Below are 69,587 nucleotides of genomic sequence, written 5' to 3' on the forward strand. Positions count from 1 at the left end.
AGGCGGTGGCGTTGAGCTGCAGGCAGAGAGGGCCAGCACAGCACTCGAGGGCACAGGGCTGCCTGCTGCTGTTGGCGCTGCAGGGCTCCATGCTGCACCCCCTGCTGCAGCCCGCCGTGTAGTTGGTGCTGGAGAAACGGTAGAGCTGCAAGGAAGGGGCAGAGCAAAGGGTAAAGTGAGTATGGAGAGGGGCTGCCATAAAAAAACAGAAATAACTGCCAGGCTGTCAGAGAGAAAAGGGAGATGGAGACAGATTTGATAGAGCAGTGTGGATTGCTGAGGTTTTCCCTGCTGCAGCCCCTGGCAGCTCGTACCTGGCAGTGAGTGTGGTTATGGCAGGTGGCTGTTGTGTTGGCATGGGCTCCGTCCTGGTAACACCTCTCTCCCGAGCACTGAAAGCTCTGGCAGGTTTGCTGGAGGGACACCAGGGTGTCACTGCAGGGCTGTCCCCAACCACAGGGGCCACCCCACCTGGCCACCCTCTGGGCTCCCTCCCACCACAGGAGATGCTCCCATGGTCCTCCTGTGACCAATCAGCTGGGCAGGTGACACTGTCCGTGGGGCTACAACAGCCCAGCAATGCCCCTCTTTCCATCCCTTGCCTTACCATGGTCTCCTCTGCTCCCTCCATAGAGCTGTTGGTGGCCACCAGAGAGGCATTGGTGGTGGTGGCCACCACCGTGGCATTGCTGGTGACCACCACCACTGAGCTGTTCCTGGTGGCTGCTGAAGCCTCCTTGGTAGTTGCCACCACCATCATGGCATTCTGTGGGGCTGCCGAGGTGTTCTTGGTGGCCATGATCACCACTGGGGTGTTCTTGGTGGCCATGGTCACCACTGAGGTGTTGTTGGTGGTTGCCAATGTGTTCTTGGTGGCCCTGACCACCACCAAGTTGCTCTTGGTGGATGTCGAGGCCTCCTTGGCAGTCACCACCACCATGGCATTCCTGGTGGTTGCTGAGGTGTCCTTGGTGGCTGCCAATGCATTCTTGGTGGCCGCAGAGGTGTTGGCAGTGGCCACCACTGCAGCATTCTTGGTGGTGGCCACCACCATGGCATTCTTGGTGGCCGCCACCACTGCAGCATTCTGGGTGGCCACTGAAGGGTTCTTGGTGGTCACAGCCACCTTCTTGGTGGTCACTGCTCCTACCAAGGCTTTCCTGGTGGCTGCTGAGGTGTCCTTGGTGGCCATCACAGCTGTGCTGTGCGCTGGAAAACAAAAAGCTCCTGCTTGGTGAAGGAGACACCAAGGAAGGCACAACATGCTCAGCAAGCCCCGTGTCCCTTCCTGAGCCATGGCAGGGTCCAGAGGGACCTGTGGGAAGCATCTGTCACACTGTGGCCAGGAGGTGAAATGGAAAATGACCACAGGGTGTCCCCAAGAGGGTTGACTGGCAGCCACCAATGGGGCAGCACAGGAAGCAGGTGAGGGCCACCAGCCAGCACAGCAGCACTGTGTGGGTGTCACAACAGCCTCCCCCCTCCCACTTCCAGCCATACGGCCTGGGAAGGACAGGTTTTATGGGAAAATGTCCCTCACCCATCCTGCAGCCCTGTCCTACAGAGCACAGCCTGGAGAGGACAGGCACAAAGTCATCACTCTGCCTGTGCCCCACACCCTGCAGCACCCCAGATTTGCCCTTGGGTACAGAACTCACCTGTTGTGGCAGGAGAGTCCTGAAGAGAGAGTTGCAGAGCCAAGATGCAGAGCAGGAGGCCTGGAATGGAGTGGGAATGCCTGAGAGCACCACAGAGAGCACTGCTGTCTGCCTTACCCACCCCGCAGCACAGGCAGCCCATCCTGGAACAGACAGGCAGGGATGCTCCTCCACCTCCCCAAAGCCCCAGGTGAGCTCAGGGAGGCTTCTGGCACAGCCCCAACAGCTGGAGCAGAGATGGGGGACAGACAGACAGACAGACAGACAGACAGACAGACAGACTGCTCCCTGTGTGGACACAGCCCCCTTACCTCGAGTGGGGGGCACGAGCCGTCGGTGCCCAGCCATCCTCATCCTCCAGCAGCTGCACCCGGAGCTGGCAGGGGCAGAGGGGTCAGAGCTCACCCAGGTGCAGGGGGGACAGCCCAGGACAGCTCTGTGCTGTCCCTGCAGTGCCCAGCCCCAGGACAGCTCTGTGCTGTCCCTGCAGTGCCCAGCCCCAGGACAGCTCTGTGCTGTCCCTGCAGTGCCCAGCCCCAGGACAGCTCTGTGCTGTCCCTGCAGTGCTCAGCCCCTCCTGGAGGCTCCCCAATCCCCCGTGGCTGCTGACGGGGATCAGGAGCTCTGTGTGTGCTGTTGGTGTGGCAACAACTCCCTGGGGTCACAGCCCTGCAGGCAGCTGCCACCAGCAGGGCTCAGGGTGACACAGGAAAAGTGGAGATGTCACCTGGCTCTCCATCCTCTATTTGCATTCCAAATGTTGAGCTGTTTTGCTAAGGAAATGGTGGAGGTGCGACCCCAAACAGGCTCCAAAGCCAAATTCTCCAAGGAGGATGGTAATGCTCCCCTCCTGTTTTATAATTTAGGCTGAATCATCATTCCCCCAGGACCTGGAGGGGCTGAAGCTCAATCAGAGACCTCCAAGGCTTCAGAAAGAGCCAGCTGGCACCTCACCCTGCAAACCAGCCCAGAACAGCTCTGGACATCCACACTGAGCCCAGGGCAGCAAGGAACCAACATCTGACACAGCCTCATCCCAGAACAAGCTTCCCCCCAGGCAGGGAAATACCCCACAGCACTGACTCACCTGTCTGCTGCTCCTGAAGCCCCAGCACACCTCAGGCACCGCCAGCACCTCTGAGCAGCTGCTGTGGCACAGCCCCACCCCTGGCACCCCCAGGGAAGGGTCACATGCAGCTCCACAGGGACAGAGGCACAAATGTCCCTGTACAGCAGTGGGGAAAGGGCTTGTGAGGTGGACATGTCACACCAAGGGCTTGTGAGGCTGGACATTGTCACAGACATCTTTTATGAAAAATCTTTTCTTTAAGATTTTTCCTCCTGAGAAGCTGAGAGGCCTCAGGAACAAAATGTAAACATTGATTATCTGCTGCTGTGGGATGCAACAGGTGGATCTTTGATTAGCCCATGTTAGTTGTTTCTAATTGATGGCCAATCACAGTGAGCTGGCTTGGACAGAGTCTGAGCCACAAACCTTTGTTATCATTCTTTCCTATTCTATTCTTAGCTAGCCTTCTGATGAAATCCTTTCTTCTGTTCTTTGAGTATGGTTTCAATATAATATATATCATAAAATAATAAATCAAGCCTTCTGAAACATGGAGTCAAATGCTCATCCCTTCCCTCATCCTCAGACCCCTGTGAACAGCCACAGGACATGTCACACCAAGGGCTTGTGAGGCTGGACATGTCACACAAGCCACCTCTGCACTCAGGGGACTGAGGGACACAAGTGCCACTGCCACACCTGATGTGTGTGAGTGGCCTCTGCACAGAGGGGCTGCAGGTCTTGAGGCATCATGAATCCATGGGGTAGGTACAGACACCTCCAATGTGACACCAGGGGACAAGGATGCTCCTGAAGCCACAACAGGCATCTCTAAACAGTCTCTGTTCCCATCTCCATCCTCCTGCACCACAGAGGGATCTGCACACAAATGACCAACCAGGACATTCAAGCCAAGCAGTGCCATAGAAATCACCCAGAGCCAAACCTGAGGCTCAGTTGGCAGTTCTCAGAAAAAAACAACGGCCAAAGCTCCCCAGGGACATAAACCCAAGGTAAAAACAGTTCTGTAAGCCAGGTGAGCTTGTTTTTTAAAGAAAACCATAAGTTTATACCAAGATCTAGAAATAGGACCAGTACCTGTCAGCACACAGTGTCCATGTGCTTCAGTACACCCTCACCATAAACATTTCCAGCAGAGTGGAAATGAGAGAAGGAATTCTTTCTGACAGCTGTATAAAAAGCATTTTAAACACACTGCAATCAAAACTCTTCCTTCCAGCATATGAAAGAAGACAAGACCCTCAACACTTCCTAAATTACAATGACTTTATTTTTCAAGGTATTTTTTAATATAAAACAACGTCACAAGTCTAAGTGGCTTACTAGAAAGTGACTCTATAAAGTATTCTTGAAATCTGTTCATGCACATACAAAATGCAGACAATGAAGAAGTCAAAGCTGCTGCCAGATCCACTCTCTCTGCAGATGTGGTGGGATCCTTCACCAGGGGACAGCTACAGCAGCCCTTGGCGCTTCAGGTCTTCGTAGGTCTTTTTATTCACCACATTCCCACTGGAATCCTCATATTCCTCCTGGAACAGAACCAACAGTTTAGAGACTCAAATGTTAGCTCCAAGAGCAGCCACTGACCATGAGCACCCTGCCAGAACTTCTGTGCAGGAAGGCAGGCAGTGGATCTGCCAGCAGGTGCTGGGAGAAGAGCTCAGCCAGGGCCAGAGTTGTTACAGGGTGTGCTACAGATTTTAGTTCCCACTTTTCCCTGCACCCTGTTGAAAAATGGCTTTGGAACAGAAGTTTATGAAAAGGCACCAGGACACTGGAACAAGGGGTTCCCATGGACACGGGAGGGGAGACACTGAATGCCTCTCACTGCTCACCTCTGTATCAGGCTGCCACCTCTCTGAAGCCTTCTGCTGTTTCAGCTTTGCCCACACTGCAAACACAAAATCAAACAGCATCTATGTCACTTCCCTTGAGATAGTGGCTTCTAAAAAATACACACATGAGCTTTTTTCCCTCCCTTTTAAACCCAGGAATGTATCTAACATCCATTACAAAGGATGGATGTTATAATCCATCATTCCACTGTACTATCATTCCACTGTGCTTACTGAAAGGCACTGAGCTGCAGCAAACAAGAACTCAAACAAGAACTCAAATGGATTTTTGGGATGGGACATGAGACCAAGGTCCAAAGCCACTCCTTCAGAAAAGGTGATGCTCTTTAACATGTTCCCTGCCCTGCCATCACTACTTACATGAGACTGCATCCTCAATCTGTGTGACATTGGCAAAGTGAGCTGTGTTGGGGATGCCCAGGCACCGCATGCCGTGGGCATGTCTCCACTCCTGGGGAAGAGATGGGATCAGTGTGAGAGGGAACACCACAAGACATTAACATCTAAACAGGGTGCAAAACATGTTATCACAGTACAAATCCACCAGTCCTCTTTAAAAACATTATTTTCTTGTCCTGCAGACAGTAACACCACACCAGCCATCAAGAGCTACAGTGCACCCATCAGACCTGAGCACTGGGTGTTCAAATGGGCAAGGATGGTAGCAAAAGAGATTTCTGTATGCCTAACACCATTTCTGGGTTCTGTTGCATGGCCCTGCAGCACAAGCTCAGACCCACATGGCAAAAATGCTGCTCAGGGACCCCAAGGACTCATTACAATGCAAGAATGAATGCAGCAGGGCTGTCACTTACTGCAAAGTGCCTCTGGAAAGCCTTGGGCCCTCGGTAGGTGTAGTTACCACAGATCTCACAGTTGTAGTTGATGTTCAGTCCATGGAGTTTATACAACCAGTATGGGATGGGCTGGAGAAAGGAGACAGCAGGATTAGGTCACTTGGCAAAGAAACTCAGAGAAGCAGAGTGGAGTCAGTGACCTGTCCCACTTCTCCAGGCCTGCTAAGTCTCAGTTACCTTCCCATCCCAGCCAAGAGGCAGATTTTTAGGATTATAAATGATTTCATTTTCTTCATCTTCACTCTCGCTCTCGCTGATCTGCTCCTCCTCCTCCTCCTCTCTCTCCTCCCCTGTCCGTGCCTGCTTGCGCTGCACGTTCTCGTGGGTGAGGTGTCTTTGCTCCTGGAGGGGGAGAAAGGAAGGGATTGTCCACACACCACTGCAGCAAAAAGTCAGGCAAAAAGTCACTCCTGTAGCCAAAAACTCCCTCAGTGCACAGAGGGAGGAAACAAGACCAGTGTGAAGCAGAGAATTCCCACCTTACCGAGCCAAACAGTTTCAGTTTTTAGTACTCTGACATTTCCTATTTGTAAAGAATGAAACCTTGTATCACCTATTAGCACTTCCAGCGTTACCACAGCAGCAGCCACTCCCCTGAAAACAATCCCCCAAAACTAAACACAAGGAGCAAGGCAGATCCAGTAAAGGTTTGCAGTGCTGTATGACTTTTGCACAAAACAGGTGTGGTGCAGAACACTGATGTGATGTGCCTATAAAAGCACCATGTAAAGATAAGGACAATGTTCCAGTCACTATTTGACAGCTCTGAAATAAAAAAGCTTAAAAACAAAATAAAATCCTTACCCCAAGAACTTCCACGTACTCATAAATCTGAGCTTCCAGGAATGCAAGATCTTTATTTCTTTCAGTGTCCCTGAAAAAGATGAGGGTATCTTCATTAAACACACAAGTTCAGCTCTGGTACCTTCTGTTTGGTTCAGCATGAAAAGCTTCTAAAATCCAGAATCTCTAACTACACAAGAGTGGTGACTATAGAACACTCCTCATCCAAGAGCAGAGAACATTGCCAGCCTCAGAATGACCTCTGAGAACTCACCTTTTGCTTCCTTTTGTCTTTGGATTCTTAGCAAACAAGGAAGGATCAAGTGCTTCCAGGGATTTGCCTTTGGTGCTAAAGAGCCTCTGAGCACGTTCCTCCAGAGTCCTGCAGAGAAGCAGGGAAGGGATGAGTCTAGATTGCAGTTTTACATTTCCTGAGATGCAATAAAAATCTAAATGTAGCTTTTAGGAAACCATGAGATTCCTTTTATCTTTGTCTTCATTAAAGTCAAAGTCTACTGTACCAGAGACAGGACCAGTTAAAAGCAGCAGATCCCACTGCTTGGTTCTTAAAGTTTTATCTTTCAAACATCTCTAAGGTAATTCTAGTACAACAGAGATAACCACACAAGTATCCCAGACAGAAATGTGATACAGGAACACCCCAGAAACTGAAGGGAACTCTACAAAATTACACCTTACCCGCCACACTTCAGCCCCAGAGCCAGCAAAGCTGATTTTAATCTGTCCAGTCCCAGGGAGGCCAATTCCTGTTCAAATAAATAAACCACTGTAAGAGACAAGCTGTTCAACACATACAATATGGATATAGCCCACTTTAGCTTATTAAATATAGCTAAATATATCTATTAGCTTATTAATGAAGAAAAAACCCTGAACGGTTTTTAAGAAAGGACTTTCAACACATACAATATGGATATAGCCCACTTTATCTTATTAAATATAGCTAAATATAGCTTATTAAATATAGCTAAATATATCTATTAGCTTATTAATGAAGAAAAAACCCTGATGAACAGTGTTTTAGAAAGGACTGTCAACACTGTACCCCTGCTCCCAGGAAAATGAGGAATGTGACAAATCTAACCAGGTCTTTCAAGTTACACCCCCAATGGGAGAAATCACATCATCAGCACCATCAAAGTTTTACCCAGGAAGCACAGAGCCAAAAACAAAAACACAGCACTAGACCTACACCAAAAACCCAAATCACTGAACTTCCATCTGCTCAAAATGTGGTAGTATGTGCAGAGCACTGGAAAATTAATTACCTCCCAGGAGGAGAAGGCCGAGAGGTCCAGGTGGGCACCAGCATGGGTGAGGGCACTGCTGGTTTCTTTCTGCCAAAAAAAAACACATGCAAGAGCTGCACAACAAACTATACCACTTCTGGACATAGAACATTTTAATCTCTAGTAAAGCAGTTCGTTTCACAGAGAAAAATGCTCTTAATAAACTAGAAATGGAGCAGTAGTGAAGATACAAAATAAGCTAATCTGAAACAATGCTTGTTTCAAACCAGTTATGCTGGGTTTTAAATTCAGGCCAGTATGAATTTAAACACAGTCATGGTGCCCCCAGCACAAATGACTCCCACAGCCCCTCCCAAGCACAGAACATCCCCCAGGCCCAGCTGCTCACCGGCCAGCCCGGGAACGTGCCGTTCTCCCACTTCTTCTCAAACTCCGTCTGGATTTTCCCAAAAAGTTCATTCTGGTCCAGCAATGGCTTCACTCGATCTGTGTAATCCTGCAGGTACTCAAGGAGCATTTCCAGATACCTGGCAGGGGAATCACGAGCACAGGAAATTCATTGTCACCCCCTCAGCACAGCTTTGGACAGGCACCACCCTCCAGTGCTGCACATGGACGTGAACAAGGTCAGGCCAGATTTCCACACAGGATTTTCTTGACATAACAGTTCCAAGGGTATATTAAAGCTCTTCCTCTGAGCTAAATGTGCCTCTCCACATCTCTGCTGCACTGCAAGTTTGCTTGGGGCTCAGACATATGATTGAGCTGAGGTACCCAATCTATGTGAGTTAAATTTGACTGTTAATTATAATCTCTGTACACTTCAGAAGTAAATTCCTTCTCACCAGGAATTCCTTCTCACCAGTAAATTCCTTCTCACAAGGCAAACAGGCTCACCTCTTATATTCAGCATTTTTCCTCTCCTTGGGAATATCGAAGAGTTGATCAAATGAGGATAAGTAAGTGATATAATCCAATTTCTAAGAACAGAAAGTGTGAGTCAGAGTTCATACATGGCCAAATTAACATCCAGCTCCCAGAAAAGAGGAGCCTCAGCCTGTGCAGGGCCTGGAGATCCCTGGGCCCACACACAGCAGCCACTCACCTCTGATGATTTCAGGTTAATGTACTTGAGGTAACAATCATGCAAATCCAAGTATCGTCCATACCCTTCCTCATCTGTGAACTCCACCAGATCTGCAGGAAAGATCATGAAAAGCTTTATTATGAGCTTAATATTCCCTACTTATTCTACAACTGTTTTGGGACTGGAAAAGGATCAGCTGTGAAGTCATTTATGCTTAAGGAAGGGGCTACAATGCCTCTGACACTCATGGAGCAGCCCCAGAACATTCCTCAGGGAACAGCAGCCTGACTGCAGTTCAGAAGCATTTAAACAGGAGAATTTTCAGAATTCATTTAGTGAAAGGGAGGTGAGGCCCTGAAACATGCAAACCAGATCAAACAACCTATTAAATAATGCCAGAGCTGAAGCAAACTACAAACTTACTCTGAGCTTCTTCGCTGGGGTTGTCTCTGGCCTTCAGCAGCTCTTCAAACTCCACTGACATAGGAACACAGATCTGCAAGGCACAGATAAAAGGCACACAGTGATTTACTTCAGCTCCTGTCCCAGAACAACTAATATAAAATCACACAAGACAGCAAATAATGAAACTGCAAACAGAAAACAGACCCAAAGCTTTGTCACCTTTCTTTCTGTACAAAGGCAAAAGTGTGGCTTTAGCCAACATGAGAAAGGGGAGATCTGATCCCAGCTCAGCTGAACATCCCTGTTCTAGCAGGGAACAGGGTGAGTGTCCTGCACTGCTCCCTCACATGCTCCTGACCCTCAGCAGCTATGCTGAGTGTTCTCAGTACTTGTGTATTAATGCAATAAACTGGGCAAACAAAAATTCTGTTTCCTGTAGGGATGAGACCCAACAGAGCACATCTCACCTGTTCCTGTGGACCAGGTATCAACTCACCTCATTTGGGTGCTTCCGATGAAATTCCTTAATTTGCTTCAGTCTGTTGTAAAACTCTGCAAATTCATTGGGCCCGGAGATGGCACTGAGCTCCTCCTTACGCAGGCTGTGAGTTCATGGACAGCAACAGATTACAGAGGGAAGGGAAGGGAAGGGAAGGGAAGGGAAGGGAAGGGAAGGGAAGGGAAGGGAAGGGAAGGGAAGGGTGACACTGACACAGCCTTAGTCCAGGTCTGTGCTCAGTGTCTGACTGCAAACCTTTGAGCCATGGGGGACCTCCCAGCCCAGCAGGCTCAGGGGCTTGTGGCCACATCCCCCTGCACAGGCTGCAGCCCCTGACAAACCCTGGAGCAGCCAGGGCCTCCCCACGACATAACACAACACAACACAACACAACACAACAAAACGTGTCCATCCAACACGGATGTGCCCTCGGGTCCTGCCCTGCATTCAGTCGCCACATCTCCATTCGCGTGTCACCCTCGGGACATTCACACTGACTTCAAACAGCGGGACACGCTCGGGCACACTCACCCGTCCTTGTCGTCGTACAGGTCCCGCAGGTTGCCGCTCACCTCCATGTACCTCTGCGGAACAAAGGAGAGGCCCGAGCGCCGCCGAGCCCGTTACCGGGACAGGCCCCGCTCGCTCCGGGCAGCCCGGCCCCCTCGCCCCCGGCCCCAGCCCCGCTCCCGTCCCCAGCCCCGGAGCACTCACGTCCTGCATGGCCCGGGTGCGATGGTCCGAGTTGATCTGGTCGCGGAGCTGTGGGCAGAGCAGAGCGGTGAGCGCGGGCCCCGGCGGCGCCTCCCGCCCCCCTCAAGGCCCCGGGCGCACCGTGGATTTCTTGGTGAGCATCTCCTTCACCATCACGTCCATGAGCCGCTCCCGCTCCTCATGGTAGCGCCGCTGCTGCTCCAGGATCGTCTCCATCCCGCGCACGGCTCCCGCTACCGCCGGAAGGCCCCGGTGAGGCCCCGGTGTGTGTGCGGGAAGGTTCCGGTTCCGGGGCGCGGCGCGGTGCCCGGGGCCGGCCGGCAGGAGGCGGCGGCGGCCCGGCCGTGCCCTCAGAGCGGGGCCGCGTCCGAGAGCGGTGTCAGAGCGCGGTGTGCGAGCGCGGGGCCGTGTCCGAGAACAGTGTCCGAGCCTGGGGCCGTGTCCCAGCACGGTGTCCGAGCACCGGGCCGTGTCCAAGCGCGGAGCACTGTCCGAGCCCGGGACCGTGTACGAGAGCGGTGTCCGAGCTCGGCGCCGTGTCCCAGCACGGTATCTGAACACGGGGCCGTGTCCGAGCACCGGGCCGTGTCCCAGCACGGTATCTGAACACGGGGCCGTGTCCGAGCACCGGGCCGTGTCCCAGCACGGTATCTGAACACGGGGCCATGTCCGAGCTCGGGGCCGTGTCCCAGCACGGTGCTTGGGGCACTGAGTGTCCCCCGGTACCGGTTTGGATTTGGGGCTGCCCCAGCCCGGACCCTCTCGGGTTGCCCGGCCGCAGCAGCGATGTTTGACGCCGAGCCGTGCGGGACGCGCCCGCAGCTCCCCGGGTTCGGTGCCTCGGTGCCCGGCAGCGCAGACTTTGCTTTCAGCCCCACAATCACAGTGTGAATCCTCCCACAGACACCCCGCTTGTTTTCAAGTGCCTTCTTCAGATCCACCCTAAATCCAAGGGTGCCTTGCCCCAACACTGCCGAATTCAAAGCTGTAATTACGTTTTGACTCACTGTATGTGAATGAATTATTCGTATTTTTTAAAATTACTCTAAGCCAAAAGCAAGAAAAAAAATTTGTCTTAATTAATGGCAGACAAAGATGATCCTTCACTGAGGCAGGATGTTGCTGCAGGTATGAATATTGTCTTTAATAAATCCCTTGCATTATAAGCTGCCCCAAAGTATATAACTTTTCTTCATGAATGCCTGCCTAAAAATAAAAACAGAGATATGATTCTGAACTTAGTGTTCTAACATTTATCTTTGCATGAAATTTCATCTCTGGAAAGGGAAGGAATTGAAATCCAGCAATGTCCCATCCAGCCACATGTCCTCCTTATTTTGGGCTACTGGCATCGGGAGGATCGAGGTGGGACAAGACCAACCCTTGCATGCCCACCCTCCTGGTGGGAGGAGGTGGGAGAAAGTTGTCCCAGGAGATGATGTTTCATTTCAGGGCAGCAGTGCAGTGTGTCAGGGGCTGGGAGCAGAAATGCAGAGAGCCACAGAATATCCTCAACTGGAAGGGACCCATGAGGATCATCAAAGTCCAACTCGTGGACCTCACAGGACTCCCCAGGCAGTGGCTTGAACCTGTCTCTGCTGTTAACGTTGTCCCTGATGCACAGTGGTGCAGGAGGGCATGGCTTGGGCAGATTTGGTCAGTGCCATGGTCTCTTTCTGCCCCACTGCCACCTCACCAGCACAGCAGCCCTGGCCTGACCCCCCTCACACTGCTCCTCGTGCTTAATGAAATTTCCATGACTGTTTCAGAGCCACACTCCAGTCTCGGGGGATGTTTGTGCATGACATCACCCTCCCCCTCCTGTAAATCAGGCACTGGGCCATGTTCAGCCATGACCCATTCATGACAGGGATAAAATCCAGATGTTCCAGTGCTACGTGCAGCTGGGTCATTTCCTTTTTTGGCTAAAAACGTGAGGCTCTGGAGGCTGGCTGAAAGAGGAGCCTGGGGGCCCCTTGTACAAAACCTTCTGCGGTTAATCCCTGGAAACAGCCCTGCAGAAAGCCCAGCTTGTGCTGCTGCTGCTGGAGGACAGGCTCAGCTGGGAACCTCGGGGCTGGAGCTGCTCACCCACCCTCCAAGGCACAGCACCAGAGCCCAGCCCAGGTCACAGGGCAGAAGCAGCAACAAAAATTGTGCTAGAGTTCCATCAACCAGCAGAGAAGAGCCTCTGAAGGAGCCAGGAATGTGCGCACACCAGTGCCATGGTCCTACAGACACCCCATGGGCTGTGCCCATCCTGCCACAGAGCAGCACCCAAAGGAGCCCAGCTCTGTGCTGGGAGGGCTGGAGCAGGGAAGCCCAGAGCGAGTCACGGCAGCTGTTGGTAAACGTAAAGGATCTGTGGAAAATAGTTTCATATGTTAGGGAATACATGGCTCCCTGAGTGTTAAACATGAGTAAAGAGCATGCAGCACTCGGGGAAGGCTGCCAAGAGAGACCACGGATATCCTGGCTGGAGGCTGCAGCAACATCCACCCAGGGAGTGCCCTTGGAATGTGGTGTGGGCAGGCAGGGCACAGAGCAGGGCTGGGAGCTCTGCACAGAGCAGGGCAGGCAGGGCACACTGCAGGGCACACTGCAGGGCAGGCAGCTCTGCACAGCAGGGCTGGGTTGGTACCACAGCCATCCCCATGATCTCACAGCCAGCCTGCAAAAGCACAGAGCAGCACCCCATGTCCTGCTGGGGCCTGTCCTGGACAGACAACAAGCACGGACAGATGGACATCCCCAGCCCCAGGAGCCACCCAGCAGGAGGAGGATATGCTGTTGCTGTGCCACAACCACAGGGCTGGCAGGACTGATGGGGCTGTGCTTTGGGAAGGCAGGCATGACCACTGCAGAGGAGTGGGGGTGAGGCAAGGCTGAGCAAAGCCCAGCACACACTCAGCACTCTGCCCTGTGCCTGCTGTTCAAAAGACACAGAAGAGAAAATGTCACGAAAACTGTTTATTGTATAAAGCTGTAGGAAATACAGAGGATGTTGAGGTTCAGGACAATTCCTTCTGGAGATGGCTCCAAGCTCCTCTCATAATAGCAAACACACAAACTCTGATTTGCTGTCATCAAAGCTTCCAAACAAGGATTCAACAAGGATCTGAACACAGAGTAATAACACTTCAACATGCATAACATTTTCTGTTCCTAAGTGAAGCCTGGGTGGGGGGCTAGCCCCTTTATCCTGTAGTTGTGTACAAAATGATGGATATTCATGACAAATGAGTACAAAAGGGAAAACACCCACAAGAACAGGTTTTCAGAAAAGCATGTGGCTGACCAAGCAGGAAAGCAGGGTTGGCAAAAGTGTCCCAGCAAGACAGAAGCAGAAAGATGTAGAGACACGGCAGGCATGAGCATCCCACTGGGAGGGGCCTCAGCCCAGGGCCAGCTCAGCCATCGGGCAGGGATTGCTCAAGGCCTCATGTGAGTCTGGGATGGCTCAAGACACCCTGTTTTGCATTTAGGGCCAACTGGGCAATGCAAAGTCATCTCCCCACCACCCCCCAGATGCCATCTTTGCTTTGCTTCTTGTTTGGGACCCAGGGAAGGATGAGCGTGGCTGGAAGGAGCCACCACTCCCTGCCTACCCCTGGGGACACAGGCAGCCCTGGAGGAGCAGGTTGTGGACATCCTGCTGCCCCTCAGCTGCTCTCTGTGCTCCTGCAGACCCTCCCAGCAGCTGCTAATCACAGGCACAGTCTGTGGGCAATTCTCCCTTCTCTGAATTAACTATCTCTGGTGCTCTGATAGATGGATCCTCATGAGAGGGATGGAGAAGGAAAAAAGCCCTGAGTGCTCTCAGCCTTCAGCATGCCCTTCTCTAGGGCTCTGCCAGATGCACCTGAGCATCAGCACTCCCAGGATCAGCCACCCCAGCCATGGAGGTCAGCACAGGTGGATGGCAATGGGGTAGGTGTGGGTGGGCTGAATGCCCCGTACCTACAGGTGGCTGGAACTCCTCATTCACAGCTAAGAGACCACTGCCATGGAGGTGCTGAGCAAAGGGTCTGGACTGCAAAGAGTCAGGTGCTACAGAATTCCAGATGGATCCCATCTGACAAGATGCATGCTCTTCTCCTGGCCACACTCCAGCCTGGTGTCCCCAAACCTCTAGAACAGAAGACAGTGCCCCTCATGCCCTGGCCAGCTGTGCATATGGGAAGGCTGTGCAAAGCCAGCATGGCCAAGCTGATGGCCACTGCCTTGTGTCACCTAGAGGGAGGGAAGCACATGGAGAAAGAAGAGAGGGCAGTGCCAAGGGGTGAAAACATCTGCCAGCACGCAGATCCAGCAGCCCAGTGCCAAAGCCACTCCTGCCCTTTGCTCAGCTGGGGGCCTGGGCTCGTGCCTGGTTAGACTGGAAGCAAAAAGAAAAGAGTAAATAATGGGGGGGGGTCTCAAAGCTCCTTTTTCAGCTTTATTTACCTTTGACTGCACAGAGCCATAGCACAGCATACTCTAGCCTTCAGGGAGGGGGCACAGGAGCTCCCTGAACACACCACAGCTCAGGGTCAGCCCCCATCTCCTGTGCCTCGTGCTCTGCCCCCGCAGTGCTGCTGGGGACGTGGCACAAAGGCCCTGGAGAGCAGAGGAAGGCCCTGCCCCACCCTGCCTGCCCTCGGGGGCTCACAGGTCGTTGCTGCAGTCACGGCACAGGATCTGGTCGTTGTCGGGGATGAAGCCCTTCCCCACCAGCGAGGTGCTGCAGCGCGCGCAGTTGAAGCAGTTGTGGTGCCAGTGACGGTCCTCGAAGGAGACGTATTTGCCACCACCAAAACCTGTGGGAGGGACAGAGGGCAGGGTCAGAGACTCTGGGGAAACTGGATGAGCTTCCTGAGCAGTCTGATCATCTCCAGGTCAGGTCTTCACACGTGGCACTGGTGGTGGCACACAAAACACAGCCCAGGATCAAATAATGCAAATCTCCACTCTGGTGGTTTTTTTTAGCGCTTGTCCCTAAAATTGCTTCAGAGCAGACTTTGCAGGGTTGACACATTTGGACCAGAATCATGATTTTCTCCCCTAGGAGGAGCTGGGACAGGATGAAGTCAGACAGAACATTTCAAACATGAAAAGTTTTGGTTTGGCACCAAAACCACGCACATGCCACGTGGTTGTGTGTCCCCTGTGATGTGTGAGAGCCAGGCACCCTAAGGGAGGTCTGTGTGCCCAGCTGCCCTTCAGAGACCCACACTCAGCCCTGCATGGTCTGTAGCAGGATTCCTCACAGTGGCTGGAAGCTCTGCCTGAGGGGCTGCTGGCAGCTCAAACCCTGGAACTTCTCCAGAGGTTTAATCAAATCCTGGGAAGAGCCATCCTGCCACCAGCCCAGGCTCCTGCAGAGGCTCCACAGGAGTTTCCTTTCTCTGCTGGCAGTTGTTGGACTGGTGAGCTGTGACCCTCTTCTCCCCAGGGCTGCCACAAACTGATAAGGACCAGGGGGAAGTGGGTGCTAGAGAGCTGTTCTCAGCCAGAATCATCCTCTGAGTCACCAGCTGATTCACAGCTTCTCCTGCCCTCATAGCAGCAAGAACCTGGGAGGTGCAAGGGGGAAGGTCAAATGGGGGAGGGCAGGAAGGAAGCCAGACTCTCTTAGGGGGTTCTGCAGAAGAGGATCCCTTACTTCCCCTGCCTTAGGCAGGTACAGCAGGTCCAGACTCCCCTGCACCAGGTGCTGCTGTAGGTTTTCCCTGTCCTTTTCAAAGGATATGGTCATCACTATCAAGAAAGGCAAGCTAAAGACTGAGATCATGCTCTGAGAAATCACTTTGGAGTCTTTACCTGTGGGTAGAGGGAATTCCTCCCACAGGACACAGCTCCCCACTAGGGACAGAAGTAACCCCAGGCATCACAGGGCTCCTCAGAGAGCTGTTCTGCTCACCTGTGATGGGCTTTGTGCAGGCACTGCACTTCTTGGCATAGAGGTTCCCAAAGCACTTGATGCAGTAGGGGTTGTCATCCTGGGAGGTGAACTGCTGCCCAGCCAAGGGGGTCTTGCAGCCCGTGCACACAAAGCACTCCTTGTGCCAGGGCTCATCCCGGTAGGTCACTCCTCCCTTGGTGAGGGTCTGCAGGAAGAGAGCACGTGCTGCTGGCACACAGGCAAAGGGAAACAGCCCAGCTGGGGTGCTGGCACCTGAACCTGCCTCTGACAGGGCTCAGAGCTGTCCCTGCAGCACAGCTGGGGGCTCTGGGCTCTCAGGTACCTTTTTGCAGCGAGTGCAGCGAGGAGCGAACTTGCTCTCGTAGCAGGGGACACAGTAATAATCCTTCTTGTCTGGGATGAAGGAGCGGGACCCGATGGGCTGCTGGCAGCTGCTGCATATGAAGCAATGCTCGTGCCAGGTCTGTCCATTGTACTCCAGCTTCCGGGAGCCTGCAAAGAGAGCCCTGCAGTGACACAAGGGAGCAGCACACACACACACACACACACACACACACCTGGGCAGTATGAGTTGTGCTCCTGCACACCTGGCTCTATGTTCCCCTCCCTGTGGCACTTCAGAACATGGAGCTGGAGAGGGGCTTCATGCCCACAGCACAGCCACAAGGGGAGGGCTGCAGGAACATATCCCCAGCACTGGCACAAAGGCCATGGCAGAGATGCCTGACGTAACCTACATCTGAAGATGGTGCCAAAATAGCCAAGTAAAGACACACACCTTTGCCTCAGGCCTTCTCCAGAGACACTCACACATTTTCAGTCATTCTGTCTCTTCTTGTTAGCACACAGCAGAAAATGCCCAGGAAACCCTTTGTTATCTCCTCCCTCATTCACTTCCCCACAAAAAAGGGGAACAGATAGATGGGGCTGCTGTGGTGATCACAGCTTGCCCAGCAGTCTTGCTGGACAAACAAAGGACAGGAAAACAGAGACCCAACGCTTCCATGCTGCTCTAATGCTGGACCTGCAACTCCAACTGACACCATGGGACCAGGAACAGACTGCAATGCTCCTACCTGGCATGACAGTCTTCTCACAGGCGACACATTTGGAGGAGAACTCGCTGCAGTAGCAGTCGTTGCACAGCAGCTCCTTGCCCTGGCAGGTGAAGGGCTCATCGGCCAGGGAGCGGTCGCAGCGGAAGCAACGGAAGCAGTGCTCGTGGTAATGGCGATCCTCGTAGTACAGCTCCTGGGAGCACAGCCAGCATGAGCAGGGAGCAAAGGGCTGGGGAGCTGGCCTGCTGCTCTGCAGGGCCCCTGCTCACCCTGCTGCTCTGCAGGGCCCCTGCTCACCCTGCTGCTCTGCAGGGCCCCTGCTCACCCTGCTGCTCTGCAGGGCCCCTGCTCACCCTGCTGCTCTGCAGGGCCCCTGCTCACCCTGCTGGTCTGCAGGGCCCCTGCTCACCCTGCTGCTCTGCAGGGCCCCTGCTCACCCTGCTGGTCTGCAGGGCCTCTGCTCACCCTGCTGCTCTGCAGGGCCTCTACTCACCCTGCAGTCGTGGCCGATCAGCTCCTTGCACTCGTCGCAGGTGTTGGCGAAGTGCGCGTCGTAGCAGGGGATGCAGTAGGGGCCATTGTCCATCTGGATGTACTTGCGCCCATACAGGGACTCCTTGCAGTTGTCACAGTCGAAGCACTCGGTCATGGTGCCGGTCTGAGGCCCTCCTTCACCTGCTGAGATCAGGGAGGTGTGGGTCAGCATGAGTTTAGGCTGTCTGAGATGTCCCTGTGCAACCCTGCCAGCTCCAGAGTCCCTGCACTGAGCCGAGAGCTGCTGGCAGGACAGGGGACACACCCATGCTGCTTCTCACCCCCTGCTGCCCTCTGTGCCACCCCACTTGCCTTTGCTCCCTGAAGGTACCTGGGACCTTTCTCTCTGGCAAACAATGAAATGAAATTTCCAATTCTCCTCCTGCCCCTCCCAGCTCTGGTGAAAGGAACTTTCCATGCTGTGCTCCTGCTCTGGGGCTGCAGGCACTTCCCTAAGAGCCTGCACACATCAGGGCCTTCAGGCTTATTCTCCACTTCACAGCTGGAGAACTTTGGCACCAGTCAGAACCTGCACATGTCAGCATGCAGCTAAGCTTTGCTACCATCCTGGGAAGTGAAGTGTAAAAGAAAAAGGGAGAAATTTCCTGCATGAAAAGTTTTGGGTTGGCACCAAAACCATGCACATGCCATGGGGGTGTGTGTCCCCTGTGATGTGTGAGAGCCAGGCACCCTAAGGGAGGTCTGTGTGCCCAGCTGCCCTTCAGAGACCCACGCTCAGCCCTGCATGGTGTGTAGCAGATTCCTCACAGTGGCTGGAAGCTCTGCCTGAGGGGCTGCTGGCAGCTCAAACCCTGGAACTTCTCCAGAGGTTAAAAGCAGCAGCTCCATAGGGAAGCGGGAATTGGGCATTCTGCTCTGTGCCTTGGCTGTGGAGCCTTGTCCCAGCAAACTGTTCTGCATGTGTTGTTCCAGCTATAAACACTCTCCAGGGAGAAGCTACAGGGGCAGATGGGTGTTCCACAAGCACCTGTTGGGGCTTGGCATGAAGGAGATCTGACATCTCTCCTTGCTGCTTATCTCCCTCACAGACAACAGGTTTGTGGAATTACTTTGCTTTCTTTGGAGCATTAACCCCAGAACAAGACTATCTTCCTCCTGTTTGGTTCAGCCCGGTTATTCCTAAACATGGAGTTTTCCACTTGCAAAATCACACCCTTCTTTAACCCGGGTTGCTGTCAAGTGTAGACAAGCCCATTGAATTACACGGGAGCTGTCAGCAGCAGAGCACCTCCATTGCAGAGTTCTTCACAAGCCCACTCACTTCACAAGGAGCAATTACAGCTCAATCTGCAGTTAAGCATTTAATGGTCAGGGAGCTCCCTCCCAGCGCCTGCACCCCCTCCCCACAGCCAGCTGTAGGTTGGGAGGCAGCCTCGGGGCAGGAGCTGATCCAGACAGCTCTGACTCACAGCCCAGAGCTCCCCAGGGCTATTCTTGGCCAAGCCACACAGCTCCCAGCTGTTGTCAAGCCTGGTATGTGCCGATAGGACTGATGGAGAATAAATCCAGGGCTCCCACATGGCTACGTGACCAACTGAGGAGGAACAAAGTTCCTTTTCAGACACTCTCACCAGCTGCCACCCAGGCCATGCCCGCCCCGTGCCCTCCAGCCTGGCAGCCCAGCGTGGGTGGCTGTGCCTGTGGCAGCAGCTCCACAGCCTGTCCCTGCCAGCAGCGCGGGCTGGGGCCAGAGCTACAGCAGATATCCCCCAAAGCTCCAACCAGCAGCCCTGTGCCTGCAGAACTGGGCAATGCCAGTCTGTTACTGGGCACAGGGCAATGCCAGTCTGTTACTGGGCACAGGGCAGTGCCCAGTGTGTTACTGGCACAGGGCAGTGCCCAGTCTGTTACTGGGCACAAGGCAACGCCCACTCTGTTACTGGGCACAGGGCAATGCCAGTCTGTTACTGGGCACAAGGCAGTGCCCAGTCTGTTACTGGCACAGGGCAGTGCCCAGTCTGTTACTGGGCACAGTGCAACGCCCACTCTGTTACTGGGCACAAGGCAATGCCACTCTGTTACTGGGCACAAGGCAATGCCAGTCTGTTACTGGGCACAGGGCAATGCCCAGTCTGTTACTGGGCACAAGGCAGGCACATGGGGGTTTTGTGAACCCAGTGCTCTACCAAATATCCCCCAAAGCTCCAGCCAGTAGCCCTGTGCTTGCAGAACTGGGTAATGCCCAGTGTGTTACAGGGCACAAGGCAATGCCCAGTATGTTACTGGGCACAGGGCAGTGCCCAGTCTGTTACTGGGCACGAGGCAGTGCCCAGTGTGTCACTGGGCACACAGCAATGCCCATTCTGTTACTGGGCACAAGGCAGATTCAGGGTGAACTGCACCTGCACCTTGTGCTGGCTCCCCCAGTGTCCCTCCCCTCTGGGGCACCCCCAAGGTGCCCCCCTGACTGGGCAGCAGCTCCCCTGACCCCCACACAGCTCCTGGCTGCTTCTCACCCCCTGTGCCCTCTGTGCCACCCCCTCACCTTTGCTCCCTGAAGCTACCTGGGACCTTTCTCTCTGGCAAAGAATGAAATGAAATTTCCAGCTCTCCTCCTCCCCTGTCCCAGCTCTGGTGAAGGGAACTTTCCAAGGTGCTCCTGCACTAAGAGGAGCTGTGATGAGCCCTCCTGCTCATTAGGGGCTAAGGCACTGCCAGAGCAGGGAACTTCCATGTTTCTCAATGGGCTGCACTTTAGCTCTGTGGTCAGAGAACATCAGAAAACACAAAGGAAGAAAAAAATAACCTGAATGAAGAAGGCTGGGATTTTACCAGTGATGAGGAATAATCCTCCTGAGCACCACCACCCTGACCCTGATGCTGTTAGAAAAGGAAGTGAAAACCAAATCCCTCCAGGAATGATATACCAAGGAGGACCCTAAAGCAGTGGGACACTTTGAGCAGTTTTTCCCCAAATCTGTGCTCCTGCTGCACACTGGGGGCCGAGAGCTGAGTGTAACCCCATGGAACTTCACACCAGTGCTCCCCAGGCTGGGGGTGCAGCAGAGCCAGGCCCAGGAGCCTCACATGGCCAAGGCTGCACACAGGAACAGACTTTGTGCTGCCTTGTCCACAGAACACGAACAGGCCCAGGAAGTTTGCTCAGGGTTATTTGTGTTAGATAAGCTGTTTGCTCCCTTTGTTCTGCTCTCAGATGCAGAGCTGGGCAGGGATGTTGAAGCTGGGCAGCACCAAAGCAAACGCAGCATCTCCGTCCCTGAGATGTGGTGCTGTGAGACAGGAAGAAGAGAGTGGGACAAAAGAAATGGAGTAAAAGAAATAGTGGAAAAGCCCATGATTCTTACTGTGATTGTAATGATGAACCTGGGAATTGCCTTCCTTATGAAGGACAGAGAGTTTTAAAATGCATTAAAACCCTATTTAATCAAGGCTCAGACACAGAAGGTTCAACACAGGCAATGCTCTGGTGCCAGGGAGCCTGTGCTCGTCCTCTGCACCACCCTGCAAACATCAGCTGTGTGTGGAGTGTGCTGGGCTGATGGCAGCAACGCCCTCCAATGCTAACCAAGGTGTTGCCCTGTAATGATGGGATTGCAGCTGTAAATGGGGTGTTTGTGCATTGCCAGATGGCTCCAGTCTGGGGGCACAAGGCTTGCTGAAGCAGGAACCTTGTACAGGGTGGTGGTGGAGCTGGATGTGGGGTATTGCTCAGCTGTCTCACTGGCTGTTGGAGGGCAAAAATAAACACAGATATATGCCTGCCAGCTGCCTCCTCTTTCCCTGGAGTTCCCTGAAAAATGTGGTTGTGCTCATGGAGCAAAGGAAGTTCAGATTTTCTCCTGTGCCCGTGAACAAACAGCTTTAGGAACAAGAGCTTCACTCACAAACAACATTCAAAGTGCTCCACGATGCAAATCTGATCAGTCTGGAGCAGAGCTCAGAATAGCCTCATGTATGGAAAAGGTCAGCAATTTGTCAAGGAAGCACTGCAAAGTCCACTTTCTAATTAGAGAGTAACATGCACCCAACACCACCCTGGTGTCATTGTCCCAGGCCACGGCTTAGCAACAGCCCCAGGAGATCACTGCATTAATTTTAGCACCAATAAACCAGGGATTTGTCATGCAAAGGAGGCAATACAGACAGAGCAGGCCTGATCCACACAATCACTGAGGAGTTTAACTGCTTTTTGAGATGGTTCTTCCTACAATGAACTCCTTAGGTGTGGAGTCTTGTGCGTGTGGTGAACCTGTACCCCATGTAACTTCACACCAGTTTGTTGTTTGTTGTCAGCTCACAACCAGCTGCTCCACAGAGTCACCCCAGAGTAATCCATGGGGCTATTCCTAGGGAAACACTTCATCTTTCCAGGACACAGGAAAAGACCTGCCTCTGACTGTCTGTCAGGTCCCTGCCTATTCTCACCTCCCCGCTGTCTGAGCACAAATATAAGCAATTGCAGCTCACACCTAAACAGACACACAGAGACAAAGCACCACCTCACTGGGACAGGCAAGTGTTCCCCATGTAAGGATGAAACCCTGCAGGGACATGGCTTTGAAAGACAGTCCCCAAAGCACTCCAAGGTCAGCAGAGGAGAAGAACACTTTTTGTTCCTGCTAGCTTTCCAGAACCATTATGGGTCCTGGAATCTGCATGAAATTGTTTCTGCTTGCTGCCGACCCTAAAAGGCAAACCAGCTGCTGGCTCTGAGGAGCAGCTCCAGCCCCTCTGTTATGCTGGGAGTGCTTTCATTCCACGTTTCCTGACACCGCTTCTGGCCATCTGCACAGGGTCACTGTGCACCCTGGCCCCAGCCCAGCCCAGGTTCCTGGGGTAGGTGTGCTGTGAGGGTTTCTCCACACTTCTCATGCCTACCTGTGCCCTGCCACTCTGCTCCCAAAGCCACCAGCACAGCTGCAGAGCTGCAGCATCCCCAGGGCTGTCAGGGGAGAGGTGCCAGAGCGCCCCAGCCTGCATGGGGCACCCTTGGGAGCACAGTTGCATCAGAGCTTCACCCTCCTGCTTGCAGCACCAGTGAGTCACTTCCTGCCCTCAGCTCTGCCCTCCAAGCTGCCTTCCAGCCTCAGCCTTGCCCAGAACAGCTCTGAAATCTTAAGTAGGAAGGGCTCCAGCATGGCAAGCAGGAGATTATTTGCAGGGACCATCAGGACAGGCACAGGCCTCACACAGCAGCTTCCCCATCACCAGCACAGCCAGAGGATGCTGCAGCTCATTTCTCCAACACACAGGGAAAGTTTGGTTCTTACAGGCAGCCTCAGAGGCAGCAGATAAGCAGATCAGCTGGGTGTATGGCCACATCCTTCCTCCACTGTGACCGTGTTCACAGGGGTTTTAGGATGAGGGAAGAGATGAGGATCTGACTCCACGTTTCAGAAGGCTTGATTTATATTATTTTATTATATATATTATATTAAAACTATACTGAAAGAATAGAAGAAAGGATTTCATCAGAAGGCTGGCTAAGAATAGAAAAAGAAGGAATGAATAACAAAGGCTTGTGTCTCAGGCCAATGTGATTGGCCATTAATTAGAAACAACTCTATGAGACCAATCACAGATCCCTCAGTTGCATTCCACAGCAGCAGATAATCAATGTTTACATTTTGTTTTTGAGGCTTCTCAGGAGAAAAAATCTTAAGGAAAGGATTTTTCATAGAAGATGTCTGTGACACTCCACCACCATGTGCACACACCGAGCTGTGCTGAGCAAGCTGTGCCTCAGCCTTTCCCAAGCATGGGCAGGACACCCTCCTGCCCAGAGCTGCCATGGGCTGCTCCAGGCTGTGCAACAGATTGAGTAAAACGGCTGGCAGCACTCTAAAGAAACACCTTGCATTTCAAATAAAATAACTTGCTGTCAGCAAGGTAAGAGCTTCCTGAAAATGCCCACAACTCTGTGAGGAAAAGGCAGCAGAATCCGTTAAAACTGGAGGAGCAGAATCTGAGAAAACCACAAGACCTAAACGGTTGCATGACTTTAATTCAGTGTTGGAATGACAAAATAAGGGTTTCCCATTGTTCAGGAGGGATCTTTGAGTTGCCCCATCCAAGGAACAAAGCCATATCACAGACTGCTCCTGGCAGCTCTGCATGTAGATAAAGGACAGTGCCAAAACCACACCTATCCCATAAATGTCTGATTGTACTCTTAAACAGAATACAATCAGCAAGAAAATCACACCTGCCTCCAGCCCCCAGCCTGCCCGGGGGTGCCTGCAGGAAACTGTGACAGGGACATCACACCTGGTCTAAGGTGAGCAGGGAAAGCTGCCACCACTGCTGTGCTGGCTCCTGAGGTTCCAGCAGCACAGGCAGAGGCACAAGAGACATTTCAGCCTTAATTCAGCCCTTGCTCTGCACTTACTTTCTTTAAGAAAAGTTAATTCTACCAGGGTCTGAGAAAGAAGCTGAAGAGTCCCTACTATGCAAAAACAAAAATAAAAACTCTGCCAAGGGAACAAAGAGAGAATGATTTCAGAGTTAAAAATTTATTGCTAAACATCTGTAAGGGTTAACTAAGTATTTTAGGTTCTGGACAAAATCTTGGTCGTTCAGAGGTGTAGCTAACAGCAGTAAAACTATTTGGGAACACGCAGAGCAGGCAGCCTATGTCATTCTGCTGACATTAAATTGGAATGTTTGCTCAAGAGATCAACTGTTAATCTTATTCAAAATGAGCACAAAGTAAGCAAATTCTGTGCACTCAACAGGAAGTCAGGACTTGAAGTCATTTGGGCACTTTGGACCCATAACACTCCAACAGACCATTAACAGATGGAAGAAGTCTGAGAGCAGAGGAGCAAGATAGGAACACTCCAGAAACTTCTGGCCAGCTCTGTCAGGCAGTTAAGAAGCCCATGGCTCAAAACCATGGCAGGAGAGGGTCTGGCTTGTCTTTGAGGAGGCTGCAGAGAAAAGAGAGGCTCCTCGTGACAGGTACCTGTGGTGCCACGTGCCAGTGACAAGCAGCGGACACTGGCAGCCGGGCACAGCCACCGCTGAGGCAGGGGTTGGCTGAGGGCAGCAGCTGCACACATGGTCACAGTGGCCATAAGAGGAAGAAAGATGCTGAAGCCAAGCTTCAGGGAATGTGACTGATCACAGGAGCTTTGGTGTGATCGGAGGAGCAGGAGCTGCAGGCCAGGGAAAGGGCTGCTCCTGTCAGTTCTCAAAAAGGAGCAAGGGACAGGTGTGCAATTCCTCTCAATAAGCACGTTGTGAGCATGCTACAATCTAGCACTGAAAGTTTAATTTTGAATTGGTTTATACCCCTGTAACACACAGCCATATCAATTCCTCATTGCTTATCCAACTTAACAATCTGAGGATTCCTGGCAATCCTGTTTTCAAGATCTCTTTGCCCCACAAAATAAAGGTCATATGCAGTACAACAGAATTCAAACATGCAAGCATGACAGGAAATGACTAACTGCACACTGAGGCCAATGTACCTTCATCTTGGATCAGCTCAGCACGCAGGAATCTTGCAACTCAAACAGACATCACAGCCTATATGCACAAAAAATAATCTGACTGCTCTAGTTGCTAGTTCTTGGGGCCTGTGCATCTCAACGTAGATATTACTGCAGAATAATGTAATTCCGCTCTATTTCCCTGAAGTTCTCTCACAACTGAATCCTTACACTGTAGTTTGCACTTTGCCTTCCCTTAGAGACAGCTGCTGTTTAAATTGAGGATGAAGCCATTCTTATTTCTGAGTTGATAGATAATTTAAGTCAGTATTTACAAAGCTTTTTGCAGTCCTTAACAAAAGATCCTTATGAGGTTACACCTCTGTTTTGCCCAAAAAGGCAATCAAGGGACTGCCCCAAGCGCTGGACACAGCCCTATGATGGTGTTTTTAGCTCATGTCCTGAAAACCAACCTGTACAATTTGAACCCAGTCCCTATTCCCTGTCTCCCCAGCAAGCCTGAAAGCTCTTTTGCTGATCAAGGCTTTGCTCAGCTTCATGTTTCTTTTTCAATAAACAAAGCAACTTTGACTTCCAGTAGCAGGAAAAGACACATATCCCAGACATGCTTTATTTAATGCACGCCTATTACTTAAAGGGCAAAGTGAATTTTTTCACCAAATTTGGTCAAAATGCTCCCTCTTCCGATTTGATTATTTGCTTCCCAAAGAATCATTTGCAGTTGGTTTCTTGCATATAAGCAGACTGATGGAGAGAGGTGATGTGCATCTGAGCCATGGCAGTTTTGTGCTTTTTGGGGGGGTCTCTAAAATCAGCAGAGGGAAGAGAAAGATGACAGGATATTGCAGTGACATTTGTGCACTCTCTCTGCCCCAGATCCCCGAGGGCCTCCCCACCTGTGCTGGCTCCTGGCCCAAGGAACAGGGACACTCTCCCTATAAAGTGCTTTTTACAGCTGCTCGTGTCCCTTGCAAGCCAAGGCAATGCCAGCCCTGCAGCACCAAGCATGCGAGCAGCTTCTAAATCTGAGTGCTGGCTAAAGACAAATTGTCTCATGTTACCAACCCCGGGAACGGCTTGGCTTGATGGTTGTCCGAAACAAAACCGAGGATCATTTGTTGCCAGGGAGATGCTGCGTGTGCCAGCTGCAGCCCTCCGAAACGGGGCAGCGCTCAAGGGCAGCACAGCCGAGCGAAGGGGACACCAAGGGGACACCAAGGGGACACGAACACCTTCCAGCCACTGCCCTGCCAGGGTAAAAGCGAAACAAGCTCCCTTCTGTGACTGAAGACTTCTCTGCCAGGTGATCTGGCCAGCACGTGTCATTTACTTCCATCATACAGTGTCCCGTTCTCGGCTGTTTATATGGCCTGGAAAGGCTCGGGATGGCCTTGGGCAGCCCGCGCTCCAAAGGACGAAAAGAGGCTTCAGGTGTTTTCTCGGTCTTCAGTGTTTATTAGTTTTTATCTACAAGATTTTCTCTCGGCCCAACAGAGGTCTGCACAGCAGCCGGCCATGAGCACACTGAGAGCCCTCTCGGCGGTCACTTATCTTTATACTCAAAACTACGTATGAGATATTTACCTATTTTCCCCAATACCTTTCACCCTTATTGACAGGTGCACTTTTAGTAAGAACCAATCCCAAAGTGCCACCACCACCACAGAAGATGGAGGCCAAGAAGAAGAAGGACAGGACACGCCCCAATTCCTCCATCTTACTTCTCTAGACCCCCCCTGTACAGAAATTCTAAAACCTGTGTTTCACACTATAATTAACCTATCCCTTCACAATTTATACCAGTGAGATCCTCCCATCCTCATACAGGTGTCGTCTCCTGTCCAGGATCAAAGTCCAGCCACCAGACACTTCTGGCAACATCCCAGGACCTCCGAGCCCCCCAAGGGTTATCTCGGTGTCTCTGCACATCAAGACTGATGTGCTGAGATCCCACAATACAGAGCTTCAAACCATTCTCACTGACACCTTTAAAATTACTCTTAAGTACTGCAAAAATTTAAATAATAGAAGCCATCAGTTGCAATTGTCACGTATTTTGCATAATATCTTTACAAAGTAACTCCTTGCAAGCACTAAAAGGAAATTTGCAAGATGCAACATGCACTACTGTTTCTGGGCAGGAATAGCCTTGGTGGTAGCCATGAAAGGGAAAACTGTGCCACATCCAAAAGACTACGTGGAAACAGCTATTTTAAGGGACACAAATGCCCACAAAATGTAGGAATGCCTTTATATCATCCAGCTACACATGGAGTTTCCAAGCCCATGCCCCTGCCCACTGGACATGTCCACGTCAGAACTGGAGTTGCTGCTGGCAGGCAGCTCAGTAACCATGTGCACTGACAGTGCCTAAAAACTCAGAAAGAGAGGAAAAGCTGCTCCTTTACAGAAAAAAAAAAAAAAAAAAAAAAAAAAAATCCCACATGAACAGAAAAGTAACATCAAGAGTCCTTGATCCAGGTCCATGGCTCCTTTACAGAGCCTCATTCTCTAATTCACATCTGAGGTTTACAAGGAATCCTACATGAAGCACATCTCCCACAGGTTAAAAAGGATCAGAAAGACCAGAATTTTCTCTAAGAGGCTTCTCTCTTGGCAACTTTCAGCTGAAGACCAAGAAGAGCTGCAGTCTCAGCCCTTGAAGCAGCAGATGGGAAGCAATGCCCATTTCTTTGCTGCAGGGAAGGTGCTCCACACTCCTTGACGCTGATGCACACTCTGACTATTGGGAAAAAGTTCCCAAAACTGTTCACATGCTCAAGCAACCTGAGGATCAGGGGCTTCACTGCAAAGCCAACACCCTCCCTCTGTTCTGGAGCTGCTCAGAACAAAAGTGCTCCTTTTACAAGCTGTTTGTCCCAAACTGGCAAACCCTGGAAATAAAAGCTCAGCCCAATTGTGTTACCTTGCATTGCTGACAGCGATGGAGCTGCAGGAACCCAGCTGTGCCAGGGTGCTCCTCTACCTCACCTCAGCCAGGTACAGCAGGTGCCACCAGCCACACACTCTCAGGAGTAAATCATCACTTCACTAGCAGACACTCAAGTGCCTGTCCAGCAACAAAAGCACACATATCATAAACCAAGGGTGACATCAGCACACGGATTGTGTTTCCTACAGGGGTTTAAATGTCATTACTTGTGACTAGAAATCGGACACTTGCAATAAGTTACTCTAAATTTCACAAGAGACATGATTCCAGTTTTGTGTAGATGTATTTCATTTCCAAAGACTTTCTATTGCTCATCGTCATGATGACAGAAAAAAAAAAAAAAAAACCAAAAGAGAAGAAGCAAAACTCGTAACATAAAGTGAAAAACTCATGAACATCATTATCAGCCTGATTTACCAATCAGGTGCTAACAAGGTGAGCAGCAGAACCTGGATTGTCACTTGAAAGGGTCACTGTGGCTCAAACATCCTGATCTACTCATTATTCAAGGTCTCTGCATTGCCCTCTTCCATTTTTATTAAAAGTTCTGCTCTACATCTTCTAAAATTAAAACTGCAAGCTATCAAGGACCTGACAGCATTATTTCATCATCCTGTAGTTATTGCTGTTTTACATGGCATGAAGCACAAAACAATCTGTGCACCTTCACCAACCTGACATGCAGTTTTGATTTCCCACACTCAGCTCTGGGCTCTCCAAAAGCAACACATCCAACACTTCTGCACATGCACATTGGGCCAGATTTAATCTTTCTGTGAGTTATATGGTGTTTGCATAGCGTTGTGAAATAGCAGAAATAAAACTTTTCTTGGCTGAGATAGATGCAAAACACGCTGTGCACTTTTTGCTTTTAATGACTCTTGGTGAGTTCCACTACTAGTCTGTGTATTCCAGAATGTTCTGAATTAGGCACTCAGCAATTTCTGAGTTAAAGGGAGCCACTGAAATGCCTTTAGATTTAGATGCTGCCTTTTCTTTTTGAAAATGTGCCAAGGAAAGAGGAAGATGAGAATAAAGAATCCAAATTTAAGGACACAAACGAAAGATTTACCTGGTTAGCAGTTTAGCTCCCTGATTCTCTAATTCAGTGACACCAGCTATGTGATGATCCAGTGTAAGTTCATTAATGCAAAAAGTCCTCAATTTCCAGAGCTGCCATCCCACACCTCTCACTGGATTGTGGCTTCCTCAATTCCCTAACAGCTGTCAGCAGCAAAAACATTATTTACCCTTGTAATACCCACAGGTCAGGGAGTAATGCTATCTCCCTCCTGGGATTTGCACCTCAGAGAGTTCTGGCACTGGGCATGGCCTGTAGAACTAAAAATGGAACCAAGATCCAAGTTCCATCTTTCTTCTCCTCTGGAGATGCAGCACATATCCCTGTCAGTGGAAACTGTGACAGCCACCAACGTGGGGTACAGACCTGCACCTACAGATTGCACAATCCTTACTCTGTGAGGAGAAGAGAAAAGGGAAAAGGAGAAGGAAGAGAGGGACATGGTCTTTAAGGTGCTTTCCAACCCGGTAACACAGACGGTGCTGTGCTGTTACAGAGCACAGCTAATCCAGAGTCATTCCCCAACCAACACCATGCCTCTGCTGGCTGCTCCTGCTGTTCAAACTTGGGGTTTAGCAGTGAGCAGGCTGAGCTGGGACAGGGCAGCACCAGGAAGTTATGCACCAGTTCCAAATGGGTTCGTTCTTAAGAAAGGAAAAATCCACGTTTTCCGTAAATGAGGGTAGTGGAATTCCAAGGTGAGGTCAAAAATCAGGAGTTTAGGGTGGTACTGGGGCTCATGATGCTGCCAAATGCAGTCCTTGCACTCAGGGACAGATCAGGACCCATGTTATTATTTTTTTGTTGTCTTCCCATCCTGAGCAATACCCAGAAACAGTGACATCAGGTGTGGACCTCAGAGAGGAATTTTTGTCTTCAACCGTGCTGAAGGTTAGGCCTTTCAGATACACATTTTATATGATTCCCTTTCTTTTGTTTCATTAGAAGAACTACATGAAGACATTTTTCACAAGAAGCCTGAGTGCACATGCAGGTTGTGTATGATCTGCAGCCACGCAGAAATGCCCTGAACCACAACAGAAATGAAGGAAATCTTGTAGGCTTGGATCATTCCAGAAATAAAGTTGCTTTACAGCTACAGGAACAACATACACATTCTAAATGGGTAAGATACAGGCTAAAAAAGAACTGCTAATTGTTTTTACAATTTGTATTTTATATTAAAAAACTTCCTTAATACCTTAAGAGGCAGAGCTGAACTTAGAAATGATTTTTATGGTTAAACCTTAAAGGAGGGATCTAGAACAGAACTAGTCCATTACATTTCAAAACTTGATCCTGGGTTCTGCCTCAAGCAGCTGGGATTATTTTACAAGTTAAGCAAATTCCTGTTTCTAAAACCCACTCTGATATTTAAATAAATTTGGAGAAGATGCTGAGTAGTCACTCTGATTCACAGATAACAAGGTCAGAACTGCATTGTTTGATGGATTTCTAAGAGAACACTTGAAATTTGGGCAAACAAATTTAAAATATCAAGGTCATATTTACATTCCAGGGTAATAATTAAATACTTAATATCTTGTGGTTCCACTATTTTAGGTTTTTCTACACACCAAAATATTTAGTCATGTGAAAACCATCTCTAGCAGCTGGAAGACATTCATTTGGCCTGCCAAGATTAATTAGTTTAAAAAATACATAAATAAAGAGTTCATTTTATTTCCAAAAAGCTGTTGCTCTAGGTTCTTTCAGGGTGCTGGTGATTAATGCTTATGGAAGGCTCTCAAAAAGAGAACCTTCCATATCAGATGCCAGTTTCACAAATATCTGTTAAGTAAAACAAGGCCTGTGTTTAGGTTAATGCTCTTTGGACTAAGCCAAGTCATTATTCACAGCAATACAAAAACTAGCTTGCAAACACTTCAATCCTTATTTTTAGTTTTTCCTCTCTCAAATCCACAATGCTGAAATCTGCTTTTAATAATTAATGAAATTTCTCTTCAGGATTGGGGTTCAGATACCCATGTTTAAGAATTACAAACCTAAGTCTCCAAGCACGTCTTTTCTCTCCAAGAAGTTCCTGAATAATCTTCAGAGAGCTTTTCAGAGTCAAGTACACAAGACATCCAGCTGAAACTGTATAAAAAGGGTTAAATTTGGCTTAGCATCCATAGGGATCACTTCTCTGGCCAACAGCTTGCAAAGGGTTATTTCTTGGCTCATCATTTCTGTTTTGCTGGAAGATGTTGAGGTTTTAGTGAAGTTTCTGCAGAGCACGCAGCAGCATTCAACATTTTTTTGCTCAGCTAATGAGTTAAGTCATCACAGCCCTCCAATGGCTTGAAGATTATGGGTGTAGGAAAAGGGAATGCTCAGAGAGGGGAACTTTTGAGCAGTCACCACTAAACTGCGGTTAAAACAGACACCAATGACTCTATTCAGCTCCCAAACCTCAGACAGTTTTTCCATTTTCTCAATAACAAAGCATTTTTGTGGAATGAGGTAACAGCTTCCATCTGCCAGGTCGACATCTCCACTAAGATTTCTCAAGAGTGTGGCTGACGAGGGCTGGCCAGCAGAGCCAGAGGCAGGAGAGTCCCTTTACAACACAGGGACAAACTGCCATGGGACAGACGTGCAGAGGAGCCTCTGTGGCACCATCACAAACTCTCCTGGGAGCTGGAGTCACCAGCAGCCCGGAGCAAGCTCCACATGCTCCACAGCTGAAGAGTCAGAAGGTCAGGAAAAGGGTTGAGGATTGCCACTGTGGGTGGCCAGGGACAGGCAGGGGGGAGCAGAATGGGTGCCACAGGTCCAACAGCCCATGGTGGGTGGGTCATGAGCACGGTTGTGTGATTTAGGAGCAAAATCAGGCACACAGTGCAAAGGGTAGGGCAGACATCCCACAGCACTGCCCCTGGGACTGGCCACTCAATCTTCCATACACCTCCCCACACCTGAAATGCCAAATATCTGAGGCACAGCAGTTCCAGCCTCAGGACACACTCTGGGAGAGGGTTTGGTTTTGTTCTTTCCTCATTTCTTGAATTTGGCAGCATATGTTTTGACCTCTCAGTTCCAGGGATGCTGAGCACCCAGTCATTCTTTTGATTTCAGACAAAGCCAGCTCAGTTCTTCTGAAAAGCAGACCTACATTTAGATCCAGATGAAGATCCCAGCTCCTGTCAGGACCCCCTCATCTGACTCCTGTCTCCCTGTGAATGGTCACTGAGCTCCCTTTTGAGCAATTTTGAGACTCAGCTCCAGGTTCAACCCCCCCATCTGGTTCTCCCATCTAAAGCAAGGCAATTTTCCAGTTGGTTTTCTGATGGCCTTTGCATTCCTGTAACACTTCCTCCTGAAGTTTAGAAAATGCTAACACTAATCTCCTCACTTTCTAGTGTAATTCCAGCTGTGTGCCCACACAGATACCTGGTGAGTGCCACCTTCCTGGTCAGGACAAAGCATCTCCCATTTTCTTCCTGTGAGGAATGCTGCTGTCAAATGTCAAAAACCCCACACTGCTAATACTAGCCTTCCACAAGGTCAGCCAGAGAGGACTTCCATCAAGGATGAGCTTTGCTGGAGAAGGCTCCCTGGGGATTATCAGAATAGTACAGTCAAGCCCAGATGGCCGCAATGTGCCGAGCACATTTCCCGCAAACACAGCAGCGAGGCAGAGGCCTCCACAAATCAAAGTCCACCCTGATTTCTGCCATCTGCTCAACACTGAGGGCCAGGCTGAGGCCTTTGGGGAAGGTCAGGGTAGTCTTACAGGCTGTCAAGATATTGCTTTTGTTCTCACTATTTGCTTCTCAATTCCTTCGTTAGAAGATACTAATCTCTCTGTAAGGCACTTACTTGGAGCCAAGACTTTAGATATTATTGCAAAACATATGCTTAAAAGAGACTGGAAATTATGCTGGCAGTGTTACAGAGGGGAGCAAAGCACAGCTTTGGGTCAAAACAAACAAAAAAAAAATGTAAGCTAGTAAGCAATTCCCATGCAATAGTTTAGGAGAGCCAGCAAAAGCTTCTTCTATAAAGAAAACAATGCTGTGAGAACGAAGCTAACGAGAGCTGGCTCTTGGAAAAATAAAGCAGCTAGTAATGAGCCAAAAGCACATATCCAAGAGAATCTTTCTGGGAAACCTACGCTGGAAAGCCCTGAGGGAATAGGGACCTTGAGGCTAAAAGCTGGCAAATTACTTCATCAGTTAAGGTTGGTCTCAATGTTTCCTACTGTGTAAAAATAATTTGTTTTAGCCTACAGGTCTCTACAGAGCACTGGGTAAATTCAGGCTACTTCCTTTGGGAAGGGAAACAGAGTGCCTGGCAGAGCCCTGCCCAGTGGGATATTTTCAGGGGTTTCCCACCATCCCTGACAGCCCTCGGTGAATGAATTCTGCTGAATTCCCTGGGAGCTGCTGTAGTGCACTGGGCACCACATGCCCATTACTGGGATGGGAACATCCCCTGAGCTGTCAGTGATTACAAGATGATGATCATGCCCCTGTAAAACCACCCTCTGGAGGCTCATTCACCCACGATGGATGCACTCAGGACAACGATCCTGATATATCTCATTTTCCACAGCGATAAGGAGGAGACTTTGTTCTCTCTCTCTCAGAGATTAGTTCATGCACCCACCATTAGATCTGGGTGCTGATAGAGAGTGGCAAAGGCAAGGTCTGTTCATTGCCAGTCCAGCTCCCCAGCCACAGCACTACACCAAGAGCACAAGACAATGAATGTGTGCTCCTGCTCCAGCCTGGCTCCTGCGTCAGCACAGAAAATCCCCACATTGGCAGGGGATATCAAGGTGCTCTCTAATGACTTTCTTTCTCTTCCAACTGCTCTGATTCACGTTGCCATCTTCCTTGCAACTGACCTAAATAACATGTTCAGGCAGCACTGGAAGTGTTTCCATCTCATACTGCAATAACAGTGAGATCTTTGCATCTGGGAAGGGAATTTCACAGGGAAGTGGCACCGCAGGTGAATTAACAGCGTCCTGCTCAAGAAAGGAACAGAAGCTCCCTGTCTTATCCCATCAGGGAGACTTCCTGGCTGCAGGAGAACAAAGGTTGCCCAGGAGCAGGGAAAACACACACTAAGTCTGTGCCCAAGCCCCAGCAGATCTGAACAATGTGGGCAGATTACTCAGTTACCTCATTTCCAGGTGTGCTGTCAGCATGAGCCACGACTGGCTTGGAATTAAAGAGGTAAAATTGTTCCTAGATCTGGGCTTAGCCTGCGTAATTTATGGTAATTATTGCTCAGTAGCCATTAATCCTTTAATGCCTTATCACACACTCAGCCCTCAGTTCTCTCTTTTTGGTCATCACAGACCATTCCACTGCAGAAGGGGCTGAAGGACGGGGGGCAGGACCACACTGCATCCAGAGCCAAAGGTCTCAGGAAGGGAAAAGCAAAGAAAGCCACAGCAGAAGGACTCCAGTAGGTCAGCCCTCTGCAGACACACAGTGAGTGTGTGTGCAGGTAACACACAGGCACTTAAAGCAGCCTTAATCCCAAATAAATACAGACCTCTGCAGCTCCTCACTACAGCACCAGCTGTAACTCAGGTGTCCAACAGCACACAGGAATACAGGGGCAATCCCATCTCTGTCACTCCACTGTGATACTGCCCCAATCTCATTCTTCTCTTTACTGTAAACTGGGGCACTTCCAAAAGTAAATATCCATGTAAATTCCACGTAAATATCTCCATTCCTTCCAACCCCTAGCACACTACAGATCTCAGTGTTGCCTTACAGCAGTGATCCTCATGGGCTGTGTGCTGAGGAACTGAAAAAGTCAATTAAAAACGCATTTATTGCCAGCAAGGAAAGTGACTGTGGGGAAATACAGAAGGGTATTCTGAAGCTGCCTGCCCTGCCACAGCACTTCCAGCTTTCAGGTGAGGCAGGACTCAACTGGGGCTGGTGATACCTTGCAAGGCAAGCACTCAACAGCCTAACAGAGCCTCAGCAGCCTAACAGATGCCTTTCCCATTCTGAAGATACACATGAATGCAGATACAGTTCCACTTTTGCAACAGAAAGGAAGTTGTACTTGATCCATACCAACTCTTTTTCAGGTAATCGAGCTTCAAGACTTAAGCAGAAAAGCTGCCAGCAAAACTTGTGCCTCTTTGTGCTACAGTTAGTCCGTAACAACTATTCTGAATGTGTTATCTCTAGTTTTTATTAGCTCATATTTACTTTGGCTGCACATCCAAGCAGTCATTTATACAGGGTGAGAGAGGAAAATCTTGGACCTGCAACAATGGCCAAGCAGTTTAATCTACCACTGGGGACAAAGACTTGACTGCTATTGGCGTGGAGTGCTGGCAGGGTCAAGTGTAACATGTGCTGGAGGAAGCACTAGGGAAGCAGATCTCTGACTGTTCAAACAACACCAAGCATTTCCTCGAGCTATTCAGAGTTCTCTCTGCCCCTCCTGTGCAGAGACAACAGCTCCAGCTGTCCAGTCACCTGCGCTGGCTTCTCTGTCACTGGATTCATGACACTGGGGGCCGCCAAGAGCTCCAGGTTGGATGCAGCACATTCCTCATTCCTCACAGCTCAGATGTTCAAAGCTAAGTTAGGAAGCAGTCAAGATCATGTCCTTGGCATCAGCACCAAGTTGGTGCTGGAAGATAATTTATATTCCTGAGCAGAACTGGCACTGGGCAGATTGGCCATAAACATCAACAAACTGTTGCTCCAGCCATGACACCAAGCATTAGGATCCAGAATTAATATCTATTTTTTTTGTTGTTGTTTTTGTGAAGTTCAAAATACCTCACACAAAAGAACTCCGCAGTTTGCAAGTGGGGGACGATCTACCAACACATATTCAGAGGCAAATAAAAAATGAAATGTATTAATATTAACAATCAGATCACCACAGGCCAAATCAAATCAAAGTGAGACTCAGAACAAGAACATAAATTTCAGGATTTTTATTCCATTGCTCTTCAGATTTAATGTTAAGACATTATTAAATAATTCTTAATTTAGCCCTAATGACCACGTCCTTCTGATTCCTCCCAGAGTAATATTATTGTCTTGATGGGTCCCTGTGAGTAAGGGCAGAATCATTTGTTAAAAATCTTTCTCCATTTAGCAAGTATCTGCAGACAAAGTGGCCAGTTCTGCCAGGGTGAAATACAGGAAGGTGGAAGCCATGTGGCATTCTTCAATTTCCCCTTTCCTTTCACAATCAGACCCTTGATATTTTCTTCAACAGGAAAACTGACATTCCCCTTCCGTGTAAGCTGCTGACAATTGTATTTTACACCTGGTAAAACCAGAGCAAAACGGAAGGAAGAGAAGAAACAAAGACCAAGGATTTTTCTCAGCGACTACATCTCCACAGAATGAAGTATTTTCCTTTTCCCACCTCAGAGCAGACAGAGCCCAGTAAACACAGCCCAGCCTTGGTGGGAAATGTCCCCTCCTCGCTGGTGAGTGGCTGCAGGACAGTGCCCACAGCAGCAGCTTCACAGAGAGCAGCCAAAAAACCAAACAGCCCGTACAGCTTGGCCCTTCTGCCACAACCTCACTTTAAAAGTGACCCTGAAGCTCCTGGTAGTAGTAATTTGAAGATTAAATACTACTGATAAAGCTTTTATCAACTGGTCTTCTCCCTTTCCTAGATACAGCTGGTATTTAGGGTTACAGCTATCCCCTCCTTTTGAAGAAAAACCCCACCTGAGTAAAATGCTTAAATTGATTTTGATGAAGTTCTCCCTGAATTTTTCCTGTTTAGCCATAAAATTGCACCTATTTCAGCAGAAGCAAAGTCCCCTAAGGAATGAGCCACTTGCACTCTGAGCAGAGCTGCAAATATTGTCAGCACCTTCCTGCCAGAGCACCTGGGCATGAACAGCACATCTCAACATCTCAACCAGGGATACTGAACAGCAGAGGAGAAATGATTCCTTACTTGAGCAATTAAAAGGAATTATGGAGCTGTTTGTCCTGTTAACAGGTTTAATTTTTATTCTGAGCGGCCAGACCCCAGTTTTCTGGGTAACTTTTTATCACACAAAAGGTGAAGCAGAGCAACAAAGTTTAACTCCTGTTTCTCTCCTGAGGTTGCTGCAGCAACTGTGGCTCATCAAGCACAGCTCACATAACCTACAGGCAGCAAAAATCCTACAGATATCAATGAGGATCCTGGTGCACCACCATGAAAATCCTGTGCATCAGTGCTGCAATTACCATAAAAGTCCTTTTTAAGGGAGAAGGTGTTGGAAACACTTTGGGTATTGAGAGTAATCAATTTTTTCCACCTTTCTGCTGGCGTTTCAAACAGCAGCCAACCGTGTAACAGCAGAAACTCAGCTGCAATTAGGAACACAGCAGAAAGCACCTTACCTCATCAGGCAAGCAATAGAGCAAGCAAGTCCTGGCTGGGAGCAGAACACAGCCCTTCCAAAGTTGGTGCACTGGGAATTTTGGTAACCTGCCTGCAGGGAAGTTTTTCCTGGCTCCATCAGTTAAGGGTTCACCTCAGTCTTGAAGCTGCTTTGTCCAAAGCCAGAAAAGAACGTGGCCAAACTCAAACCCCTCAGAAATCAACTGACAACAGTGAGTATTGCCTACAGTCATACAAGACTGTACACTACAGACAAAAACCCATGATGACAGCAGCCAGGAAACAGACTCCAGCCTTTCCTCCCAGGACAGGATGACCTGGAAAAGGTGAGCAATCCTACTGCCAGCTGTGCTCTGGGACAGCAGGGCTGTTCCAGCACCTGCTCCAGAAGAAACCACAGTGCAAAGCAGGAGCTGAGCAGAGGGAAATGTGCTGCAGGAACAGCAGCCGCCTCCTGTCCTCCCAAAGGCTGGGGAACCCTCAGCACCCTGCTCACCTCTCAGATGCTGTCCTGCAGGCAGGGGAAAAGCACAGATTTTACCCAAAGAGGCATCTCAAAAAACCCAAGACAGAAGTTGAGATCATGGAACAGCTCACAGGGTTTCCTGCTAGGGAATTCTGGCTGTTTCCAAGCACTGCCCTGCCTTCAGTGTGTCCCACCACTCCCTATGCACAGGTTTATGGAGTTCACACTCCAAAACACACCTTGTGCTGTAGAGCAGCTACTATAATTAGTGCCCACAACTGACCATATCACCTATATTTTTGTCTCCTGTGCTATGCCACCCTTTTAAAAAGTGTGCGAAATTACAGACCGAGCTGGGTAAGAATAAAACTACCGCTGACAATTCTGTGCCTCAAAGGAAGTGGTCAGCAAGAAGAGCAAGGGAACAATACAGTCTCCATGTTAGGAAAAAGGGTGGCACAAAAATAAGATAGAAGAAATATCAGACTTCCTCTTTCCTCTTTGCCTATCATGAAGTTAAACCACATATTGACAAAGGAAATCAGGGAAAAAAGGGAGTTCCAACATCTGGGCAGCTAGGAGAGCCACAGATTTCTAATGTTTGGTAGAAGAGTCAGAAAAGTAAAAGGAATGCCCTTACACTCCTCCCTAGAAGTCTGTACAGCCACCAGAGCTTCGCCCTTTCCTCTGCTCCTAGGAATAGGTTTTCTACTTTGGAAAGATTCCTTTATCATTTTCAAAACCGGGAAACAATGAACACAGCAAGTTCAGATTTAAGTAAAGAGACCACAGTATCAAATCCTGCCCCAGGAAGATACATATCTATTACACATCCCATCCGTTTGTGCTGCAAGCCTGTGGAGAGAAATTCCTCCCACCACTTCACCCAGGCGAACTGGAAAAGTTTATCCAACATCCCCATGAGTTCTCATTAAAGTGTCAGTGGTTAAGGTAACCACAAGTACAGAGCTGGAAACGGATAAAGAAAACAGTAAAAAGTTACCTGTAAGAGAACAAATCTGAAACATAACTGTGTTGAGGAAAAAGAAAATTGCAAAGATCCTGAGCTGTGTTTTAATGTGAGATCCAAACTGTGACTTCCGAGTCTTTGTCTAGCACACACACACAAAGCAAGGCTTAGAATCCTCTCCCATAGCTACCCTGGGATTCTCTGGAAAAACAGAAACCACTCCAGATGTGCTGAAAATTTTCCTGTGCTACATTTGAGCATTTGGTTATGGTTTACTCGCGGGTCTGTTGGTCGGGTAAAGCCTCAGCACTCTCTTCATAAAACACTGCTCAAACTCTCAACTTCTGGCCAAGGGGCACGGCCCAAGACTGCGGTTTTCTGCTTGTGGAAAGCGGTGCGCATCGTGCTGCGGACCGAGCCCTCCGGCGAGCCACGTCCCTGTCCCGCCACCGTGATCCCGGCAGGGGATGCCCGGACCCCAGAGGGCACCGGGGACACGGTGCCTTCCCTTGAGCCCCCCGGGGCACCCCCGCCACCGCCCGTCCCGTCCCGCCCGGGGCTGCGGGGCCACAGCGGGCAGCGCTTCTTCATCTGACCCGGCCCGGCCCGGCCCGACCCACCTGCTCGGCGTGGCGGGGCCGCGCTGCCGCTCTCGGTGCCCCGGCGCTGGGCAGACCCGGCTCAGCTCGGCGCTGCTCCTCAGCCGCGAGCGCGGAGCCCGGCCCGGGGCGGGGCCGGGGGCGGCCCGGGGCCGGTGCCCGCCCAGCACGGCGCTCGGGCGGCGGGAGGCGCTGCAGCTGGGGCAGGGGGCCGGTCCCGCCGCGATGCTCCCCGTGCGGCCGGCAGCGGGATGAGCCCCGTCCCGAGGCGGCGGCTCCGGCGGGAACGGCAGCTCGCCGGGAGGGCTGCGGGCGGCGGAAAGGGGACCGGCGGCGCTCGCCCCGCGCGGCTGTCCCGGCGGCGGTGGTGGTGACCGGGCCCGCCCATGCCCGCCCATGCCCGCCCATACCCGGGGGTCCCGGCGTGGCCGCGCTCGGGGCCGCGCGCGCGTTCCCGCCGTCGCCATGGACACGGCGCCTCCTGGCGGGGGCGCGCGCGGCCTCTGACCGCTGACCCCGGGCCCCGCCTGTTCCGGCGCGCGCCCCGCGTGTGGACGCGCGTTCCCGGGCCCGGCGCTCGGAGCCGCCGTCGCAGCCATGTCGGCCGCCTTCAGGAAAGCCGCCAAGGCGCGGCAGCGCCCGCACCGCGAGCGGGCCCAGGTATGTGAGCCGAGCCGAGCCAGGCCGGGCCCCGCCGGGCCCCTAGCGGAGCCATGCGCTCTCCCTCTCCGCCGGGCCCTCCGTGCTGGGCCCTCAGCGCTCTCTCCCCGTCACGCTCGCCATCTCGCTGTCTCCCCCTCACGCTCCCCGTCTCTCCCTCGCCCCCTCACGCTCTCTCCCCGTCTCTCCCGTAGCCCGCCGCCCGGACGAAGCTGGGCTTGCTGGAGAAGAAGAAGGATTACCGGCTCCGTGCCCGGTGAGTGCGGCCCCCGGGGGCGGGCGGCGCTGGGTGGGTGACCCCCCCGTCCAGAGGGTTCCCCCTGAGGTATACAGAACCCATCCTGCTTGGCTAGGTTGTGACACTGACTCCGGAATACTCTGCTCCTTGTGGGGTCCCTGGTGCCTTTGAGTTGGGATGATGCTAAGTCTCCCTCTCCTTAGAAAAGTATCGGAGTATTTAAAGAACGTGGATTTGAGTAACTTAAAACTGCGCCTCCTTTGGGGTTATATGCTGCTAATAAACCCATTATTTCACTATAAAGTGATTTTAAGCAGGTATGATATCACACTACTGCCCTTGCCATGGCTGTGCTTTTGCAGGGCCTTGTCCTGCCCGAATTCCTGGGACAGCAACAGGAACAGGCTGTGTCCGAGCTCTGAGCCTCGCTGGGAAAGACTCAATGCCCCAGCAGAGATGAGCACAGAGAAGCTGCTGAACAACTCCTGATTGTTGGTTTTATCCTCCCCAGTGACTACCACAAAAAGCAAAATGCTCTCAGAGCGCTGCAGAAGAAAGCTCTGGACAAGAACCCCGATGAGTTCTACTTCAAGATGATACGTTCAGAGGTCAAGGTGAGAACCTCCACTGCCTTCAAGCAGGATTACACTTTGTTGCTCCAAGTAATGTTTTTTCCCTCCTACCTCGTTTTGATTTAAATTTATGACTTAATAGGTAAATGAGAAAAATTAGTTTGGTTCTTGTAGAAGGCTTTGAAGAAAATGAAGGACAAAGTTCTGCTGTTAGCAGGCCCCACAGTGCTCTCCAGGTGGGATGGGCTGACTCTAAGTGCTGTGTTTGTCTGCTTGTAGGATGGAGTCCATGTCATAAAGCAGCCAAAGGATGAAATTACCCCGGAGCAGATGAAACTGATGAGGACACAGGATATTAAATACGTAGAAATGAAAAGAGTTGCAGAAGCCAAGGTAATAACTCGCATTTTTAGTGTTTTCTAGTTTGCTCAGAATTGGTTTTTACTGTGTTGTTCTTATTGGTGCTGTGTTGAAAAAGACCTCTGAGATCATCAAGTTCACCCTATGACCTAACACCACCTTGAAAACCAGACCATGGCACTGAGCATCACATCCAGTATTTTTTAAACACCTCCGGGGTGATGATTCCCCCACCTCCCAGGGTAGCTCATTCCAGTACCCAGAGATTTTTTTCCCCTAGTGTCCAGCCTGAACTTCCCCTGGCACAGCTTAAGCTCCTCTGGCTGTGTCAGTGGTTGCCTGGGAGAGCAGACCAACCCTCACCTGGCTACAGCCACCTTTCTGGGAGTTGTAGAGTGATCAGGTCTCCCCTGAGCCTCCTTTTCTCCAGGCTAAAAATTCCTCATAGAATGAAGAATGAATTCTTCATTCTGTGAAGAATGGCAGCTCCCACAGCCATTCTCCATAGGATTTATGTTCCAGACCCTTCACCAGCCTTGCTGCTCTTCTCTGGACACATTTGAGCCTCTCAATGTCCTTCCTAAACTGAGGGGCCCAGAACTGGACACAGCACTCAAGGTGCAGCCTCACCAGTGCTGATACAGGGGTAAACACTTGTTACTTGAGAGAACTGTGAACTAACTCAGACTGTGAGAAGGTTTCTGAGCTGAGGAGAATAATCTGGAGTGGGTTTTTGGAATATGGTAGGCTGCCAATCCACAAAAAAAGAATTCTCTTCTGAAGATGTTGTATGCTTTGATGTTGATTGACAAAACAGCATCAAATTCTCACTGGGGATAAAGAAGCAAAGCCAGCTTTTTCCTTCATGCTTTTGCTGGTGGTTCCATGGCAGTCATTCCCTTTTGCCAAACAGAGGGCTCAGTTTTGGAGGTGAATATGTGCACTTTGCCTGGGAAACTGCAGGAATCACTGTGACCCTCTGTCTGGAAAGGTTGTGAAGACATAAATATACACTAGATGTGTTTTCAGAGATGAAAAAAGGAAGGAGGAATTCATCTATTTGTAACCCCGAGGAACAGACAGAAATGTCCTCTTGAGGGGGGGAGACTTGAATTTACTCATTGCGAATTTGGCCAAACTTGGGCTTTCCGCAGAAAATCGAGCGCCTGAAGGCAGAGCTCCACCTGCTGGACGCCGCGGGGAGCGCCGCGGGCCAGCACCTCTTCTTCGTGGACACGGAGCGGGAAGGTGAGCCCTGAACTTGTTCTGCCACCTGTTCATAAAAGAAAGACACTTTTATTTGTTAGGAATAAAAATTCAGCTGCTCTAGAAGCCCCTCTTGGTTACTAGCTGAGGCATCACTTCTGCAGGAGCTGTGTGGCTGGCTGTAGCAATGTTTTTGGAAGATTTGCTTATTGAAGGAGTCCATGGGAGTTTATTCTTTTTTTTTTTCTTCATGAATAGTTCGGGAGTTTGACCTTGCTGCTCACCTGGACACTGTTCCTGAGCTGGTGGATAGAGTGTACAACAGACCAACCATTGCAACTCTGCAGAGAGAGGCAGTGAAGGGACCTACTGATCCTGCCCACCTAAAGGTACTGCTGCTGATTGTGCTACACACTCCCTCATGTTCTACATCTTTTATATGACAAGCACTAAAAAGGATTGATTGCACCACTGTGGAGGTGAACCAAAGTGTGTTCTTAAAACTTTTATTGGTGACACAAGGCAGTAGTGGATGTCACTTAATCACAAATGAGTGCCTGGAGCCTGCAGTCACATCTTCTCCTGGACTAACACAGAGTACTCTTGCACTGCATCCCAGTCCACTGTGGGAGACCACCATAAGTTGTGATATACAGGCCAGAAAAGAGTGCTGTGGATCTGATTAGGCAGTGTCCCTGCAAAACTGTGATATTTCTCCTCTATAAAGGAACATATACCTCTGTGACTATCTTGGACTGTCTTTTCATCAGACTGCTGCAGTTTCAGGTGTAATTTTTTCAGCATCCACTGTTAAATCACCCCTCACACTTCCCCAAAACCCCTTGCACCCCTGAATTAGGTGAATAGGAAGAATTAGGTGAATAGGAAGAATTAGGTGAATAGGAAGAATTAGGTGAATAGGAAGAATTAGGTCAATAGGAAGAATTAGGTGAATAGGAAGAAATAGGTAAATGGGAAGAAGCTTATTCCAGCACAGATGTCTCTCTTGCAGTGTTCCTGATCTCACAGCATTTTTCAATTTGGTTCTGAGCCCAGAGTCACTTGAGATTTGTCTCCTCACTTTCCTTCCTAAAGCCATTTAAGCCATAGTCTCACTTCCTGGCTTTCCTAATTTGAACTGTTTCATGATTCTTCAGCATGAATTGCTTTAGCAATCAGCTTTGATTCTGATGTTTTAGTATCACAGAAGTAGCTACACTTGGCTTTACAGCTGTAGATTCTGCTCAGGTAATTCAGATCTGTTGGAAAGTCCTCTGAGTACGAGTCAGTTGTGTCTAAGATAAAAATAGTTGTTTTAAAACTGTTGACTGGTAAATTTTTAACCTGTTTTTTCTGACTCAGATGTCAGATAATAAACACCCTGTGGTCCCTTTCCTCCTGCCAGCTGTCTCAGTTTGACTTGTCAGTAAAGCAGTTGGACGAGTCGTAGGCTGACTAGTTTTCTCCTAAATGTCTGAGTCATATTTTAAGCATGTTGGGATCTGTTCTCCTTAATTTAATTACTTAAATCACACCTGCAGTAATATTGTTCCTGTGCTGGGAAAGCTATCCACTCTCATTAGGCAAACTTGACCCAACAAGTTGCATTTTGAGAGGCCTTTGCAGGCTCTGAGCACTTCAGGAATTGGTCCCTGGTCTCTCCTCATTTTTGTTTTCCCTATTCTAGATTTTCATTAGGGAGTCAAATGTTTTCTTGCATTTGACATTGAAATTCATAGGATCTAGACCACAGTGTCTTGTTCATCTCTGTTTAAAAACCTTTTTTCCTTGTTTCCAGAAATTAGCCCAGCAGAGGAAGAACCAGTATGACCTCCTGAGGCAGCGCATCGAGAGGGAGAAGGCCATGTTTGTCATCTCCCAGAAAATCCAGACACGCAAGGATCTTCTGGTGAGGGATTTGCTTCTGCTTCTCCAGATCTGTTCTGTTCAGCTCACTAGGTCTGGTATTGTGTGTGTTGTGTTTGTGTCTTCATTCTGGTTTTATAGTGACACCTGCAGATAACTCCTAAAGATAAGAAATCCTCTTTAATATGGAAAAAGCAAGGAGATGAAGCATTTCAGTAAATTATATCTGCTTGTCAGCAAGGACAAAGACTCAGCTGTAAAATGCTGTTCACAAGGAGCCCAGAGTAGTGCCACTAGGAGTCAGAAGCAGGGAACCATTTCTGTAAGTTATGAGAAGATCTTAAAAATCCAAATGACCAGAGAAATTACTTGTCTCAATGGGACTCCTGTTCTCTGGTGCTTGTGAGCAAAGCAGATTGTGCCTGAGAGCCTGAAGGGGAAAAGAGCAGATAAAATTATAATTTAGTGACCATTTTTCTTTTATGGTTAGTCCCAGACAAGGACTCTGATTTGTGTGGGTGGAGGTTTTTCTCCTTACATGACAGCAAATATTTCTACTTGTTCTTTTTTTTTTTTCCAGGACAAAACTCATAAAGTAAAGGTGAAGAAAGAAACAACGACTGGACCAGCTATTTACAAATTCAAGTTTCAGAGGAAACGTTAGCCATTTCATGGAATAATTGTTACAGTCTTTGCTCAGGAAGGAGGAGCCATCTCCCTTGGAGAAAGACTGGTGCCAGCGTCCTTTTGACTGCAGCTCAGCACTTTGTTGAAACAAATCACTGTGGGCCTGTGGTAGCCATCAGTGTGTTTGTTCTAATTAATTGATTAATAAACCAGAGTTTGTTCTTTTGATATTTACAGTGGGAAGCCATGGGATTTGCCTCAGTGTCCTGGTAAGGTGCACTATGAAAATCAGTGAGCAGTTGAGGTCACAGTGGAAAAGCACAGCCCAGGGACAAGGACTTGGGGATTGTTGTCTCTGGGGCTGAGCAGGACCTGTCCAAAGCCATGAGAGTGGAGCTCAGCTTTTTCAGCTGTCTTTTCAAGCAGCTTAAAGATGAATCACTCTAGTTATTTCCCCCAGTGCCTCTCATTTCCTATTTGCACCATTCCCCTGTGTGCTTTTCCTCCAGAGCTGCTTCAGTTCAAACTGAAGCAGTGCCAAAATTCTGTGTAAGGGGAGAAACACAGCACCAAGTGTGGGCCAGGAGTTTGTCCTCTGCGTTTTCCTTGGGCCCTTGCACTGCCAGGGCTGGGGGATGTGCAGGCACATCCTGAGTGTCCTGAGCAGCCCAGGCACGTTCAGAGGAGCCTCTGTGTGAACATTCCTTTGCTTATCTCTCCATCTCCTGTCCCTGCCAGCAATAAGCACATGGTCTGCAAGGGGGGGGGGGAGGAAAAAAAGATGCTCTTCTCAGGCCCTACCTACCTTGGAGCTTTTCCAGCAGCTCAGTGATGAAACTCGATGTTTTTACCTGCTGAAATGCAGCTTCAGACGCTGTTCCTGCCAGAACAGGAGTATTTTTCAGGGGAGCATCCATGGAGTTCTGCAGAGCTTGGATTCTGTGAGGGCTGGGTGAGCAGGAGGGGAAAACAAAGCCTGAAGTGTGAGAATGGTTTGGTTCACTCAGGAAAACAAAGTCCTGTGTGTGAGAATGGTTTGGTTTGGTTTGGTTTGGTCTGAAGTGCTCAAGCAAAAGGAAACAAAGTCAGTGTGTAAGAATGGTTTGATATGGTTCAGTTTGGTTTGCTTGAGCGAAAGGAAAGGAAAACCTTGTGTGTGAGAATGGTTCAGTTTGGTTCACTTTGGTTCACTTGAGTGAAAGGAAAATGAAGTCCTGTGTGTGAGAATGGTTTGGTTTGCTAGGAACCAAACAGGAAAGCAAAGCCAGCATGTGAGAACAGTTTGGTTTGGTTCAGTTCGGTTTGCTTGAGCAAAAGGAAAACAAAGTCCTGTGTGTGAGAATGGTTTGGTTCAGTTTGCTAGGAACTGAACAGGAAAACAAAGTCCTGTGTGTGAGAATGGTTTGTTTGGTTCGCTTGAGTGAAAGGAAAACTCGGTCCTGCTTGTGAGAATGGTTCATTTTGCTAGAAACTGAACAGGAAAACAAAGTCCTGTGTGTGAAAATGGTTTGGTTTGGTTTGGTTTGCTAGAGCAAAAGGAAAACAAAACCTTGTGTGTGAGAACGGTCTGGTCCGGTGTGCTCATGTGAAAGAAAAGCAAAGTCCCGCGTGTGAGGACGGTTCGGTTCTCTTGAGCAAAAATAAAACAAAGCCCGCGTGTTAGCACGGTTCGGTTCGCTCCGGCCCGGCCCGGCGCGGCTCGGTTCGGTTCGGTTCTCTCGAGCCCAGCCCCGCCGCCGCTGGGCCGAGGCGCAGCAGCCGCAGTGCCGGGCGCGGCCCGCAGGGGGCAGCAGCGCCGCGCGGCGGGGCCGGGGCCCGGGGCCCGTCCCGGGCTCGGTTCCGTTCCCGCGGTGTCGCCGCGCACCGCGGCCCGCTGGATGGCAGGGAAAGCTCTTTTAGACTAACGGTTAAATAGATAACTATTTAACCCTCGCACTTGATTGATTTTACCTGCGTGTAGAGCGTTGCTGGGAAGGATGGGAGAGAAAAGCCGCAGTTCTGCCGGGAGAGCCTCCAGGAATCCTGGAGCAGGATTGAAAAGCAGCGACCGGGCCAGGTCCAGAAACTGCCTGTCCGCCTCTGCCCCACTGCAGAGCCAGTGCCCTGTCCCTGGAAGAAAGGCCTCTATTCCCGGTTTTTATGGGATGCACCAGGCAGCTGCGAGGCTTTCTTTGGGCAGGCGCTGGCCACGCTGCTTGTCCTGGGCATGGTGGTGTCCCCTGGCACCTGGGAGCTGAGCTGCCAGCCAGGACACACAGTCTGCTGATCACAGTCTGGGTCTGGGTAGCAAGAGTTGTGCCTGTTGTGATTTACCTTTTCCTGGGAAGCCGTGAATGCTTTAACAAAGGGAAGCCAGAGCGCTGTTAATCTGTGGTGCTCACATTGAGCGGGCTTCATGCTGGGCTACAAACCCCATAACCTGTGGAGTGGTTTGTCATCTTGTGGCCAGAACAGACCAAAGGAGGTGCCAGCTCTTGCGCACAAACATTTTTCACCTCCTCCTGCCTGCAATGGTGAAGGATTTGGCAGGTGCTGATCTCTGAACTTCTGCGTTAGCAGACAGGGCTGAGTCACACCTGCTGCCCTGCAGAGCTCCCGGTGGCATCCAGGAAAAAATCCACACCTTCTCAAAGACCTTGCTCTTTGACTCCCAAAGATTTTAACTTGGTATCCTCACACTAAAGCACTGAAATGTTTCTGCAAGGATCTGGAAAGAGCCAGTGCCTTATAACTGAATCCAAAACCCACAGCACAGGATTTAAAGTGAGACAAGAGTGGGATCTGCCATCCTCTAGCTGGGCCCTCATGGGGAAGGACAGAGAGAAAATGCCCAGAGCTATTTTTTGTTTGTGATAATTATAGCATCAAAAGCTAAACGAACAGGTTCTTTAGCAAGGAGATTCCCTGCAGCTTGAAAGATACAGATATCAAAATTCCCCAGATTCACAGCTCAGGTTTTAGGTGACTCAATAATATTGTGCCATATAACAATTTGTGTAATTCCTTTTTCAACTCCTGAAGAACTCAATTGATGATGACTGTCTATAAAAGTTAATAGCAGACTACACTTGCAGGATAATTTCCAGGCAGCTGCAACAATATATTTTACTGGCAGGAGAACCCTGGGCTTCTCAGCTGAAGGCTCCATTTTCTGAGCCTGAACCAGAGTGGAGAGCACAGTGGGGCAGGGGAACAGGAGCTGGCTTGGTTGGGGAGGCTCTGGATCCCCCCCAGGACAGGCACTGGGGTGGGGTGTCCATCATTGGGGTGGGTGTCCATCAGTGGGGTGGGTGTCCATCATTGGGGTGGGTGTCCATCAGTGGGGTGGGTGTCCATCATTGGGGTGGGTGTCCATTAGTGGGGTGGGTGTCCATCAGTGGGGTGGGTGTCCATCATTGGGGTGGGTGTCCATTAGTGGGGTCTCCATCACTGGGGTGTCCACCAATGGGGTGAGTGTCCATCAGTGGGGTGGGGTGTCCATCCATCAGTAGGGTGAGTGTCCATCAGTGGGTTGGGTGTCCATCAGAGGGGTGTCCATCAGTGGGGTGGGGTGTCCATTAATGGGGTGGGTGTCCCTCAGTGGGATAGGTGCTCACCAGTGAGGTGGGGTGTCCATCAGTAGGGTGTCCATCAGTGGCCCTGTGCTGTGGCAGGCAGTGGGACCCCCAACACCTCTGGATCCTCCCAGGACAACCACTGGGGTATCCATCAGTGGGGTGGGTGTCCCTCAGTGGGGTGGGTGTCCCTCAGTGTGGTGGGTCTCCATCAGTGTCCCTGTGCTGTGGCAGCCAGAGGGACCCCCAGCACCTCAGGAGCCCCCAGGTTGTGCTCTTTGAACACAGGAGAGCCTGGTGCCCCCCGTGCCCCTGCTCACAGCGCTGCCCTGTGTGTCACCACCTGCTCTCCCCACACCTCTGGGTGATGCCACTGCTCCCCCCCCAGGTGCTGCCAGCCCAGGGCACTGTGTGGGGCTGGCTGCAGGTGTCTCCAGCTGCAGGACTGGCTGCCCTGGCCCTGCTGCTCCCCAGCATCCTGCAGCCAGGTTCAGCTGAGGTGCCTGGCCCAAGGGCACCGAGGAGAAAAGGGTGGTGAAGTTCCTCCGCTCAAGCCTGAGCAGCTTCACAGCAGGGAGTTGAAAGAGCAGAATGTAAATCAGGAATGACTAATTGCTGCTCAGCATGGCTGCCCTGAACCTCTCTGCTCCACAGCTCCTTGGCCACTTGGACCTTTCCCCTCTTGATTAGGAGCAACACAGGGGATATCTGGGGAGAGCCTGGGCACTGGGTAGTGCCACACCTGGGCACAGCCACCCATTTCCCTCCTAACAAACCATTCCTCTCCAAATCCCACCACAGAAGCTTTCAAATGAATAAATTCTGCTGCTGCTGCTTCTGTTGGGAGCTGCCAGGCATCAAGGGTGAAGTCAGGGCTGGGTGAGGTGAAAGCACCAAATATTTGCTTTGCTGTCTCACAGTCGTGGACCTGCAGCCGTTAGTGCCTGGAGAGAGCCCAGGTGAGCAGAGCTGCTCCAAGCAGGCAGGAGCCCATGATTTAGTGAGAACTATTCCCAGGATGTCCCTGCCTTGGCAGAGCTGGAGCCTGCAATAGTGAATTAGTGCATGCAGATCATCATTTACTGAAACACAAGCCCCGGTGCACCTTTCTAGGGAAGCACTAATTTATTATGCATTGTTATTAGCTGCAGCAGGGCCTTCATTAGAGCTGGAGTTAAGGTCTGTTTTGGCTGCCTCATCAGCATCAGTGAACTGCGTCCCTGCGAGGTTTGATACAATTTAATTAACCTAATTAAAAGCTCTGATTGCAGAGATGATTGGGGTAGAGCCAGCAGCAACTGCATATTTATAACGAGCTAGAAGGTGTGGGACTGGAGCCAAATGATATGCATCTCTAATGAGCTGGTGCTATTGAAGTGTGGATTTGGAACACTAACATTTATTTTTGGCAACAATGGCCAGTTTATCTTCGTGATAGAAACGATCAGGGCTTGATTGGGTGTAGCAGGCAGCTCAGCACTCTGCTGCTCCCTGGCCTTCTCCACACCACTGGCAGGCACACAGGGGCACCCACAGCTCTCCCCAAGCCCTTCCCCTGCAGGCACAGCCCCAGCCCCACTGAGCAGCCCCAGTGAGCCCTGGAAATGCCAGCAAATTCCCCTTCCCCAGCCACCACTCCCTCCAGCTCCACCTTCACTCTCTCCCAGATCTGCTCTGTTGGAACCCAGGAAATTCCTCTGGCTGCCCTGGATGGTTCCAGCCCCTGCCCGGGGGCTCAGAGACCCTGGCACAGAGCCCCAGACCCCTGTGCCTTTGATTTAGCCCTTGGAAAAAACAATTACCAACCTTAGATGAGGAATTACAAGCCATGAAAGTTTAAGTAGAATGATAGTGAATTTATCACAGGGTGAAAAATAGATTTTTGGGGGTTTTAGAATGGGGGTTCAGGAGGGAAGATGGAGGAATATGGGCATGTCCAGCCTTCCTTCTTCTTCTTCTTCTTGGCTTCTGTCTTCTGCTGTAATGGTGACACTTTTAGATTGGTTTAGAGTAGAGACAAACTAACATAGGTGATAGGTATTGGAAAATAATTGTAAATAAAGTACATGTAGTTCATAGTATAGAAAACTAACACCACCCCAAGGGCTGGAAACAATTACCGGCTTTGTGTGAGGAGTTACAAGCCACAAGAGTTTGAATAGAATGATACTGAATTAATCACTATCACAGGGTGAAAATGTGGAATTCTGGGGTTTTTAGAATGGGGATTCAGGGGACAAGATGGAGGAATCTGGGTGTGTCCAGCCTTTCTCCTTCTTCTTCTTCTTCTTCTGCTGTGATGGTGGCACTTTTAGATTGGTTTAGAGTAGAAGCTCAGTGTCTAACATAGGTGATAGGTATTGGGAAGTTATTGTAAATAATGTACAGGTAGTTTTTAGTATAAAAAGATAACACCAGAGTGCCTCTGTCTGTCCTGCTGGATGGACCTCGGCTGGACAGGAGAAAGAATTTTATAGATAAGAAGCAATAAACAGCTTTGAGAATGAGTACTGAAGAGCTCTGACTCCTTCTTTGACCGCTGGGCTGGGAAAAGAGACTTTTTAAAATATTTTGGGGTCACTGTGAGCAGCTAAAGTCCTGAGACTGCCCCACAGCCAGGCTGGGCTCCTGGTGCAGGTAACCCCAGTCGCTCCTCCAGGTATCAAACCCTTCATGCCCTGATCTGCTGGGCACCAGGCACAGATAACGCAACGAGTGCCCAGATAGCACAGAGCAGCCTGGAGCAGGGATCAGCCCCAGCTCTGGGGCTCCAGGGCTGCTGCAGTGGAGCACCAGCACCTTCCCCTGGCTGACCCACGGCACCCACAACCTCCTGCCCTCCTGTTTGGTGCCAGAGAGGCTGCCAGCCCCTCACCCCCACAGCCCAGGGCAGGGAACCCCCATTTCTGGGCTGAAGGAGTTCATCTCACTGCTCTCATCCCCTTTTCTCTCCTCGTTTCAAGGCTGCATGGTGCTAAGAGGACTCAGGGGTGCAGTGCACCCAGCTGCAGCACTGGGATGTCCCAGGCACTGTCAGCAGCCAAGGAACAGCAGCCAGTCTGCTGAGCCACTTGGAAAATTTGATCCATGCTAATTATGCTGAAAAAAGCTCTTCTGATAATGAGTATGAAATGGAAGCGTAGCTAATACTCATCTCTGAGTGCCATTAATCTTTAAAACTGGAACAATAAGTGAAAACACTGCAGGGCATATGAAGCAAGGTGTGATTCACATCTGCTCCTCCATGGCTGCCTGATTTATTGGCACAAGGCAACTTTCCTGCACTGTTTCAACAGAGCTGCATTACATAACACCACGGGCTGCCTTGCTCTGCTTGCCTTTCCAATCCAGGCATCTCCTCAGAGCTTTTAGTGATCCTCTTTAGTGATCTTCTGATCTTGTGGTGATCTTCTGTCCTTTCCTGGGACAGAAGGAGCACAGGAGATGAATCCTCCAAGGCCACGACTCTTTGCCAGGTCTTGGCCTCTCAGAGATGTTTCTCTCCTCCTGGCCTTGACGGCTGCTGTGGCAGCAGGGACGTGGCCCTCCAATCTGAGTGTACTGGGTGTACTGGGTGTACTGGTGGGGCAGGAATGCTCTGTGCAGCCAAACGGGCTGGAGGGGGATGGAACAGGGGGTTGAGGCTCCCTCTCCATCCCTGCTGTGGCAGCAGGGATGTGGCTCTGCAGTCTGGGTATACTGGGTATACTGGGCGTACGGGGTGTACTGGGTATACTGGTGGGGAGGGCAGCAGAGGCTCCCAGGGCTGCCTAGGGGGCTGGAGGGGGGATGAAACAGGGGGATGGAGGCTCCTTCTCCACCCCAGCTGTGGCAGCAAGGACATGGCTCTGCAGTGTGGGTGTACTGGGTGTACTGGTGAGGAGGGCAGCAGAAAATTCCCAGGGCTGCTCTGTGCAGCCAGAGGTGCTGGGAGGGATGGAACAGGGGGATGGAACAGGGGGATGAGGCTCCCTCTCCATCCCTGCTGTGGCAGCAGGTATGTGGCTTTCCAGTCTGAGTGTACTGGGTATACTGGGTGTATTGGGTATACTGGTGTACTGGTGGGACAGGGCAGCAGAGGCTCCCAGGGCTGCTCTGTGCAGCCAACGGGGCTGGAGTGGGGATAGAACAGGGGGATGGAGGCTCCCTCTCCACCCCAGCTGTGACAGCAGGGATGTGGCTCTGCGGCCTGGCTATACGGGGTACACTGGGCGTACTGGGTGTACTGGGTATACTGGTGTACTGGTGGGGAGGGCAGCAGAGGCTCTCAGGGCTGCTCCGTGCAGCCAAGGGGGCTGGAGTGGGGATGGAACAGGGGGATGAGGCTCCCTCTCCATCCCTGCTGTGGCAGCAGGGACGTGCTCTGCAGTTTGGGTGTACTGGGTATACTGGGTGTACTGGGTATACTGGTGTACTGGTGAGGAGGGCAGCAGAGGCTCCCAGGGCTGCCAAGGGGGCTGGAGGGGGATGGAACAGGGGGATGGAGACAGGGGAATGGAACAGGGGGATGGAGGCTCCCTCTCCACCCCAGCTGTGGCAGCAGGGACGTGGCTCTGCAGTGTGGGTGTACTGGGTATCCTGGGTGTACTGGGTGTACTGGGTGTACTGGGTGTGCTGGTGGGGCAGGGCTGCTCTGTGCAGCCAAGGGGGCTGGGGGGAATGGAACAGGGGGCTGAGGCTCCCTCTCCATCCCTGCTGTGATGGTCCTTGCAGGTGAGCAGCCCTGGGGTTCCTGTGCTCCCCTGCCCTGCACACACGCTCTGTGCTGAGCCCAGGCTCCCCACAACCTCTGCCACTCACACAGATGCACCGAGCTCACTTTTGATGCCTTTTATTTTCAAATAGCTCTCTCTGGGGGACCTATATCTCTTATTTAAATGGTGGGTTTGCTGAAGTGACCTTTTGGCTGGCTCTGAGGAGAGATGGGGAGCTGCAGTCCCAGCAACACTGCTGACCCTGTGGCTTTGAACAAGTTCAAAGCATCTCCTGCCTTTTGGCCATACCCCTCAGGAATGCCTTTGCATGGATTTTTCTCCCACACTCCTGAAAAGACATCATCAGAGACATTTCCCCTCATGGGCTCTTTAATATTTACAGTGACTTTGTGAATAGATAATATATTCCACATTTTTTTTTTTTTGCTTTTTTTTTTAGCCTTTTAAAAGCACATGCTCCTTGTGCAGCTGGAGGAGGAAGCTGAGTGCTGGCTGCCTTTGAGGCTGGCAGGACAAACAGACCTGGGGGAGATGAGGGTTGCTCTGAGCCTTGCTCCCTGCAGCTCCTGGCGCTGTCCTGGGGCACCCACAGACCTGGGGTGGCCCTGCTGAGTCTCAGAACTCAAAAATCCTCAGAACTTTCCTCCCTGCACTGACTAAGCCCAGAGCTGATCGTCTTGGTAGCTGCAAGACAATCCAAATGCAAAACAAAATGCTTCTAAAAACTGTCCCACAGATTGCCAAGCATCTCATAAAGCCTGGCCATGGGCTTAAGTACATCAAAATCATGTGGATGCCTTTTGTCAAAATGGTTCTAAGGCAGGAAGGCAGCGAGCAGCTTACAACCCAGAAGTGTCACAGATGCACTCGGGAATGCTTGTCCATAATTTTGTTTATTCCAGCCTGCAAGTCCAGGAGGGACTGTCAGATCCTGTGTTCTGATTCTTCTCTGTGCTGCCATCACTGCACTTCACTCAGGGAGCCAGGACTGAGTCCAGCAGCTCCAGCTGCGTTTGGGGTTGTCAGTCCTGAGGAGCCTCAGGAGGGAAGGAGGGCACAGAAGGGGAAAGGTGCCCTGGTGCTCCCAAGGGCTGGACTGTGATCTCTGGGGCAGGGGGAGGCAAGAACTCCCTGATCCTTGGCTTTTTCACTTGGACATAAACTTCTCCCTCGCCTCAGACCTGGTGAATGTATAAATACAGACAGATGTGAGCAGAGCAGAGCCAGAAATGTCAGTGGAGGCTTCATGTTGGGTGAGAGGACTCTGAGCAAGGTGCAGCCTCCTGCAGCAGCCAAACACAGCAGGCCAGGTGTTCTTTAGGGCAAAAATCCTCCTTGGCCTGCAGAGATGACAGGGCTGGTGTTGAGGCTTCTCGGGTTTTGGTTGTTCATTGCTGCCCTGAGATGTGCAGGATGTCTCTGCTTCAGCCTGTGTATCTGAAGAACGAGTCTGGACTCTTCACTTTTCTGTCTTGAGGTTGTTTATTAATTCTTACCTATAAAATTTTCTTTCTGCCCAGCTGAGGTCTGCTCAGCAGGGCAGCCACAGGCACTCTGTGTTGTCCTTTTATACTCCAAACTACGTATAACATATTTATACTTAATTCCCAATACCTATCACCCATGTTAGACAGTGCACTTCTACTCTAAGCCAATCCCAAAGTGCCAACATCACTGCAGAAAATGGAGAAGAAGAAGAAGAAGAAGAAGAAGAAGAAGAAGAAGAAGAAGAAGAAGAAGAAGAAGAAGAAGAAGAAGAAGAAGAAGAAGAAGAAGAAGAAGAAGAAGAAGAAGGAGAAAGGCTGGACACGCCCAAGTTCCTCCATCTTGTCCCCATAACCCCCACACCAAAAATCCTAAAATCTACATTTTCACCCTGTGAATATTTTATTATTACACCATTCAAACCTGTGTGGCTTTCAGGTCCTCATACAAAGCTGGTAACTTGCTCCAGGGGTCATAATCAAATCCCCAGGTGCTCTGGGCTGTGTGCCAGGCTCTCTGAGCCCCATAATGGGGTCCCAGCAATTCTGGACACCCAGAAGGATGTGCTGAGTTCTGACAAGGCTGATGCTCAGGGGGTCTCCTCCAGGCTGAGGTACCCCCTAAGTTTTCTAGCCATGGTAAGGCTGGTGAGGCACACAACTGTGCAGAGGGGCACATATTTTTCAGTCCATGTTGCCCTAACAAACAAATAAATGTCCTGGGACACAGACAATAATGTTTTTATGAGACTCTAAATTCTAAACTGAAATGCTCTTTGTAGCGGACTAATAGCCAACACGTGTCCCTTCATCTCATGCTGAACTTTTGTGGTCTTACAGGGGTAAAAAAGGCCCTGGTGAACATTCACACTGAGCACTTTGTTCTCACAGATTTGTAGAGCAAAGAGAATAATGCATTGAGGCTCTCAGCCCGTGCCAGTTTGGCTTCATTTGTCCTTCTGAACTTGCCCTGAGAGATAATGTTTCCTTCTAATCTGCTGCCGTCCACCTACAGCAGGCACTGAGTGAATAACTCTCCCAAACAAGCCTTTATTCTTAAAACTCTGCCTGCCCCTAACCCTTTCTCCCCCTTACAGAGTGATTGTTGTGTTCATGACATGCAAACAGCCCGAGCTGCGCTCCAGCCCACACTGGTGTGGCCACACAAACGGGGCTCAGCATCTGCTGCTTGCACAAAATGCTTTCAGAAAATTCTTGCAGAAAATGCTTTCAGAAAATGCTTGCAGAAAATGCTTTCAGAAAATGCTTGCAGAAAGTTCTGCAGTTTTGGCATTATCTGAAAAAAATATGCACCAGGATGATCCCTCCCAGCCCGCCAGGTGCAGAGGCTTCACAGAAATTTTCCAAGGAGTGAAGCTTTTCTCTCCACACATGATAATAAATTACTGTTGCCCTCCTATAGGAAGGAAAAGGAAACAAGACATCTGAGTCTCTGGTTAATGAGACAAATATTTCCCATTCTTTTCAGTTCAGGTGCTTATGTCACCCTTTCACAATGATATTTTAATAAGCCTTTGTAAGCTCTACAAATTGCCCTTTATATCTGCAGGGGGAGGGAAGCTCCAGGGAATGAGCAATGTGTACATTGAAAACACAAGAAAAGCTTTATCTAGCTCCTGGAAATCACTCTCCAGAGACATCTGGAATGGGTGCCCCTCTGAAAACAGCCAGGGGAAAGGCATTAGTAATTTTAATATTATATTATTTATAGTATGAGTTTTATTTGGATAAATATTATATTATTTATATTATTCATTATTATATTATTTATAGTATTCAGTAGTTTCAATATTATATCATTACATTATTTAAAATAGCTTTATTTATATAAATGTTATATTAATGTATTATTAGCTATTACATAATATTATTTATATTATTTAGTAATTTTAATGTTATAACATTATACTATATTATTTATATTATCAGTTTTATTTATATAAATATTATATTGCTTATATTATTAGTTATGATGTATTATTTATATTATCACTAATTGTAATATTGTATTATTAATATTATTAGTTCTATTTTATAAATATTATATTAATTATAATATTAATTACATTATTTAGTAATTTCAAGATTATATTTTTATTTTATCTTTATGATATATTAATATGATATTAATAGAAAATAAAAATATAAAAATTAGAAAAGATATTATATTATATTATATATTATATTATATTATATTATATTATATTATATTATATTATATTATATTATATTATATTATATTATATTATATTATATTATATTACATATATTATATTATATCATATCATATTATATTATATTATATTATATTATATTATATTATATTACATTACATTACATTACATTATATTATATATTTAATTTTAAAGTGCTGGCTTCAGGGTGCCTTTCAAACAGGACCAAGCTAAGCTGAGGTCAGCCCCCATGCTCAGGGACTGACAGGCAGCTTTGTCCCTTTGTTCCTAACCCCGCTCCTGAGCTTAGGAAACAGCCAAGGGTCACCCTCTGATACCTCCCAGAAGGCTGCAGGGACAAAAGCTGCAACTGCCCTGCTCTGAACCCAGGAGCTGCCTGGCACAGGGCTGCTGGGAGAAGGGGAGGCTGCAGAAAGCTTTGCTCAGTGCCAGGGGATGGTGAGTTTGGAGTGGCACCTGTCTGGTTGTGGGTGTCACAGTCTGGGGGTGTCACAGGGCACATGCCAGCACTCACTGCCAGGTGTTGGGTTGGTTTGGATGATACCTGTCTGGTTGGGGGTGTCACAGAGCTGGGGATGTCACAGGTTGGGGTGGCACAGGGCACATGCCAGCACTCACTGCCAGGTGTTGGGTTGGTTTGGATGATACCTGTCTGGTTGTGGGTGTCACAGGGCTGTGGGTGGCACAGGGCACATGCCAGTGCTCAGTGCCAGGTGTTGGGTTGGTTTGCAGTGACACCTGTCTGGCTGGGGATGTCACAGGGCACGTGCCATTGTTCAGGTATGGCACAATTCTAAACCTTGGGGTTGGCTGGCACAGGGCTCCTGTGAGAAAGGGAGGCTGCAGCAAGTTGCTCAGTGCCAGGTGTTGGGTTGGTTTGCAGTGACATCTGTCTGGCTGGGGGTGGCACAGGGCTGGGGTGTCACAGGTCTGGGGTGTCACAGGGCATATGCCAGCACTCAGTGCCAAGTGTTTGGTTGGTTTGGGTGAAATCTGTCTGGCTGGGGTGTCACAGGGCACATGCCAGCACTCAGGTGTGGCACAACTCTAAACCTTGGAGTTGGCTGGCACAGCGTTCCTGTGAGAAGGGAAGCTGCAACAAGTTGCTCAGTGCCAGGTGTTGGGTTGGTTTGCAGTGACAATGTCTGGCTGTGGATGTCACAGGGCACATGCCAGCGCTCACTGCCAGGTGTTGGGTTGGTTTGCAGTGACAGTGTCTGGCTGTGGATGTCACAGGGCACATGCCAGCGCTCAGGTGTGGCACAGGGCACGCCCCCACAGGTGCAGGTGAACTCCCACGTGTGCATGTGAGTGTGAGGAGCAGCATGCACAGGAATTGAGGTGTGCTGCATGCAAGCTGTGTGGGCTGCTCCCAGACTAGTCCGAGCATGGCAGGGGGTTTCTCTCCAGGAAATGGGAGGAAAAATCCCTTTCACATGCAGGCTCACACAGCAGCGTGTGCATGCAAAACCAGGCAGGTATCTGCTGCCCACATTGCCCCAGTGTGGGGGCAAACCCTGCTCAGAGCAGGAGAAAAACCAAAGAGGCACCGAGAGAGGCTGGGATTGTCCAGCCTGAGCCCTACACAGCCCCAAATCCTTCTCCCCATCCCCATGGCTCAGCCCCTGCCCTATTCCCAGGGCTCCTGAGCTCCCAGCTGATCAGCCAGAGTGCAGAACCTGTCACGGTCACATCTTCTGAACAATCCCCTTGTGCAGGATTTTCTACTGAGAAGCTGAGAAGCCTCAGAGGAAAAGGAAAAACAATATTATCTCATTTGCTTCTCCTGTGTTTGGCTGCTTTGGAATGTGGTCTGGAGATTGTTTCTCCAACATGTGAATTGTTTTTACTTAATGACCAATCACCATCAGCTGTGTTGGACTGAGCCAGCAGCAAAAATGGGAATTTCTGAGTGCCTGAAGCCCAAATTGGGCACAAAAAATGGGAATTTGGTACCAAAAATGGGAATTTCTGAGTGCCTGAAGCCCCAAATCACAAGTTTTTCATGAGTATCTTGTTAAACCTTCTGTAGGTATCCTTTCTCTATTCTTTAGTATAGTTTTAGTATAGCATTCCATTATAATATAATATAATATAATATAATATAATATAATATAATATAATATAATATAATATAATATAATATAATATAATATAATATAATATAATATAATATAATATAATATAATGTAATATAATATAATGTAATATAATGTAATAATATAATATAAAATAATATAACATTATTATTCTATAAATAATATAATTTTATAAATTATAAATTTATATTTATAATTTACTAAATTATAATATATAGTAAAATAAGAATAGACAAAAATTTATAATATATAATAATAAAATTTATAATTTTATAAATTATGAATTTATATTATTTATATATAATATGAATATATAATGTCTACATAAGTATAGACATTATATATTTATATTATTAATATAATACAATATAATATAATATAATATAATACTATACTATATTTTAATAATATTTTATTTTATTTTATTTTATTTTATTTTATTTTATTTTATTTTATTTTAATATTATAATATAATAATATAAAAATATAATATAATAATAAATTAGCCTTCTAATAACATGGAATGAGATTTATCAATTCTTCCTTCGTCCTGGGCACCCTGAAAATACCCCACAGACCCCCCCACAGGACAGAGTGTTCTGGGAGAGCAGAGCTCAGAGAGCCCAAGCAGGAATTGCAGATCCTTTGTGTCTCATGATCCTGGGCTCCTGCCAAATTCCTCTGCACCCACTGCCTCCATTAAATGCATCAATCACTTCTTGGCAGCCCAAGCCCAAGAGAAGAGTTGAGAGGCAACTTCAGGCAGTTCAGCTGCTTTCATTAAAAGGCAAAAATACAGGCTGAGCAGGAGCTGGGAGCAGGGCTGAGCTCTGTGTGCACAGAACCCTTCCTGCTGAGGAACAGCAAAGGCAGCAACAGCAGAGCTCCCCATGGCCACAGGCTCTGCCAGGCTGTGCCATCCCCACCGTGGCCAGCTGCAGATCCCTGCTCGTGGATTTTGGTCTTTTTGGTGGCTGGGAAAGCAGAGGGAGAGCACCAAGGTGCAGGGGATGCAGGGGTGCTCCTGCATGGCTGCTCTGGGGTGTGACGTGGTTTGATGGTTTTGGCTGGCACCCACTTAATTCCTGCACTAGTAGAGACAGGAGCAGACCCTTTGCCCCAAGAGATTAATGAGAAAGGACCTTCAATTTGTCCTGTTCTCAGGGTTTCTGATTAAAACAGGGGCATTTTCTTTCAGTTTCACCTGTGTTATTTGAAAAATGCCTAAAAATTGGTGGATTGGGTTCTGCAACCGAGCTGTTCAAAAAATCAAAAACATACAAAGCTTTGTTCAGCCTCATCTGTGGTGCGATGGTTGAACAAAAACTCCGCCATTCTGTTGATCCTGACCTGGGGCAGCTCCTGCAGGCAGCACAGGGCTGGGGCACACCTGGGACAGAGATCTGGGGGTGATCATCCCTGGGGAGGAGCTGGGGGCTCATTCCCCACCTCAGATAATGGCTGGGGAGCTCAGGTCCCATTTCAGACAGTGGTTGGGGTTCTCATTCCCCCCTCAAACAGTGGGGAATGAACACCTTAAACAAGAAGTGTTCTTTTCATTTTTTTCCTTGTTTCTTCACTTGTAATTTAATCCAACAGTTTCATAAATTTCCCCTCGCATGTATGATTTGATCCTCAGTAGCTCCCATTGGTGCTTTTGGTTTGAGAAAAAGTTTCACAGCTTTTTCTCTGCCCTCAAAGCCCCTGGTGAGGGGACAGACATGGTCATCTCTGCAAAATGTGAAAGAGTTGGAAAAATTTGGGTCTAAGGAGAAAAACTGGGAACAGTGGTTAGCATAGATCTGTACCTGACCTGACCAAGCTGGGAGGTCCCACCAAAGCTGCTGTGACCTGAATGGAACTCCTGGCTCAGCAGAAATTGTCTGTGTTGCAATTGAATTTGCCTTTCTATGACTTTTGACCAAAATATTTCAGTGGACATGTCTGTCTGCTGCATGGAAGCATGACAGATGTCATTCCCCACCTCAGACAGTGCCCAGGGTGCTGGGGGGACAGGTGGCCCTGCCCCAGGGTGGCACCTGGGCTGCTGTGACACTGCTGGCACCAGGGAGCAGCAGGGAACTTGGGAATGGAAGGGGAAAGTCCAGGTGAGTCAAATATTCCTGGCACAGAGCACAGGGAGAGGAGAGGAGAGGAGAGGAGAGGAGAGGAGAGGAGAGGAGAGGAGAGGAGAGAGGAGAGGAGAGGAGAGGAGAGGAGAGGAGAGGAGAGGAGAGGAGAGGAGAGGAGAGGAGAGGAGAGGAGAGGAGAGGGAAGGAGAGGAGAGGAGAGGAGAGGAGAGGAGAGGAAGAGGAGAGGAGAGGAGAGGAGAGGAGAGGAGAGGAGAGGAGAGGAGAGGAGAGGAGAGGAGAGGAGAGGGAGAGGAGAGGAGAGGGAGAGGAAGAGAGGAGAGGAGAGGAGAGGAGAGGAGAGGAGAGGAGAGGAGAGGAGAGGAGAGGAGAGGAGAGGAGAGGAGAGGAGAGGAGAGGAGAGGAGAGGAGAGGAGAGGAGAGGAGAGGAGAGGAGAGGTGAGGAGAGGAGAGGAGAGGAGAGGAGAGGAGGAGGAGAGGAGAGGAGAGGAGAGGAGAGGAGAGGAGAGGAGAGGGAAGAGAAGAGAAGAGAAGAGAGAAGAGAAGAGAAGAGAAGAGAAGAGAAGAGAAGAGAAGAGAAGAGAAGAGAAGAGAAGAGAAGAGAAGAGAAAGAGAAGAGAAGAGAAGGAAGAGAAGAGAAGAGAAGAGAAGAGAAAGAGAAGAGAAGAGAAGAGAAGACAGGGAGGCACAGGCAGAGAACCCTGGAGCTCAGGAGTGGGGATGAGGGGGCCTGGGGACACATCAGAAGTGGTCACTGGAGGGAAGGTGGCTCCAGGGATGGTGAGGAGAGCAGCCACACACACTGTGGTGTCCCAAGAGGCTCCCCCTGCCAGGATCTGCTCTGCTCAGGCCATTATGCCTGCTTGGCCACGTCCAGGGCTCCTGAGAGCCACTGCACGCCTGTGCCTCTCCTGTTCAGGCAGCTCTGTGTGCCTGCTTGCTGCTCTGCTCCTTCCCTCTGTTGCTTTGATCTGCACTCCAGGGGTTCACTGTTCAAAATTAATGTTTCATGTATGTTGCTGCCCATGGATTGAAAAATGGCTTTTTTTTTCCCCCCAGGTGGTGGCTCACAGCAGCTGCTGAAGGACTGTTCTGCTCCAAGTTAAAAACACAGGCCAAAGCCTCTGGTGTTTCCTCATGCCTTGGTTCAGGGCAGGACGGGACCTGCTCCTGCTCCTGCCCTGCAGAGCTGTGCTGGAGGGGGAGCTGGGACCTCATCGTGGTGCCCAGGCCATCCCAGCAGGCTCTGCCAGTCCCAGAGCAGCCCTGCCCTCCTGCCTGGGCCCCACCTGCTCCTCCAGGGCTCCGCAGGGCTCACCTGTGCTCACCTGTGCTGCCTCCCCTGTGTCAGTGGGAAAGGGGCCATGGACAGACTCATCCTGGGGGCTCATTCCCCTGAGATGATCAGGAGGTCCAGGTGCAGGGTGCCCTCCATACCCTCCCAAAGAGGATTTCTCCCCAGATTTCCCCACTCCCAGGTTCCCCACTCTGTCCCAGCAGGTGACAGAGCTGTGAGCAGCACCCTGTGTCCCCTTTACAGACAACATGCACAGGGGCTGCCATGCTGGGAAGGATGAAAGCTTGACAAGGAAGTCTCACAGATATGTGTGCTTAGCAGAAAGATTTTTAAATGTGGAGTCTGATGAAGGAATAGAAATAAAAGCAAGTTTTGATATTGAAGAAAAGAATTGTTGAGCCAGTCTTAACCAAGGAGGCAAAGGGTGTGTTAGTTAGAAGGGGTTTTTATGGCTTAGAGCAAAGGATAAACCCCCCCCCCAAACAAGAAGATGTTTTTACCAAGCAGAAAGATAGCACAGGCAAACAAGTCAGCAAAAGTTGAAGTAGAAAAAAGGGTCTCAGAATTTTCCACTGCAAGAAAACTGAAAACCAACTTCTAGCTTAAACTGTAATGTACTGATTTTTAGTGATTGGAGAACAGTAACATGAATATGGTAATTACAGTAGTTATGATAGGCTATAGATAAAAGTTAAGGTATAGATTGGTTCTGCTGTATTGAGATGCTCAGGAAGGAAAAGTGCAGAATGCATTGTGACCAAAAGGAAAGTATATCATGCATTGTAACCTAAACTCAGGGTCTCCAGGCCTGCCTGCAGCTGGAGCTGGCAGCTGTAGGCACAGCTCTGTCACACCACCACCCTGGACTGCTGTAACCTCTTGGATACAATAAACTGTCATTTTGGAGAGCAGCCTGGAGTCCCACATCCCTCATTACAGTACCAGGGTCTGCCGGGGGGTCCTGCCCCCTCCCTGTGGCCTCTCCCTGTCTGTGGTGCAGTGCCTGGGCCAGGTGCTGAGCCTGGGGCAGGTTCACAGCCTGGGAAAGGCCCTCTCTCCTCGCTGCTGTCCTGCTGGGTGCTGGGGGGGGGGCAGGGGCAGGGATGCAGCGCCTGGGGCAGCAGGGTGGGTGCAGCAGGAAGTCAGGCTTGCCAAGCTGGGTGTGCAGCATGTGGGGATGCTTGTCTGGGCTCCCAAAGCATTTTCCAAACGCTTTAATTACAGTGATTTATATGGCAAAAAGTGTGGGGGCGAGAGCTTGGGAAAGGCATTAGCAGGTTTGTTCTGAGGGCTCTAATCAGAGCAGGGATGGGGAGAGGCAGGGACAGCACTGGGGCTCCTTGAACTGCGGCGTCAGGACAGCTTTGGAGGATGCAAAACTCCCCAGCTGTGCCAGGGATGGGCTGAGGGCACCCCTGAGGCCTCAGTGCTGCTCTGGGAACAGCCCCTGGCACCAGGAGTGCCACCAGATGTCCTGGCACTGCTCCTGAGCCCAGTCCTGAGGCTCTGGGCCTTTCACCAGGCCCACACAGCTCCAGCTCCACAGATGAACATGGCACACAAATGTCTGTGCTGCAGCCACTAGAAAATGATCAACAATCCAACAGCAACTCAGTGCTCTCATTGGTGTTACCTTGAAAATTAATAACCTTGTCTATAAATGTATAAATATTGTATAAATATTATATTGTATAAATATTATGCTATTTATAGTGTTGGTTATGTATTATATTTATTATATTTATTTATATTATAGAAATATTATATAATATTTATATTATTTAGTAATTTAACATTATATTTTTATATTATTTATATTATTGTCTGGGGTTTTATTTGGGAAAACATTGTTGTCAAATGCCCAGAGAAGCACACTCACAGTTCCACAGATGAAGAGAAATGTGGACACACACAGGACACACACAGTTCCCAGCAGATGAAGGGACAGAGACAGCAGGTTCCCCCCAGCCCAGCAGCCAGGGGAGCACCACAGGGCATCAGTGTTTGGTCTGAAATCTCAGCCTGCCTTGCTCTGAGCACTCCATCACTCCTGCAGCAGGGAAAGTGTGAGAGAACGCTGGGCTGCTGTCACCCTCGTGGCACCAGGCTGGCCACGGGCACCGAGAGGGGCTGCTGGGCTGAGCCTGGCACTGCAGCACGGCCCTGACCCCCTGAGCCACCGTGGGGTGCAGCCCTGGCAGCGTGGCCACAGCACATGTCACTGCTGCAATGCCACTTTTGGGCCTGTTTTCTGGTAAATAACCTTTTCCTGTCCTTTTTGACAGTGATGTTTGTTGATGTGTGACATCCCTCACAGCCAGGTCTGGCCTCACAGAGCCGTGCTGCCCTGCACACCCCCTGGAGCAGCACAGGCAGCTCTGCTCCTCTCAGATGCCCACAGCCTCCCTCAAGCACTCCCTTCCAGACGTGTCAGGGTGGGAGATGAGTGTCCTGGTGGGAACAGAGTGAAAACAGAGCTTTAAATAACCCTGCCCTGGCCCATGGGGCCTGCTCCTGCTGTGGGTCCTCTCTGCCAGGAGAGCTTCACCCCCAGCTCCTGCCCAGGGCACACAAACCCCTCTGCCCTACCTGGGGATGATCAAAGCAATCAGAACTGTGCCCACAGGCTCAGTTTATTTCTTAATTGAGCCAAATTGATGGAGAAGCTGAAAGCAGCCTGGGTTTGGGGTGCTGCAGATGGTGCTGGGAGCAGGGCAGTGTGCTGAGCCCTCAAAAGCAGCAGGGGCAGACACAGCCTTGCTCTCCTGGAGTGTCTCACACCCTACAACGATGGGGAACCAGCAGCAGGGCAGTTCCAGGGGATGTTATTTCATATTTCAAGCCTGCACAACCAAGCTCTTATTCTTGCCCTCGTGCCCTCAGTGGGCAGGCTGTGCTCCCACAGAGATTTCAGGGGAAGGAAGTGTGCATCTGCAGGGTGATGTGGGGGCAGCCTGGCTCTTAAGTGGTCTAACCACGAGCCCACAGTGCTGGGAACAGAGCCCAGGAGAGCTGCTGCCCAAACACAGGCTGCTGTGTGTGAGCAGCTGCAGCCAGGGCTGCTGGGGAACCCGCATCCCCCAGGCAGCGCTGTGTCAGAACTCAGTGCATCCCTCTGGGTGTCCAGAGTTGCCAGGGGGCTCAGAGAGCCTGGCACACAGCCCAGAGCACCTGGGGATTTGACTGTGACCCCTGGAGCAAGTTACCAGCTTTGTATGAGGACATGAAAGTCACACAGGTTTGAATAGTGTAATAACAAAATGATCACAGGGTGAAAATGTAGATTTTAGGATTTTTGGTATGGGGGTTATGGGGAGAAGATGGAGGAACTTGGGCGTGTCCAGCCTTTCTCCTTCTTCTTCTTGTTCTCCATTTTCTGCAGTGATGTTGGCACTTTGGGATTGGTTTAGAGTAGAAGTGCACTGTCTAACACAGGCGATAGGTATTGGGAATTAAGTGTAAATATGTTATAGGTAGTTTGTAGTATAAAAGGACAACACAGAGAGTGCCTGTGGCTGCCCTGCTGAGCAGATCTCAGCTGGGCAGAAAGAATATTTTATAGATAAGAATTAATAAACAACCTCAAGACAGAAAAGTGAAGAGTCCAGACTCGTTCTTCAGCCACGCGGACCAAAGCAGAGACATCCTGCACATCTCGGGGCAGCAATTAACAACCAAAACCCGAGAGTGCTGGAGATGCAGGAGCAGCCCTGGGACAGCTGTGCCCCACCAGGGAGCTGGGACAGGCTCTGGGGCCCCTCCAGGTGCAGGAAAAAGGGAGGGAAGCAATGGGCAGCTGCACCTTTGCCTGAGTGAGAGCACCAGGGGAGCCAGCGAACAGTCCCTGGCTGCAGCTGGCACATCTCCACACCAAATAACAGCACGAGCTCCACAAACTGCTCTTCTGCTGTGCTCCTGACCATGGGATACCACAGGGGTCAGGGATCTCTCCTGGGACTCAGTTTGCAATGCCCCAGCCCAGACGTGCTCAGCCTTGCCTCACCTTGCCCTGGTCTTTCTGATCGGATTGCGTTTTCTAGGAATTCAAGACTGGCATCCCTGCAAAAGGCAGTGCATACTTTATTAACTATGCTGCTTTCTTGTCCACTAATTAAAATCAAATTATATCTGATGCACACAACATACGTTGGAGGGAAGGAAACCTCCTTTCCCAATCTGCTCTAGGAAGCAATTTATTTAGCCCACTGAGCAGAAAAGAGTGCAGCCCTGCAAGGAGCCCAGGGATGCTGAGCACCCAGCACATTGGAACTTCTCCTGGGCTCCCCTTTTTGCTTTCATTCCAGGCTAGAGCCTGGAGAGAGGGGAATTTTTATAAAAATTCATTTTTATAAATATTATATTATTTATATTGTTAGTTATTATATTATATTGTTTATATTATTTAGTAATTTTAATCTTCTATTTTTAAATTACTTATATTATTAGTTTTATTTATATAAACATTATATTATTTATAATACTTGTTATTATATTATTTATATTATCAGCAATTGTAATATTATATTATTATATGATATATGTTATTAGTTTTATTTATATAAATATTGTTATTTATAATATTAGTTATATTATTTAGTAATTGTAATATTATATTATCATATTCTGTTGATGCTCTATTAATATAAGCTATATTAATAAAATATAAAAATATATATTAATAAATATAAAATATAAATATATATAATAGATTTATAGAAGAGCAAGGGAGAAGAGCAGCTGATGGGAAGGTGAGCAGCAGCAGCCATGGGCTCCTTTTTGGGTCCATCTGTGTCCTCTGCCACCACACATGTCACCCTTTTGTGCCACCCATGGTTTCCCAGCAGGTTTGGCTGCCTGGGGACAGGAGAGGATGAATTTCCTCAGAGTGATGCAGCCTCTGATTGAGGGCACAGCGTGAAGGACATGGGGAGCAGGAGCCCAGAGCAGCCCCTCACAGGGGTGCCAGCAATGCCACCCCCCCCAGCAGCTCTAAAGGAACTCCCATAAGTGCCTCAGACCCTCTGGGTTTAGACAGAACCTGTCCCTCTGTGCAGCAGCACTGGCAGGTCCCTTTGTCCACATTTTATCCCAGATCCCTCTGCCCACATTTTATCCCAGATCTTTTTACCCATAATTTATCCCAGATCCTTCTGCTCACATTTCATCCCAGATCCTTCTGCCCACATTTTATCCCAGGTCCTTTTGCCCACGTTTTATCCCAGGTCCTTCTGCCCACATTTTATCCCACACTATTCTGCCCACAATTTATCCCAGATCCTTCTGCCCACATTTTATCCCAGATCCCTCTGCTCGTGTTTTATCCCAGGTCCTTCTGCCCACATTTTATCCCAGATCCCTCTGCTCGTGTTTTATCCCAGGTCCTTCTGCCCACATCTTATCCCAGATCCTTTTGCCCACATTTTATCCCAGATCCCTCTGCCCACGTTTCATCCCAGGTCCTTTTGCCCACATTTTATCCCAGATCCTGCTGCCCACATGCACTAAAATGCAGGAACTGGGTCCCCAGAAAACAGCACGAGGCTCAGCAGGAGCATGTCCCAGGAAAGAGGCTCAGGAGAGACGGGCCAGCCCCTGCCCTGTGTCCCCTCAGTGAAGCCACCACTCTCAGATGTTTTTCCTTAGGAGAAGGGTGAAGTTTCTGCAGAAAGACAAGCCCTCCCCTGTGGTCCCTGTGCTGGTGCTGGCAGGAGCCATGTTTGGAGCAATACATCACCAGGGGAAGGTACCTAATGATGTATTGCCCTAATACATCACCATAGCAACAGCACTCTGATGATGCATTATTGTAATGTGCTGCCCAAGTGCCCATTGCTCTGCATGATGTATGGCTGGGGTGGCTGTGCTCTGCCAAGCCCAGATGCAGCACAGCTCTCCTGGCTGCCAACACCTCCAGCAGTGTTTGCTGCCACTGCATGGGATGCACCACTCCGGGGGTCTCTGGTCACAGTGACCCCAAAATATTTTAAAAAGTCTCTTTTCCCAGCCTGGTGCTCTTCAGTTCTCGGTCTCAAGGTTGTTTATTGTTTCTTATCTATAAAATTATTTCTCCTGTCCAGCCAAGATCTGCTCAGCAGGACAGACAGAGGCACTCTGGTGTTACCTATTTATACTAAAAACTACATATGCATTATTTACAATTACTTCCCAATACCTATCACTTATGTTAGACAGTGAGCTTCTACTCTAAACCAATCCAAAAGTGCCACCATCACAGCAGAAGATGGAGGCCAGGAAGAAGAAGGAGAAAGGCTGGACATGCCCAGATTCCTCCATCTTGCCCCCTGAACCCCCATACAAAAACCCCAAAAATCTATTTTTCACCCTGTGATAAATTCACTGTCATTCTACTTAAACTTTCATGGCTTGCAGATCCTCATATAAGGTTGGTAATTTGCTCCATGGGTCATAATCAAAGTCACAGGGGCATTTTGGGCTCTGTGCCAGGGTCTCTGAGCCCCCTGGCAGGGTCCTGGCAGTCCAGGACAGACAGAGGGATGTCCTGAATTCTGACACATCACTGCCTGTTTGCTCCCACCTCTGTGAGCACAGGTGCTAGCTTGCCACCCAAGGCTGGGGGAGCCCCCAGATTTGGTGCCCATCACAGTTCTTGGGCAACTACCCTGACTGTTGTCCTTTTCCTCCCCTCCTCTCCCCACAGCCAAGCTACAGTGTTCCTTGTGGAGCTCTGAAAGGCAATTTTAAAAGCATTCCTTCCCTGGCATTTGGAAAATCCAGAAGGGGAAGTGACAGGCTGGCTTGTGCATTTCTCCAGCCCCTTCCAAGGTATTAAGGCCACACAGTGCCCTGGGTTTGATGATTAACAATGAAAATACCAGCTGGAATTCTCCTGCTGCCTGTGACAGGGACAGCATTGTTTCCAATTCACACTATCTTTTTGAGCATTCAAATGCCATCAATTCAGTCACCCCAGTGCGTAGGACAGTTATCTGAAATGTTTTCCCAAACAGCTCAGTGACTATAGAGCAACAATTCATGGCA

The 69,587-nt window shown here is 49.6% G+C and overlaps 3 protein-coding genes across 8 annotated transcripts; 1 reads left to right on the plus strand and 2 right to left on the minus strand.

The window, feature by feature from the left end:
- Positions 1 to 3,996: 3,996 nt before the first annotated feature.
- On the minus strand, positions 3,997 to 10,474 carry SF3A3 (splicing factor 3a subunit 3). Its single transcript, XM_059488663.1, has 17 exons — positions 10,344 to 10,474; positions 10,224 to 10,271; positions 10,041 to 10,093; positions 9,507 to 9,612; positions 9,029 to 9,101; positions 8,624 to 8,715; positions 8,416 to 8,498; positions 7,907 to 8,045; positions 7,537 to 7,605; positions 6,947 to 7,014; positions 6,522 to 6,629; positions 6,269 to 6,338; positions 5,642 to 5,806; positions 5,423 to 5,533; positions 4,968 to 5,058; positions 4,587 to 4,642; positions 3,997 to 4,280 (listed from the first exon to the last, which is right to left on the minus strand). Exons 1-17 carry the CDS (start codon positions 10,437 to 10,439, stop codon positions 4,203 to 4,205), a joined length of 1,506 nt encoding a protein of 501 aa, XP_059344646.1. The 5' UTR covers positions 10,440 to 10,474; the 3' UTR covers positions 3,997 to 4,202.
- Positions 10,475 to 13,178: 2,704 nt separating this feature from the next.
- On the minus strand, positions 13,179 to 39,743 carry FHL3 (four and a half LIM domains 3). Of its 6 annotated transcripts, none has more exons than XM_059488781.1 (6): positions 39,605 to 39,743; positions 17,680 to 17,861; positions 17,205 to 17,379; positions 16,451 to 16,620; positions 16,126 to 16,312; positions 13,179 to 15,022 (listed from the first exon to the last, which is right to left on the minus strand). In XM_059488781.1, exons 2-6 carry the CDS (start codon positions 17,833 to 17,835, stop codon positions 14,871 to 14,873), a joined length of 840 nt encoding a protein of 279 aa, XP_059344764.1. In that variant the 5' UTR covers positions 17,836 to 17,861; positions 39,605 to 39,743; the 3' UTR covers positions 13,179 to 14,870. The 6 variants fall into 6 exon arrangements, with proteins under 6 accessions (XP_059344764.1, XP_059344766.1, XP_059344767.1 ...); XM_059488783.1 differs by having other exon boundaries at positions 17,680 to 17,864; positions 39,605 to 39,676; XM_059488784.1 differs by lacking the exon at positions 39,605 to 39,743 and adding an exon at positions 31,200 to 31,223.
- Positions 39,744 to 40,093: 350 nt separating this feature from the next.
- On the plus strand, positions 40,094 to 45,355 carry UTP11 (UTP11 small subunit processome component). Its single transcript, XM_059488734.1, has 8 exons — positions 40,094 to 40,243; positions 40,438 to 40,499; positions 40,993 to 41,095; positions 41,333 to 41,446; positions 42,568 to 42,661; positions 42,878 to 43,008; positions 44,418 to 44,528; positions 45,066 to 45,355. The coding sequence occupies exons 1-8, from the start codon at positions 40,181 to 40,183 to the stop codon at positions 45,147 to 45,149; spliced, it is 762 nt and encodes a 253-aa protein (XP_059344717.1). The 5' UTR covers positions 40,094 to 40,180; the 3' UTR covers positions 45,150 to 45,355.
- Positions 45,356 to 69,587: the final 24,232 nt, after the last annotated feature.

Source organism: Ammospiza nelsoni, chromosome 25, assembly GCF_027579445.1.
Source record: "Ammospiza nelsoni isolate bAmmNel1 chromosome 25, bAmmNel1.pri, whole genome shotgun sequence".
Classification (NCBI taxonomy): domain Eukaryota; kingdom Metazoa; phylum Chordata; class Aves; order Passeriformes; family Passerellidae; genus Ammospiza; species Ammospiza nelsoni.

Excerpts from the sequence above, each read along its gene's own strand:
- UTP11 (XM_059488734.1), top strand. The coding sequence starts at position 40,181 with ATGTCGGCCGCCTTCAGGAAAGCCGCCAAGGCGCGGCAGCGCCCGCAC. Across the intron at positions 41,096-41,332 it reads TGATACGTTCAGAGGTCAAG|GATGGAGTCCATGTCATAAA; the intron begins GTGAGAACCTCC and ends GTCTGCTTGTAG. Across the intron at positions 43,009-44,417 it reads CTGATCCTGCCCACCTAAAG|AAATTAGCCCAGCAGAGGAA; the intron begins GTACTGCTGCTG and ends CCTTGTTTCCAG.
- SF3A3 (XM_059488663.1), bottom strand. The coding sequence starts at position 10,439 with ATGGAGACGATCCTGGAGCAGCAGCGGCGCTACCATGAGGAGCGGGAG. Across the intron at positions 9,102-9,506 it reads ATCGGAAGCACCCAAATGAG|ATCTGTGTTCCTATGTCAGT; the intron begins GTGAGTTGATAC and ends TGTGCCTTGCAG. Across the intron at positions 4,643-4,967 it reads GATTGAGGATGCAGTCTCAT|TGTGGGCAAAGCTGAAACAG; the intron begins GTAAGTAGTGAT and ends TTGTGTTTGCAG.
- FHL3 (XM_059488779.1), bottom strand. Across the intron at positions 16,621-17,204 it reads TGAGAAGACTGTCATGCCAG|GCTCCCGGAAGCTGGAGTAC; the intron begins GTAGGAGCATTG and ends CTCTCTTTGCAG. Across the intron at positions 16,313-16,450 it reads GCTGCACTCGCTGCAAAAAG|ACCCTCACCAAGGGAGGAGT; the intron begins GTACCTGAGAGC and ends CTCTTCCTGCAG.